The sequence below is a fragment of the Solanum dulcamara genome, chromosome 10 (assembly GCF_947179165.1).
Source record: "Solanum dulcamara chromosome 10, daSolDulc1.2, whole genome shotgun sequence".
Lineage (NCBI taxonomy): Eukaryota > Viridiplantae > Streptophyta > Magnoliopsida > Solanales > Solanaceae > Solanum > Solanum dulcamara.
The window spans coordinates 9,037,681-9,109,769 of NC_077246.1; the positions used below are offsets into that span (position 1 = coordinate 9,037,681).

Consider the following 72,089-nt stretch of genomic DNA (forward strand, 5'->3'; position numbering starts at 1 on the left):
ATTCGGGTGTGATGGCACTCATCTCAACCCACCGAGACAAGTCAGCCTAAAACTCAACGAAAAGTAAATGCGGAAGTAATTGAGATAAAATAAAGTTTAAATTAGTCAAAAACAAATAAATAATCTCCAAAATCCCCCAAGACTGGTTGTCACGTATACAAGCCACTAATAAATTACCGAAGTACGAAAGCAAATACAGTCATAATGTCTTTGTCACTAGAGTAGGACTAAAACATAATAAAAGAGTAAGAGGTGTCCGCTAGATGGATGTAACAGCTACCTCAACACTCGAAATGATAGCCTCAGATGTGGTGGAAACACTAGAAGATCAAACAAGTCCGGCCTCACAACCTACACAAGTGTGGAAGCAAGGGGTGAGTACCAAACAACACGGTACTCAGCAAGTGGATAACTAAAACTAAGCAAAGCTTGATAGATACAAGTACTCCTGTCCTCCCAACCGAACCTCCTTAACTACAACCTGCATAAAACCAGTCCAACTCTACACTTGTGCGATAACAACAGTAATATAGTCCACAAATACTCATCAATAGTCTCGTCAATGAATCATATCAAGTCAAGTTCAGCACACAGAGCAATATGGGGGTAAGCACAAAGTCACAAATATCAGAAAGGTGCAATGCAGTGCAATGAAATGATGCATGTCTGTCCTATCGGTACACATCCGCTGAATCACAGTCCGAAACCCATGGGGGCCATTTCTGTCCATGTAACCTGCCACGGAGCGTGTGGCCCGACCCCTCAATACATATATCCTGCCATGGAGCGTGTGGCCCGACCCCTTTATTTCATAATACCTGCCACGGAGCGTGTGGCCCGACCCCTTTGTTTCATAATACCTGCCACGGAGCGTGTGGCCCGACCCCTTTGTTTCATAATACCTGCCACGGAGCGTGTGGCCCGATCCCTTTGTTTCATATCATTTTCAATCTCAACACAATATGTCAGAACCAATGCAATCAATTTATGTTCATATAATTCACGATAATAATATGACAACAACCATAATTTTTCCTATTTCACATCAACATAGTCATTTCACATGTCCAAAATAAATCCACAATTATAACATATCAATTCCACCAATACATGTCATTAGATCACCATTTGTTTACCCCTCATCTCCATTTTTTTAAGGTCAATCATATAGTCAATAATCCAGTCTAATTCTCATTATTTCCTAATACACATAACACAGAAACACAAGCATCTATAAGCTTAAACTGAGGTTTAGAAATTCACTTGCCTTAATTAATCAAGCAATTACTCCGGTACTTGAGCCTTTCCTTTTCGTTGGGCCTCCAAATAAGTATAATCTAATCAAATAAATAACCACAATAAGATCTTTGAGACTAATAATACCCATATTACTATATGTTTAGCCTAGACCCAAAAACTCACCCATATCTATACTTTATTCCCTAAATCTCAAGCCTAGGGTTAAATTCCAATTTCTCCAAATACATAAAATCTAATGGTGTCCATATAATATAATACACCAAATATTTAATTAGCTATACAAATATGTCAAAACTTAAATTATAATGTGATAACCAAAACCAAGTAAAAAAAATAATATGAAGCCCATAGTACCATTAGTCGTGCGTTACTGCACAAAATAAAAGGGTTGCCAAATTGATGCAATCCTATCATGCAATGTACAGGGATTTAGTATGTAAATTTTTTGTATTAGCAGTATGCAATTATTACTCATCATTGCAAAATTGTTACATTCTTTATTCTTTACCCCACAAATTCAACATAAACAGAAACCATTTTTTTTTTGCACTTTAACATTAGTTTACTTCATAGACAATCCCACTAATCTATATTCAACCTATCTATACTATTAATGTAACCAAGAAAAATTGACGTAAAAGTATCACCTGACTTCTATTTGTAACGGCGCCGACGAGTAGGTCCTATTGACCTAATTTCTTTTCCTCTTCTTCTCGTTACATCTGATGGCATTAAGCCATCAGATTATATATATATATATATATTTATTTATTTATTTTCAAACTAATTATGTATTAACAATGACAACCCTACTTACCTATTTTGTTAAATATAAGAAAAGTGGTATAGAATTTTAATTAAATTAATTATTTAGCCCATCAATTAAATTAATTATTTAAAAACACCCCTCAATAAATAACCGTAGTTATTGAATAGTCCAAATTTATAATTTATTATTATTATTTTATTATTTTTTTTTGGAGAGAGTATTTTATGGAAGAGAAATGACTCATTCTCAAAATGACCAAACGGGTCATTACAACCCTTACAAAATATCATGCAAAAGTTTAACAAAATACCATTATAATTCCTAAAAGAGTTAGGAATACACCAAAAATTGAATTTTTAAAACTCCAAGGTTTATTACAAAAAACACTTAACACCCCCAAGGATACTAGTCTAAACAGGTACAAGAGCTTCTAAAGATATAGAGTATAAATAAAAGCAAGACACAACTCCCACCATAAGGAATGAAGAGAAGAAGCTGTTAGAGACTCATTTTCGTATTCACCTATGAACACACTGACCCTGTCCACTGCCAATTCTAATACAGATCAAGGCCTAGCCCTTCTATCACATAGAGAAGTTTCCAAAACTATGGGCCAGTACTAACTCCGTCTAACCTGTCTACTATATTTAGTTTCATACCATCACATGGACTTAGAATAATTAACATCTCACTTGGAAAACCACAACATTAGGGGGACTAAAGCTCACCTCCTAACTGCTACTGTCCCTCCAAGTGGAACCTATCCCACTCTGACGGCCTCGCCACACCGAAATTCCTTCCGCCACAGTGGCCTGCCTGGAGACAGAATCTCTAAAAACCTTCCAATTCTCTGTTTAACCCATGTGCCTATAGGACATCAATAATAACTTACTTTAAGTCATTAATCTCCCTTAACAACACATTGACTGCTTTCCATTGATTTAACCCACAACCTCATAGCTACTATGCGGATGCATCTAGCACCCATAACATAATCCAATCAGGCATATACATGAACACATTATCAATTTATCATTTCAGGAGAAATGTACAGTTTCACAAGGTAAATCTCAATTACAACATAATAACACTAGGACCTTCGGTCCTTTCATATCAGTTATTACACAAGATGAGCATGCTCAGTTATAACCGAATCAGTTTCTCTATCATCACACATATAGTCAAGATCAATTCACAGATGATAGTTACACATTGATTCTCTCATGGAACCAATACCCAAACCATATATGTGTTGGAACGTGACACCAGATTCTATATATATATATATATATGTTGGAACGTGACACCCGATTCAATATAAGCATCGTTACGTGACATCCGATCCAACATCACAATCACAACCACAATCACAGTCCATAATGAATAGTTCACATACTTGCACAATCAAGTAACAGGTTTATTGCATGTAATTGTTTACAATAGTCATTCCATTAGTTACATTCTATCTTTCCCTTAATTAACAGTATTTCATCAAGCCTTCTTTATTTAAGACATCACTTTTGGTAGAGAAAGTTTCAGATTATGATTTCACAGTCCTGGGATTGTAGACCCATTACAACAACATATCAACCATTCAACCACAACAATTAAACACATAGAAGACGTCATAACCTTACTCAATCACTATTGAGAGTCTCTCTAGGATATAGACCAACTATAACCTATAACCACAGATAATTAATAGGTTCATTCAAGAGATTTATAAATACTAGATCAATTACCTTCTCCTCTTACTTCATGATTCACATTACTCAGATAATTCACATAGAACCATCAATCATATCAACAAGTAGTATTACAGTTATCGACCAAGAACTAGACTATCATCACTAGTCATATGATAATCATACCCACATGGTGCATTCCTATTCTAAACAACAATAACAATATATTATGTCATCCAAACTCCATGACCGAAGGCCTAGGCACAAAATCTCTTATCAATTACAATATAGAATGTGTGGAAACAGATTTACAACTAATCAATTAGAGAAACCTAGCCTACCTCAGCGTCAAGCAATTGTAGAAGTATTATAGAATGATCCTTGAGTTTTAGAAGGAGAATCCATGGAGACAGGCCTGAATTCATGGGTTGTAGCTTTCCTTGCGCTAGAAATCTCTTCTCCCCTTCTCTCTAAGACTAGAACAACTTCTTGGGGGTTTCTAAGGTAACCCTCATCTATTTTGGCACTTAGGGGAAGAAGGAGATAATAAAAATATGTCACTTTTATGTTCTGGCCCGTCGGATCCCGCTACAACAGCCTCAATTCTGCTCTGGCGGCCTGACTCGGACAGTGTCCAATAAAATGGGCATAACTTTTTACTCCAAACTCCAAATAAGGCAAATTTGGTAGCGTTGGAAAGAAGACTCAAAGACCTATAATTTGATAGGTCATGTCCACCTAATTCATTATAGGCCGAGAGATATAGTCGTTTGAAGTTGACTTTAGTTTGAACTCAAGTCCCAAACTAAATCGAAAAGACACTTTTATCAGCTCAACTTTGAGATAGGAGCATAACACGACCTTAATTCACAACTAATGCACTCACATATCAAGGTATTGATCCTAACCTTATGATGAATGAGATTCGTATATATTTATCACAGATATATTTAGTAACGGCGGTCTAGGTCGTTACACTCCTACAAATAAAGAGATTCACCTTATATGGTAATTAATCCCTCAAGAAAAATAAAAAGATCTTATATTTCTCTTTTCTCTCTACTAAATTCTTCTTCCTAATTTTTTTTATATAGTTTTATAACAATTTTGAAATTTTTGTTTATATTTCAGGTTTGTCAGAAACCAATCCTCAAGACTTCGCATTTAATCCTCCGTGTCTGATTACTGACACTTCACTTTTTTATAATTAAAAATAATTTAATTTTAATTTTTTACCTTTAATAAAATAATTTATAATTACATAAATGCTTTAGATCAAGAATTTAAAGATCTTTTTTCTTTAATAAGTTCAGTACCAAATCAAACAATATCAAATAAATTGAGACAGACAAAGATCAATGGACAATTACATTGTTGCATAAATAGCACAAGGAATGAATAAGTGGTTATGGGACAGGTTTACAGAGGTTCAAAAACAGAGATTTTGCTATACAGAGCGGAGCAATACAAGTTGGAAGTAATCTCACTATTAGATATGTTCACTTGAGGAATTGAGTTTGTATTTGAGTCAAAGCATGAACAAGTGCTTGAAACAACATTATCCTCGACGATCGAGTGATTTAGCTGGAGAAATATAATCCTCAACGATAATGAAAAAATTAAGTGAGATCCAAAGGCAGATCCAGGATGTTAAGCTTGTAGGTTCCCAATGAATGACGTAATTAATAGATTTTTGATATAAATATTAAGCTTGGGATAAAAGTTACTGAATTTTCAAAAAAAAAACATCTGATACTATAGATCCGCCCCTGGGCTGAAATCCTACCTAAGCTATAACTGCATAAGAACATGTAAAGACAAGTCTTGATAAGCTTTGGTTGGCCTGTATTTAAATATATGGAACACCTTTAATTTGTTCCTTCAGCTCATCATGTTGGGAATTCCAAGTGTGTGTTGTTCCTCCAGCTCTCTTTTCAAGCTTCGATGAATTCTTCATTCACGAGTCCACAGAAGTGGCTCTCATACTTGTTGACACCATTCAAAAGGGTTTTGATAATGGCAACTGAGAACCAGATTATAAAAACCCAATTCACTCATTGGATGGTGCAGTAGGCAGACGTGGGAAAAATGGATAAATTCTTGTATAAGTCAAAAATGCAGAAATAAGAAAAGATGACACAATTAAGACTCCTGTAAGAAAAAGCAATAATAAGTTATACTTTCCTTGTAGGACTCAACTAGGTTTTCAAAAATCAATGTTATAAGAGAAAAAGGTCGCACAAAGGGGGCTTGGCTTTACGCAATCTGATAGCGATAGTTTTTGTCAAGTAAGAGGCAAAGCAGCAGTTCAAGAGCAAAATATTGAAGAAAGAAGTACTAGAATTAGGTTTTGTTTCTGAAAGTTAATTCATTTATTTGAACTCTACTTAGAAATATTATTGAGTTATAATTTTCTAAGGTAGAAAGTAAGGATTGTAACAAGAAGAGGGTTTGACTTCTTAGAGAGTTTGAGTTGCAATTATAGTTAATCGTTAGAGTTAGATGTTTGAGTTAGTTCGCTGATTATTGAGTTGTAATCTAAACTGATCCTTGTTGCTTAGTGAAGTTTGGTGGAAATTCTACGAGGTGTAGGTTGTGGTTTTTCTTTCCTTGAGCAAGGAAGTTTTTCACAATAAATTCTGTGTCTTGTTTTAACTGTTTACGTTAGTGTCACTAGTTCAAGAACCTGGTTCTTGAAATAGTTAGGTGGTACAGGTTTCTTCAATTGGTATCAGAGCGGGTCTTTTCACTCAAAGATTCAAATTTTGAAAATGATCAATGGTTGCACCACCTACTGCACAAGAAGGACAATCATAGATAAGGCCACCACTATTCAATACAAATACTATGGATAGTGGAAATATAGAATGATGGATCACCTGATAGGAGATAGTACAGATTTCTGAAATGTTATCCTTGACGGACCCAGTATTCCTAGAAGACTAAAACTGATGGGAAAACACAAGTACCAAAGGACAGAAAGGAGTGGAATACGGAAGATAAACTGGCAATTCAAAACAACACAAGGGCTAAGAAGATTTTAATTTGTGGAATAGGTCCAAATGAATACAACAGAATCTCCGTGTGTCAGGATGCAAAGGCGATATGGGACACCTTGCAAACTACTCACGAGGGAACCAATCAAGTAAAAAAATCCAAGATTGATAATCTAAATCGACGATATGAATTGTTTAGAATGATGGATGGAGAAACAATTCAATAAATGCATACCAGGTTCACTACCATAATCAATCAAATCTATTCTCTGGAAGAAGTAATTCCAACTGGAAAAGCTATCAGGAAACTCCTAATTATTCTTCTTGAATCCTGGAAAAGCAAAGTAGAAGCGATTACTGAGGCACGTGATCTTGACACTATGATGATGGATGAACTTATTGGAAGTATACTGACCTATGAAACAAAGAAGAACCAAGAGAAAGAAATTGGAGGCAAAAGGAAAGAGAAGAACCTGGTTCTTAAAGCCACAAAGAAAGAAGAATTTGAAGAGGAAAACATAGCACTGATGACGAAAAGGTTTCAAAGGATGCTGAGAAAAGGGAAAACAAGTCATAGGAGATAATCTCAGAGAACTACTGACAAACACTTAAGAGAACAACTATGTCACAAGTATGGAAGTCCAGATCACTTCATCAAATTCTGTCCATTGTGGGCTTTGGAATACAAAAAGAATAACCCTGAAAAAACCAAGGAATGCAGGAGTGATCAATACATTCCAACAAATCGAAGAATGACCAATCAAGAGGCTGACATGACTATGAAGAAAGCTTTGGCAGTAATGGGAAATTCTTCTAGAGAAGAGTCTAATGGGACTGAAGTTGAAAATCAGTCATTACTGAAAATGGAATGAGAAATAGAGTATGACTTTCTAGTACTAGTGACAATGATTAGTCAAAAAACACAATTCTGGCTCTGATGGCTGGAACAGATTCAGAAGAAGATGAAGAAGACAACAAGCAGTCCAAGATAAGTTTTCATCAAATCAAAGAAAATCTTCATCTTTATTCCAAAAGGAAACTAGAATCATTATCTGGTGTCCTCATCGATGCATATCAAGCAACATGTGCTACAAAAGAATAGATGTTGGATGAATATTCAGCCTTGAGAATGGAGAATGAGACTCTAGAAGCCTTAAACAACAATATTCAAAAAATAATTAATGGTATGAACTCCTTTAGGAAATGAAAAAATATACAAAACAATGTACACCTTGCTCTAGATAAAACTATAAAAGGCTAAACAACGAATTACAATATTTAACTAAAAAGAATAAAGCTCTACTAGAAGAACTTAAGAAAACTAAAAGGGAATTGGAGATCAATATGAGATGGACTAAGTCATCCATGATGCTTGATGATATCCAAAGAAGTCAATCCTCAACTAAACATGGAATAGGTTTCAAGAATAATTCTATAAAATCTAGTGAAAATTGTTATGATATGACATGTACTCACTGTGGACAAAATAGTCATCAAACGCACATGTTTCAAAAAAGCAACATGGCTATTAAAAACAATCTAACCTACATAAAAGAGGCATCTTATGGAAGAGGATTCAGGAAACTGGTTCACAAATATAAGCACCTACCCAAATGGACTAATAAAAACCTAATTCATCCTTTCACTCACAAACAGGACCCAAGAGGATCTGGGTGGCCAAAATTAATCTCTGATTGATTGTGCAGTAACAGAAAAGAGGAAGACATAAGCAGTGGTACTTGGATAGCGCTTGTTCAAGATACATGACGGGAAACAAAGATAACTTCCTCTTACTGAATGGTTTTCATGGCAGAAGCGTAGCTTTTGGAAATGGAAAGAAAGGAAAAATCATGGAAATTGGCAAAGTTAGACCTTCTCATTCTCAAGAAATAGACAATGTGTACTATATTGAAGGATTAAAACATAATCTTCTTAACGTATCACAAATGTGTGACAGAGGGAATAATGTACTTTTTACATCTACTGCATGCAGAGTAACTAGTACAAAATCAAAGAAACTGGTCATCATAGGAAAAAGGCACAAAAATATCTACAAGGTCGACATTATGGGCCAAGAAACAGCTATGCTAAAAAGCTTAAGAGCGGTTGATGACAATTCATTGTTATGGCACAAGAGATTAGGGTATGCAAGTTTTTCAACAATAAACAAACTGATCTATAAAGAACTGGTATGAGGACTGCCAACGCGATGATTCAATGAAACTAAAGTTTGTGGAGAATGCACACAATGAAAACATGTGAGATTTTCCTTCAAACCAAAAGGTATGGTAAGCACAAAGAAACCCTTGGAATTATTGTACATGGACTTATGTGGACCAATGAGAGTTCAAAGTCGTGGAGGTAAGAGGTATGTGTTTGTTATTGTTGATGATTACACTAGATTCACATGGACTCTATTCTTAAGTTCAAAAAATGAGACATATGTTGTATTTGAAGTTTGTGTGAACTGGTTCAAAAGAAATTAAAATGTGAATTAATGAGCATCAGATCTGATAATGAAACAGAATTCGAAAACTATAAATTTCTTGAGTTCTGTATGGAAAATGGCATAGATCATAATTTTTTTGCACCACGAACACCACAACAAAATGGTGTAGTGGAACGGAAAAATAGATCCTTGGAAGACATGGCAAGAACCATGTTGATTGTCAGAGGTCTTCCTAAGGGGTACTGGGCAGAAGTTATAAACACTGCATGTTACTTGATTAATAGATGTATGATTAGGTCTATACTAAATAAAACACCCTATGAATTACTAAAAGGCAGAAAACAAAACTTAGCGCACCTCAAGGTTTTTGGCTATGTATGTTATGTACACAACAATGGCAAGGATGCTCTAAGAAAATTTGATGCCAAAAGTGATGAGGGAATTTTTCTCAGGTACTCTTCTCAAAGCAAAGCCTATAAAGTTCTCAATAAAAGAACTAATTGTGTTGAAGAAAGTGCACATGCTATATTTGACGAAGCTAATCACTTGGTCAAGAAAGATGTGCACAGTAATCGTGATGAGATAGGAACGACTAATCTTCTACAAAGAGATGCTAATGATGCTGACTATGAGGATACTGAACTTTCAAATAATAATGGCAAAACTCCAGACAAAAACTATGAATCAAATGAGCTTACAGAAGATACTCTTCCAGCTGTGGACGGTATCTCTACTGAACCTGGTCCTCCTAATTTAGTCCCAAGAAAAAGCAGTCAGACAAATAACTGGAAACACAAAAGCTCTCATTCCTTATAGAACCTGCTCACTCCTCTTGACTCAAGGAATCAAAACCAGATCCAAATTATGGAACCTATTTGCCTTCTTAGCATATCTATCAGTCATAGAACCCAAGAATATTAAAGAAGCACTCCTAGTTGCGGATTGGATCAGTTCCATACAGGAGGAGTTAAATCAATTTAAATGAAGTAAGGTATGAAACCTGGTTCCCATACCTTAAGATCGAACAGTGATAGGAAAAAGATGGGTGTTCAGGAATAAACTCGATGATCAGGGAACTATCACAAGAAACAAGGCTAGGCTTGTGGTTCAGGACTATAATCAAGAGGAAAGGATTGACTATGATGTGACATTCTCTCCAGTATCTCAAATGGAAGCTATCAAAATGTTGATCGCATTTGCAGAACATATGGAGTTCAAATTATATCATATGGATGTGAAGAGTGCCTTCTTGAATGGATATTTGTAAGAGGAAGTGTATGTTCGTCAACCACCAGGCTTTGAAATCCATAAATTTCCTAATCACGTGTACAAATTAGACAAAGCCCTCTATAGCTCAAGCAGTCACCACGGGCATGGTATGATAGGTTGTCCACATTTCTTATATACAAAGAGGCAAAATTAACAATACATTATTTCTCAAGAAAAAGAGCCCTCATGTCTTAATCGTGCAAGTATATGTTGACGATATCATTTTTGGAGGAACAAATGCATGAATGGGTGTCGAGTTTGCAAAACTTATGAGTAGTGAATTTGAAATGAGCATGATGGGAGAGCTAAACTTCTTTCTTGGACTTCAAATCTATCAGTCATCATCAGGAACATCGATTCATAAACAAAATTACATCAGAGAACTACTGAAAAAATTTGACATGCATGACTCCAAAGCACATGATATACGTATTGCCGCCACCACTAAACTCGACAAGGATGAAACTGGTTCCAGTTGGTGACACAAAATACAGAGGCATAATTGGATCCCTACTATACCTCACAACCAGTAGACCAGACATAGTGTTTAGTGTCAGACTATATGCACGTTTTCAGTCTTCTCCAAAAGAGTCACACATGAAGGCCGTCAAAAGAATCCTGCGATACCTTAAAGAAACTCAGAACCTGGTTCTCTAGTATCCTACAAGAGACTCATTTGATCTAGTAGGATTTGTTGACGCATACTATGCAGGCTATCTTATAAATACAAAAAGCATATCAGGTATAGCACATTTTCTTGGACCATGTCTAGTGTCATGGCTACACAAAAACAAAACTCGGTTGCACTATCCATCGCTAAAGCGGAATATATAGTTGTTGCATCATGTTGTGCTCAACTCTTATGGATAAAACAACAACTCTTGGACTTTGGGATCATTGTAGGATGCATACCAATAATATGTGATAGTACCAGTGCGATGAACATGGCTAAGAATCCGATCCAACACAAACGAACCAAGCACATTGATGTACGACATCACTTTCTTCAAGACAATATTGAAAAATGACTCATAGTCATGACATTGTGGAAAACTGAATATCAAGTGGCTGATATCTTCACCAAAGCATTAGGAATAGAACAATTTGAGAAAAACAGACTAGCCCTTGGTCCCATTTACCAGTCCAATTAACCATCCTCTCTCTTTCTCAGAAGATCAATTGATAAGTAATGATTTGGTATTCTAGATAATATGACTTACTGACTCATCTTTGTACTGCACCAGGTACACACTCATCTTCAGAGGAACACTACAGCTGAGATCTGATGATATTACCCTTAGTTTCCTATAACAAGGCAGAGAAACAAATTGACTACACATATGAACCAGGTCCTTCCCTTAAAAGGTATGCACTCATCCTTCTGGTCTTTACTATTGCGACACCTCTTAAATGTATGATTCACATAGCTAACTGAACCTGGTTACCTTACCTGTACTCTTCATTTCAAATAAGTAGGAAATTCATATTTTCTCTTTGAATTTTAAATAACCAACACACAGATCTCGTGATCTTAATCGTCACCTCACCCTCTAAATCACTTGCCAGACTACTATCAGTTCCCATCCAATCACCCGTAGATCCCATCATTATCAGTTCCCATCACTCTCAAACTGCCCTACCCATAAATCTCTCTTCCCCACCACCATTCCCTAACTATATCCATGGCAGTTCCAACTTCTCCATCGACAACCCGACCCCTTCACACACCATACCTTCCCTCATTTCAACCCTCATCGATTACTCCGACGATGAGGACCCCGCATCATCTGAGGAGGAATCACCAGCGGTATCTGCTCAAGGAGAACATCACCTAAAATCGCCGACTCACACATCATCGCCTTCCCCTACTCAAACTTCTCCATCTCCTCCTCTACCACACACCACCCCAAAACCTTCTCTCTGTCACCTTCACTGCCCTCCCTGAAAACCCTAATCCCTCATCCAACCCTCCTACCACTCAACCCTACACCCTATCACCATCTCCACCAACCCCTAAAAACCGTAATTCTTCATCCATCCCTTTTTCTCCCATTGCAACCTCCAATGTGTCTCCTACACGTCCTACAACACCCCATTCTCCATCCTCTTCTTCTCAGCCACTATCTCAGCCCTATTCCACCTCGAATGATGATGTTCCACTAACTCAGCTTCGCCGATATGGACCCAATAGACCCAGGAAACATATTATGGTTAAAAGGGTTGGGCCCCGCACTCTATTTACTCATAGCCAAAGGAAGGTTGATGTGGAGGCAGCTGCTGAATCTAGTCGCAAACGGCCATAAACTTGGGGCAAGTCTCCCTTACATCCTGCATCCCCCCTATTAACCTTGACTCCAGCTCTGATGACCTCCCTGAGGCTGTACGCCATGAACCCACCACTTCCAGTGTCAAGACTAACAAAAAGCTAGAAAAATTTCTTGCTATGGAAAGGAGTTGTATTTTGGGTCTAAAGTTGTTCTTTGGGGAAGGAGTATTGATACTGAAGTTAGGGAGTTTCCTATGGTTCAACAGTTGATGAGGCATTTAAACTTCCAGGGTTGGAGATATCTCTTTGTGGATAATCCTTTAGTTGTTCATGAGTCTGAAGTGGTTGAGTTCTATACCAATCTGGTGGTCTTGGAGGATAATGTGGTTAGTTCTAGGGTTCATAGAGTTGAGATTGTCTTTGATTCACTTCGACTTGGAGAAATTTTGCAAATTCCTATTGTTGGGCTAACTGAATATGTTTGGACTAAGGATGAAAATTGCATACTCACATCCAAGTTCACACAAGGAAGGGTGACTGTCCGGCCTAGGAAAGTGATGAAGGGTGAAATGACACCATTCCACACACTATTGTTTGAATTAATGCACAAGGCAATCGTTCCTCGTAGGGAGAGAAAGCATGAAGCCACATTTAGGGACATGGGGTTGGCCAATGCTCTTGATCTGGATGATTGCATAAACTGGCCTGTTGTCATGATTTCTCACATGGAAAGGGTGATTGATCCTAAACCTGGTCCTCACTAGTTAGCCTATGGGAATCTGCTCACTCTTGTATTTCAGGCCTTCAATATGCCTTGAAGGTCGTAGGGCCACGAAAAAGGACATGATTGATAGAACCACTCTCACTGAGTATGATTGCCTGCTAGCTGCCTCTCCTACTCCTGCACCTGGTCCAAGGGTGGCTGGTCCAGTTGCACAGCTGATGGCCTCTCTCAATGCTCAAGACCAGAATAATGCTCTACAAGCTGAGGTGAACACTCTGAGGGCTGACCTTATTGGTGCACAAAGGGAAGTGGTTTCTCTAAAGGACCAACTGATTAGGTAGCAACAGGAAAACAATGCTCGTATGTACAAGCTGCTTCTCCTTATCGCTACCTCCCCTTTCTCATCTACTCCTCCCTCTTAGCCTTCGTAGCCTGTTCGTTCTACCGTTGTTGGGTTGTGAAAACTGTATTTTTATTGGTTTTGCTTTGTACAGATTATGTTGGTGTCCTTCTGGGCTTAAATGTTGTGCTATGGCTCTGTTGCTTTGTGTTCTTTTTTTTTCTATCTATCATTGTTTGGATGGCTATATCCCCAGATTGTGAGCATTTTGTGTTTCCTCACGCATGTACTCGTGTTGCCATTTATGGCTCTGATTCAGTATATTCACAGTATTTTCTTTATGCCTTCCTCACGTACTCTTCTTTTTAAGATGTCAAAAGGGGGAAGTTGGTTTTTGTATTTAACATATGTGAAGGTGCAAAAGGTGCAAGGTTTGTCATCATCAAAAAAGGGGAATTTGTTGACACCATTCAAGAAGGTTTTGATAATGACAGCTGAAAACCAGATTATGGGAACCTGGTTCACTCGCTGGATGGTGCAGTAGGCAGACGCGGGAAAAACTAGACAAATCCTTGTATAAGTCAAAAACGCAGAAATAAGGAAAGACGACACAATTAAGACTCCTTAAGAAAAAGCAATAAAAAAGTTATACTTTCCTTGTAGGCCTCAACTAGGTTTTCAAAAACCAATGTTATAAAAGGAAAACGTCGCACAAAGGAGGGCTTGGCATTTTGCAATCTGATATTGAGAGTTTTTGTCAAGCAAGAGGCAAAGCAGTAGTTCAAGAGCAAAACATTGAAGAAAGAAGAACTAGAGTTAGGTTTTATTTCTAAAAATTAATTCATGTGTTTGAACTCTACTTAGGAATATTATTGAGTTATAATTTTCTAAGATAGAAAGTGAGGCTTGTAACAAGAAGGGGGTTTGACTTCTTGGAGAGTTTGAATTGCGATTATAGTTAATCGTTAGAATTAGGAGTTTGAGTTAGTTCATTCATTATTGAGTTGTAATCTAAACTGTTCTTTGATGCTTAGTGAAGTTTGGTGAAAATCCTACGAGGTGTAGGTTATGGTTTTTCTTCCAAAAAGTTTTCCATAATAAATTATGTGTCTTGTTCTTACTGTTTACGTTAGTGTCACTAGTTCAAGAACCTGATTCTTGAAATAGTTAGGTGGCACAGGTTTCTACAATACAAATTCACAACTACCATTACAAAAAAGGGATGGAAGAAAATGAATTAACTTGAATTACAAAATGCGTATCGAGACGAGAAACAAAGCAGATGAACCATTCATAAGCTAATTAGTGCCTGTTATTTATATATAAGTCGACACAAAAAGCTTTACCTATTACATCATTCTGTAACTAAACGTGAACTATGGAGCTATTTCCCCGCGGCTAAACTATAGAGATACAAAACTCGTAATATTTCAAGGTATCATAAACCTATATAGCTTACAGCAGGTATGAAAGCTAGACTTAACTCCAACATTCATGTGATAGCAAAAACCAAACAGTACTTCCATATGTACCCCATCTGGGAAACTACCCGCTTCCATCCGAGAAGAGTATGAAGATGGTTGTGCTGGTTTCCAGATACCCTGAACATCCCACTGGTGTCGCGTGTATGACGGACTCTTTGCCCGACCACTGGGAGCAGTTACCTGGATATCATCTATATATATCACCGTCTTGTAAGGAAGACTGACTTAAAAAAGGGATTAGACATAAAATAACACTTGCCGATATCATCTATCTAACAAAGATCAGTGCTTGAAACACTTTATTCATTACCAAACGTAAGAAACTCTAGGAATGTTCTAGACATGCCTACTCCTTTTGAAACCAGGGAAGTGAGTAGCATCAGAATCCAACAAGGCAGCATCAAATGGATTCTGGATAGTTTTCGTCGTCCTGTGTAGTCCAGAAGCTGTTGGTGGCGGAGGAATTTGTGGGACTGCCCAACATGTATCTGGCACCTCAGTACTAAAGCAGTCGTCACCTGCAACTTCTGCGTCAGCATCTAAGAATGGAGAGCTATCTGATTCTCCAAGCTTTCCATTTTCAGCCTGATAGATTTCAACAAAGGAAAAGGTAAGAGTTGGGTACCCCCACTATAAATTCGGTCAATCCAGTAAAACAGATTGATAGCCATTTAAGAGTTGGGAGTTTGCCAAAGCTACACGGTCATCCACAAATACAACATTAGCAATCGCAAAATTCATAATCTATAATGTTTGTGCTTGTGGACTTGGTGATTGTCGAATGCGGCATAAGGCCAGCAAGTTTGTACCTAGACCTGCCTTCCCACTCCAAGATTTTATATAGGGGGTCACACCTTCCGTATAAGGTTTAGCTCTATTCAACTTAGCTGATAAAACCAATGGCTTGTGTCATCAGATACTTCATCTCCATACGAAAATGAATTCCTCGCAGTTGGCCAAGTTCTCATTGAGGCAGAGACATGTACAGACAACTTAACTCAAGAATGAATTATACAACCAAAGCATGACTGTCACATGACGCTTCCACGTCTCCATATTGAAATGAAAACCACGCAAATACCTGTTGCTACATGTACACAAAATGATGTGTACGTACCAGAATCATACAGGCCATACACCAGCAGAGACCTGTATGTGCATTCATTCCAATACAGAGTGCACAACTCTACATTCGGATGATGATCAGCCACGATACCATCATGTTAAATAAAAGCAAACATAAAAAGAAATACGACCCTACATATCAAAAGAAAAAAGAAAAAGGATGACACATAAGTCATACCTTAGATGGTCCATAATCCATGTATCCATAATTCTGATTGAAATCACCCATTCCAAGATATTCATCAAATTGCCACTGTGGAATGATTCCAGCTGCAGAACCTCCAACCATTGGAAGTGTACTAGGTGCAAAATCCCCATCCCCACTAGTATGTACAGGTAATACGCCTTCAGATGGAGCAACTGATGTTACAGGAGCAACACTCTTTGGAATTGGAGGAGATTCTTGCTCCACAACCTTCTGGATAGCAGACGACTTTCCTGAGGATGCTGATGCAGAAGGACCGATAAGTTCAAGTCCCACTTTGACTCCGGTCAGCAAGAACCTCTGGTGAGCTGAGACATAAGCGTTGACGGTGTGAATAGAAATGTCGCATTTTCTGCAGAGCAAAGCCCGATCCTCAAGGCAAAAGAAAAAGCCAGCAGTTTCCTGTACAAAATACATCTCTTACTATTAGTACTTTTTTTTTAACTTTGTGATCAAGGCATGTCAAAGTGATGAGAATTTCATTGGTCAACGAGAGACTACTACGTTGGCTCCGTGTAAGAAAGATCACAAGAAGCACACGTAAAATCACATCTACCATGAAGAAACAATAAAATAATACCACTTGTTCTAAGCAATATCGGTAATTTTATCATTAAAATGACCTTGAAGGTCATTCAAACTCCTAGAGCACTATTGCTACAGAGGAATTAGTTGAGCAGTACAAGAAGAAGAATAAGCATACATAGCCGTCCAATAACCAAAAGATGTATAAATATATATAATGCATGTCAAATATATGTATACCCTTGTATAATCAGTATATAATCTATGTACACCAGCTAGGAAAAGTTTATAGTAAACTGTGAATCCGAACGGCTGTTTGCGTAAAGATCCCTCAATATAACAAACATTACAGTCTATAACGTCTCCTACTCTCAGAGATTATCCTTCAACTAATGCCAACCATTGCAATTTTGCAAGGACAAAAGAACCTACAATAATCCCATAGAACTTGGCTGCTTACTATTTTTACTCTGTTTGAATGAAAGTAACCAGCATGACCTGGTGATGCACTACACAGTGGGTGGAGCCACCTTATCATATCAAGAGGGAGTCAATTGACACCCCTTCGTCAAGTTCATCTAGGTTAAAATTTTAATTTAATGTATATACCGTAAAATTTTAGGTTTTGATTTTTGACACATCTTAGTAAAATTTCTGGTTTTGTCACAGAAATTACCGTGCGGGAGCAATAAGCATGCTAGAAACTAGGGTTGTTCAAATCCTAACCGAAATCGATAAACCAAATCGAAAAAAAAGTTACTGATTTATCTGTAATGGATTATTGGTTCAGCGGTTTTGGTAATGGTTTTAATTATTTTTTTTATCGAATTGTCAATTCTTAACGGTTTAAGATTTTTTCTTAACGGATTAACGATAACCCGATAGTAACTTAATAATTTATATTTATTACAATTCGGTATATAAAGTCTTTCACTTAGGATTTAGTTTTCATACTTTTATTTCTTGCTATCTCAAACTCTTGGTTATTATACCATGTTTTATACTTGCTTTTGAGCTAGACGCAATTTATGTAACTCATATGCATGGTTCATTTGATTTGTTACCTTATTTTACCATATTATCTAAATTATCTAAATACACAACTTATTTTATTATATTATCTAAATCTCTCTGTCTTTCGAAAAAATACAAAAATTCTTATTCTCTCCTATTCAAAGATACATAAGATACAATTCATCACTTATGTGATGCATCGAAACGTCTGATGCATCACTTTACGCGATGTATCGGTCGGATACATTACTTTACGTGATGATCAGGATGTTTTGAAATGTATCCTGATTCCACCAAATTTAAGGGATTTTTATAATTGAGAAAAGAGTACGGATAGAATGTAATTAGTTCTTTTAACATTATGAGATTTGTGTAATCCTTCCTCTATCTAAATGATTTCATGTGCCTGCTTCATTTGATTTATCACCGTGTTTCTAAATGAATTTCAATAATTTTTTGTATCAAATCTTAATGGTTAAATCGATAACCGAACCAATAATGATGGATAACCAATATGTCAATATCTTAATGATTCTATATCAGTTTGACATATCTATCGATAACCATGTCTCTCTTGGTTGGACCAAATCTCCCGAATTGGGATAGTCAGAATCAGTCTCCCTGGGGTGATGACACCTACTAGACCGATATGCAGCCCTACGAGTAGAAACAGGTGTAACAAGACTTGGACAATGGAATATTCTTTTTTTGAATGCTAATACTTACCAAGGGAGAAAAGAGAGAAGAATAAATGCACCTTCATTTGAACACGTGTTTCAAAATTGAAACAGGAGTAGTCTATGTTTTACTGTTGTTGACTTAAGTTTCTGATTTCAGTAGAAAGCACTACTGGTTTAGTGCCCAAAAAATTTGAACGCAACTAAATAGGTAAAAATGATTTATATATATATATATATATATATATTTAATAACTAATGACAATATTTAAGTTCACAAAATTAAAAAACGAATTATCTTTTCTTAATAAGTTAAAAATAATCACGTTAAATCAAAACGAGACACATAAATTTGTTGAAACAGAAAAAGTTTACTTGGCATATGTCACACTTGGGCATGGGTGAAGATGAAGCAGAAAGAGGAACTCTCTGATGCTTATTGGCAAGCTTATTTGCAGCATGAACTTTATCATCACAATACCAACAAAGTGCTGCTTCATCAGCACAACAAAATACCTTTGCCTCTGCTACCTCACACGCGTTACACTGAATCTTCATCCTTTTTTTGTTTTTTTTAATTTATTTTTTTAACCAAAAAAAAAACAGAAAAACTTTCACCTCCCAATTAAAACACACAAGCAAGATCTATAGTCTTTAACAAAGATCTGCAAGTGAAATATTGGTGGAAAACTAAAGAGAGAGTGTGTAAAAACAGTATGAACTAAAAATCTAATGGGATTTATGTTTATGTTTCCAAAAAAATGTTGGATTATTTTTATTATTATGTCATACGTAGTAGAAAGAAAGGCGGTTTATATACGTGTCATGCATTGTCAGTGTCACAGAGTCTAGTAGAGTTACAAGTGTTTAGGGTGACTTGTGGGAAATGCAGGAGGTTTTCTTCGTATTGAAGTATCTTATGGATATTCATTTGATTTGAAGATTTTATAATAAACATATGAAATCCTAGGAAGCTCAAATGCATGTGAGTTTTTTTCTTTTTTACATGTAGAGCGACACATAAACAATAGCATTACTTGCCATTGAAGAGACAACCTGCTGCCCAGTTGCCTGTTGGTGGTCGGCAGAGCTAGCTTGTCATTGTATGCTGATGAAGCGTCCATGCATGCACGGCCTTGGACTGAGAGACTATTTGGACTATGGGCAGGCCATAGTATTATCATCTTCTTTTTTTTCAATGGAAAGTACTAAAAAGTTCTAACATCCTACGTAAGATAAGTATCTGTTTTGGATTGGTTTATTTTAAACAGTTTTGAAGTATTGAATAAAGTTAAAAAATATTTATAAGCACTTATTTTTAACGCAAAATAACAAAAATAAATCAAAAGATATAAGTTAGAATTTCTAATTTATGGTTTTTGACTTATAAGTCAAAAGTCATAAGCCAAAAACCAATCCAAACAAGTTCTTCAACTGCTGCTGAGAGTAAAACTCTATTTTCTTAATTTTGTTGTAAGACCCCATAATGTTTAAAATAACAATTTTATATATTTGATAAGTCGATTAATCGTGTTTTATGTCAATCATCATTATGATGTCGGGAGAATAATGGTAATTTGGTGATTATATCAAGGAACAACTATATTAAATCACTTGAAATTTTTAGATAGAAATTAGAGGTCAAAGGGAGTCTTGAAACAAAAATTTCAATTGACAGATTTATTCTAAGAAAGTTTTGATAGAATTTTGTTTATGGGCTGTAAAGTTTTGATAGAATTTTGTTTATGGGTTGACTTGGGATGAGTATATCTCTCAATATATAAAAGGTCAGAGGATCTTTAATATATTAAATTAAAGTTGTTTGAGTCTAGTTTTATGAACATCAAACCATTCGTTATTTTGATATAGGAGTAAAAAATTATGACTGTTTTATCGTAGACTGTCCTGAAAAATCAAGTCTTGGATCTGCTCAAATTTGACCGCCGGGTGTTTTGGACTTCAAAACATTTATTTTCATCATTTTTGAACAGAGAAACGTCCAGCAGCCATGGAGGAGGGTTTCAAATCATGTTAGGATTTTTATTTGGAATCCGTTTGATACGTTAGTTAAATGTTTGGGTTTATTTAGAAAATATTAGAATAATAAAAATATTTTTTAAAAAATAGTATAAATAAAAAATAAATTAAAATAAAAAAATATAAATATAAATAAAAGAAGAATTTTAAAAAGTTTCATCAATTCCTTACCCTCCCTTAGAAATTGAAGAGTGTAATTACTTCCCTTCAATTACACTCAATTCCTCTCTTATTAAGTAATTACTTGGTCTACCAAATATGTCAAAGAATATAATTACATTCAATTACGCCAAATTCTAATTACATTGTGGCTTTCCATTTGGTCATATTTTGCTGATTTCTAATTCTTCTACTAGGTTTCTTCTACTACTTTTTTTTTTTGGTAATCTTCTAGCTACATCATACAGGCTTTGTGGCACAGAGGTTGGTTTGATAGCTAATTAGAGTTATGTAAATGTTAGTAATGTAGAAATTATTTATGATGTAATTTATGTAGGTATTAGTTATGCAGAGATTAGTTATTCATGTATTAATTATTTCATATTTTATCTAGCATAAAATAGTATATGGATTGATTCATAACTTATATAGTTATATTGGTTCTAAGGAATTATAAATTGCAAAATCAAATACCATACTAATTTTATATATAAATAATTTCCCTCTTAAATAATTACCAAACATTATATTACTTATGCAAGATTTAATACCTGCATAATTCACCTTTAAGATCGTCTACCAAACAACCTCTAAAGTATCTTTCATTTTTGACCTCTTTTGACATTTTACTGTTGCTATACATCGAGTCTAAAATATATGATTTTCCACGTAGAAAAAGAAATTGAAGTTATATTATTTTTTCCTACATTATCAAAATAATAAAGAGGTAGCTAGAATATTATTATATTATGTAGCCATTATAGAAAATAAAGGGATTTTAGTTAGATTCAACAAGTACTATTTGGGTGAAGAACTACTTAGTTAATTTAAATTTATATCAATAATTAATAATTTAAAATATTCAAAATTTTATAAAAAAGTTACTCTAGATAAATTCTTTTTAAAAAAACATTTATTGTACCCATATAACTGGTAAGTTTATAACGATGGACCATGAGTAGTAGCAGAACTGGCAATATTCAACAGGGGGAAAAAATGCTGGCTTTAGTGTCAGCACCAAATAGCTGTTACATCAATCACTCAAGAAAAAGAAGATTTATACACAAGAATGAATGTTACATCTCCACAACTTGTTCACTTCACTTGTCAAACTCCCATTTACTTTTACAATCACGAAATCTTGTTCTGAATCAAAAACCCATTTCACAAATATCCAGGAGACCGCTTCTGTGTTCAAATTCGTCAACTGTCATTACTGCAGCTGATGATAACAGCAAGAATAAAAGCATTGGGGATTGGATCCAAAGTGTTGGGGAAGCGATTTCTGTTTTGTTTCCTTTGTGGGTAGCTTTGGGTTGCTTGATTGGGCTGCTTAAACCTAGCTCATACAATTGGGTCAAACCCCAATGGACTGTGATGGGTATCACACTCACCATGCTTGGCATGGGAATGACTCTTACTTTCGATGATCTTCGTGCTGCTTTAGCCATGCCCAAAGAGTTATTATGTGGTTTCGTCCTTCAGTATTCGGTATCTTATCTCACCCTTTTCCATGTTCAAAATGTAATTTTGTGTCCTTTGTGCAATTCAAGGGTAAACACTACCCTCCCCAAATGTCGTTGTTGATTGCAACACAAATGTATGCTCCCCTGGACCTTGTTTTCTTCTTGTTAAACTAATTGTATGTTCTATTTGTCATCTTCTTTTATTTGTTCAAAATATTGCACTTCTTGTGATGTCTCTAATTAAATGTGTTCTGTATTGATTGAACTTGTCCATGTTTCTGGTTACCTTGTCATTAATTAGTCATTTCGTTGTCAATTATGATTACCTGCATTAGATTTGCAGTTTATCCCACAAACATCCAAAAAGATATATGTTCTGCTCAATTTCTTTGGCATAGATAAGTTAAAAGGCTGTTTTCTGGTGTAGGTGATGCCTTTATCAGGATATTTTGTTAGTAAGCTATTAAATTTGCCATCCCATTATGCAGCAGGCTTGATATTGGTTGGCTGCTGTCCTGGAGGTATGCTCAGCTAAACTCCTTTGCAAGCCTTCTACTTATAGGCATTCACTAAGCATTTCATGCATTACTCTGCAGGGACGGCAAGTAACATTGTCACTTACATTGCACGGTAGGTTGACATTTCGAAGATTCTTTTATATCATCATTATTTAATATATCCTTCTTTCCTGTTATTTTCATTATAATACCTACTAGGTGTTGATTCTTCATTTTATTGCAGTGGAAACGTGGCGCTTTCAGTTTTGATGACTGCTGCAAGTACCCTATCTGCTGTGGTTGGTAGCTTTTATTTCATTATTTGGTTGACGAATATCTTATCCAATATAAGACATTTATATCTGTGCATAGGGTGTCATGTGTTTTATGCATCCCAAGAATAATTGACCTAAAACAGTTAGTTCCTAAAAGAAACTTTCACGAGATAGTTCTTACTGGGAAATGTGTAACCTATTTACTCTTGAGATTAAAGCTTCTGGCCAACAAAGAAATGCATTATTGGCAGAACAATCAACAATCAACTAAAATAAATTCGGGGAGCTTCTTTTTCAAGTTACTTTTGTGTTAGAATTCTCTCGACTCCCAAAAGCATGTAAGCATTTGGAGGAGTTGGTCTATTTCCTCCTAAGAGCAATACAAGTGCAATAAGAATGTCAAAGCAGTCAATTGTTACCATAGTCAGAGACAAAAATGAAACGTCAATGTCGACACTAGATATAGACGGGATGAATTTGAAATTCAAGTGAAAAAAAATATGTCTAGTGAAGTCTTCAGCATTAGTTACAACAACAACAACATACCCAATGAAATCCCACAAGTGGGGTCTGGGGAGGGTAGGATGTACGCAGACCTTACCACTACCTCATGGAGATAGAAAGGTTGTTTCCGAAAGACCCTTGGCTCAAAAGTCACAGCTAATTTAAAAAATTCAATTAACCCCTACCATCAGAGTGGTTGTGCAAACAGGTCCAGCTAATTTACCTCTAGACTGCAATCAAGGTGCAGGGTTAGAAAGCGTAAAACTGAGTATTGAATGGTCATAAGATGTATCAAGTCCAGAACATGAAAGTGTTTCTGGATACTGAAGAATATAAGAAGATTAGGTTCTTCAATTGTTTTCTTGATACGTAGTTTTCTTAGATAGTTGATCCGTGTTGAACTATAACAGAAAAATTATTGGTAGTTGAATCCGTGTATGGGACTGCTTATAAAAGACACAAATGGATATCTAAATCTAATAAACAAAGCATTATATCATCTTGCCAAATAATAAACCACCAGAGCACTTTTGTCTAAGACTGGCAGGCCGTTGTATTCTTAAGCAACGTGGAAAAAGTTGCCACACTTCCTTTTATTGTTGAATATATCTCACACTTCCCTTAATACCCTTGGAGATGCTCTCATCCCTATTTGATGATGTGAGAGCTCCCTTAAGTTGATTGCACTTTCTGGTTACACATGCAGGTGATGACCCCTTTTCTAACACAGAAACTGGCAGGGCAATTTGTTGCAGTAGATGCAGCTGGACTTTTCATGTCCACTTTACAGGTCCATTTCCTCATCTAGATATTGGCTTATCAGTATCGTAGCTTGTCATAATAAACTATAAACCCTGCCAAAGTTCAGGTGGTGCTTCTTCCTGTATTAGCTGGTGCATTTCTGAATCAGTATTTCAAAAGCCTTGTCAAAATTGTGTCTCCGTTGATGCCACCTATTGCTGTAGCAACTGTTGCAGTTCTTTGTGGAAATGCAATTGCGCAGAGTTCTTCTGCAATCCTTATGTCAGGTCAACAGGTTGTCTTAGCTACTGCTCTTCTTCATGCGTCTGGCTTCATCTTTGGTTATGTACTCGCGAGGATGCTTGGAGTTGATGTATCCTCCTCAAGGACAATATCTATTGAAGTCGGCATGCAGGTAAGAAAATATTTGTTCGCTTTCAATCCTCAGTATATAACTGTAGAAAATATTCATAAATGTATTGCCAAAATGGCACCTGAAAAACAATCATGGGAAAGATGGAATTTGAATAGTTAGACAAGCCCTTAATATATCATATCTTTTAGTAAGGCTCTGTGTTGTCATTAAATCGTACTACGTTTGTTGCAGAACTCGGTTCTTGGAGTAGTTCTAGCCACTCAGCACTTTGGCAATCCACTTACTGCAGTACCATGTGCAGTTTCTAGTGTTTGTCACTCGATATTTGGCAGTGCCTTGGCTGGCATCTGGAGGCGTTCCGTTCCAGACAAAGTGCAGGACTGAGTCACTCTGTTGGTATATCTTGACAACGAATATGAGATTGTAGTTTTTCACAAGTGATACATCAAGCTTGTTAGTAAGTGGAATTGGAGGGTCCGTTATTTATTTTTTGGGGGGGAAGTTCATAGTGTTGATGTCTGGCGAATCAGCATTAACCTATCGATACTAAAACCAATTTGGTATTTCTGGGGGGTGATTTCAAGATGTTCCAGGTAACTTTGAATTCTCCGAACTAGTAAAACTGCTCGAGATGACAAAGTAATCAATTATGCAGAGAGTCGACTAAACATCTTGATCATTAGCAGGAAATCTGCCCGTATTTGATCTCCAATTCTTGTTCACGCAATGATCGTGTGGGGTGACTTGTGATCTCATATGTTCTTGTCGAGTGAGGAAAACTAGGCTCGTGTCACGGTATTTAGTTAGCTTCTTGCAACACCCTTGTTCTCTCACATTGCAAAATTGAAACAAAGTTTTTACCTAGAATGGTGACATCGATTTCAACTATGGTATAAAGAGGCAGATTAAATGGGTAAATTATGATGTGGTAAAACAATATATTCAGTTGAATCCACAGTACCCGTGGTAGATCTGCCTCTATGAGGCTTCTGAGCTTTTCCTGCAAAGCATATTCCATGTGGGCTGTAAACAGGAGGGACCATATGGAAACAGAAATCTTGCTTTGGCACGAAAGAATTCCAGGGAACAGCAAAAGCTCAAGAAAGAGTACAAATTATGTTAATATATGCCAGAAATGCCAGCGTCTGTCACGGCTGTTGCCTACAAATTAAAGAGTTCGGAACCTATTTGAACCACAAAAGAGATAAAAGTGATAAAAATAAGCCACATTTTTAAAATGTAACTAAAATAGGCTTAGTGTAGAATTTTATTCCGTTTTAGAAAAAAAATTAACAGCAACCGTTAATTGTGGACGTTTAAATTTTAATGTAAAACGAAATTTTTTCTTACACTTTATAAAGTGTAACTATTTCTTACACTTTATAAAGTGAAACTATTTCTTACACTTTAAATTGTATCTCTTTATGACCTCTTTCTTACGCTTTAAATTGTGTCTCTTTATAAAATCGAACTTATCTATTCATGAATAAAAAACCCAATTGAATTAACAAATTACCTTGATTTGATATATGTAATCACTTGAAGCCTTCAAAAAGTCGGTCAATGATTCGTCATTATAGATAATCCACTCCCCGAAATTTACTTGTCCCTGTGATAAAAATGAAGTTGGATATTTTTCAACTACAGTCAAATCGTAATTGGTACTATTTACATCCATCCTTTTATAAATTGATGAAAGAAACTTTTGAAATCGGACATTAAGTGAATACTTAGCATTGTGTTTGGGGAGACAATTATATTGAATTGTGTTTCCGTCATGTGTAATTTCACCTTCCCAATAAATTAAAACTCTAACTTTTGGTTAGAAGATATTTTTGAGATTGACTGAAAAATATAGAGGACTAAAGATGTTGACGGTGTAATTTTTGACCATCCTTAAATAGAGCTTGTGGAGCTTCGAAATTAAACAAAATAAAAATATATAACATAATAATTTTTTCCGTTTTCTTGATATGCCATATCAATATAATTGTATTACAAACACTGCAAAAATTACATAAAGAGGTCATAAAGAGACACAATTTAAAGTGTAAAAAATAGTTACACTTTATAAAGTGTAAGAAAGAGTTCCGTTTTACACTAAAATTTAGACGTTCACAGTTAACGGTTGCTGTTAATTTTTTTTATAGAACGGAATAAAATTTTATACTAAGCCTATTTTAGTTACATTTTGAAAATGTGGCTTATTTGTGTCACTTTTATTTCTTTGTGGCTTAAATAGGCATTTGACTCCAAATTAAATTATTTTTAGTGTCTCAATTTATGTGAAGATATTTAATTGAACACCAAATTTAACAAAAAAAGAAAAACTTTTTAAATATGATTTAAAATTAGAGAGTCACAAAAATTGGGATGGATGGATACATATTTGACAACATCTCAGGCCAAAAAGTGCCATATAGATTATTGAATGAGCAAAGATACTACTGAAACAGATGACTGATACAAAATAACTTCATGTGCTCCTCTGCTGAATTCCATCCTACTCACACTTAGACCCCCACTGTACATTTGCATATTGCAGATGAAACAACAAATCATACATCTCAATCAACAAAGACGGATTTAGGGTTTAATTTAATGAGTTCAATCTCTAAATTTCCTAGCATTGAAGTACTCTTGTACTCTCGAAATTATAGATTCAAAATTTTGTATTAATTTGAAATTGAAGTGGTTTTTCTTATATATATTTATGTCCTATGTCGAAATATTGGGTTCAGTTTTAGTGGCGGATCAAAGATTTTCTTCCTTGAGATTTGAATTTGGAATCTCTAAGTGAATTTTGAACCTCCTAAATTATCAAATCAACCTCCTAATATATATATATATATATATATATATATATATATATATATATATATATATATATATATATATATATATATATATATATATATAAATTACATTATATATACAATGTAATTTTTTATTGAGGAAATTTGGATGAACACTCTCGGCCCCTAGATCCGCCCATGTTCAGTTCAATACATTGAAACAGGCTCCATCTATGAACAAACTACAATTGAAAAAGATTTTCTCAGTAATTATCTGTTAAGACTGCATTAGGTACAAGAAACCTTGGAGAACATACCAACACTCATGTACTATGTATCAAAACTAAAGAGCAAATTGATTAGTTAAGTTGTCACAAAATCAATTTAAAGCGTGAATAGATAACTTGCGACAAGAGGATGGATCAGGACCACAAATAGGAAAAGTTCGGACCCAATAGGAAGAATTAAGTTGAAGAAATTAGGGTTTCAATGGATTCCCCTACATTGAGAAATTACATTATTCATAAAACAATAACAGGAGGGAGTTGCTTCAATGGTAAGTAGTGTTTGTTGAAGAATTACAAAAGTCTCACACATTGGTGGTTAATGAGATGGGTGGATTCCTTATAAGACTTGGACAATCCTTAGCTTGTGGGATGTGAGTTAGGCCTAAGACCTAATTTAACATGGTATCAGAGCAGGATCCGTCTCACCCAATGTTGGCCCCCGAAATTAAAATAGCCCACGCACCAGATGCTAAGCACTAAGTGTGAGGTGAGGTGTTGAAAAATGACAACAAACTCACATTGGTGGTTAATGGGATGGGCGGACTCCTTATAAGACTTTGAGCTAGCTTTTGAGTGTGAGTTAGGCCTAAAACCTAGCATCACATGCTAAGCATTGGGTGTGAAGTAGAGTGTTGAAGAATGACAATAGTCCCACATTGATGATTAAAGGGATGAGTGGACTCCTTATAAGGCTTGAACAATCCTCCTTCCTTTGAATTAGCTTGAATTAGCTTTTGGGGGTGAGTTATGTCTAAAATCTAATTTAACAATGCTCTTTTTCAATCCTAAAATTATGAGTTCGAATCATAAAAAAGAAAAGCTCGGGAGGATAAAAACAAAAAAAACTGCTTTAGAATTTTTTAGTTTCGCTCGGACCTACTGCAACTCATCTCAAACTTTATGTCACATATGAGAATTATTTTTCTTAATCTTGATAGTTGTGCGGCGGAACAAGCAAATGAAAGTCGTAGACAAATATAGTATTAACTCGTGACTATTTGATAAACTCTCGGTTAATTTTTACTTATTCATTATTTTATTTTATTATATTAAAATGAAATATCTATTTATTTTGTTCCTGTGAAACCTATATGTCACCTTTATTAGTAAGTGGGGAAAATAAGGTAAAAGGGACCTTTGAGAGTTAAATGAAGGATATGGAATTTGTATTTTGTTTTAATTTTTTTTATTATAAATTTTTAATTAGATGTTAATTATGAAGAGATGGGGTTGAATTAGAATATTTAAAAGTTTAGGGTAAAAATTAAAAGATCAAAAACTTTTAATAAAACCCTAATTTTTATTCATTTACTCCACTTTTTTAAACTTATGTTATCTATTTCCCTCTTCTCTTCTCTTCTCTCTTCTGTTCTTCATTTCCCTCATCTCTTCTCTTCTCTTTTCTTCATTTTTTTAACGCTCTTGTTTCTTTTTCTTTCATCTTCTTCTTCCTTAACTTCTTTACTTTTTTCCTTCTCTGTTTTTCCCTTTCTGTTTAAACTTTTTGTGTTTTCATCTTCTTCTTCTTCGGATGTTGTCATTCTCATTTTTTTCTTCACTCCGATTTGATTGTGAAAACTATATTAAAAAATTGATGAAAACAGATGAGAACAGAAGAGAGGATATGTTGTAAATGTTTATATAAACATGAGTTGTTCAAGCAACCAAGAAGATATTTAAACAACCAAAAGTTTTTTAGTTCAAACAACCAGAAGATATTTAAACAACCCTAAATTGTTTAGTTCAAACAACAAAAGTTGTTTAAACAACCAAAAATTATTTAAACAACCAAAAGTTGTTTAGTTCAAACAATCAGAAGATATTTAAACAACCCTAAGTTGTTTAGTTCAAACAACCAGAAGTTGTTTAAACAATCAAAAGTTGTTTAGTTCAAACAACCAGAAGATATTTAAACAACCCTAAGTTGTTTAGGTATTTTTTACAACCCTCTTATATGTTGGACCTATTTGTAAATAACAAAACTTTGGGGTGTATAAAAATATTCTTTTTTAAATTAGCATAACTCATTAATACCTAATTATACTAGAGTCCCTTTTACCCAATTTTTAAAACTTGTGTCCTATATCCTCAAATAGATAACTCAAAAGTCTCTTTTAATTAAAATCTCTAGCCTACTAATATTCATTTCCCTATGAGTGACTATTTCATATTCCCTCCGTTCTCTCGATTTTTTATTAACAGTCTCACGTTTTTATAAGAGTTTATGGCAGATCAGGAGTGTATTTAAGATCAATTAATCAAGTAAAAGAGTTTTTTTAAGACTGACAATAATTTGGGGAAGAAACTAATAATTCACACTAATTTCAAGAGTGTTTTCAATACTTTTCTACCTTTTAACTTCCATAGCCCAAGACGACAAGGCATATCTACTAGTAGCAAAAGAAGTTGGGATATACTGCTCTTTCTATTTTAATTTGTTTGTATTATTTTATTTATAATATTTAATAAGAATATCATTTTTTATATTTAGTAACTTTTTACATTTCAATATCCTACCTGACATATTTAAAATCATAAAATTCAAAGAACATTTTGATATATTGCACACATATTTAATTTAAAATCATAAAATTTAAAAATCTATTTTATTTTTAAAACTTTGTATCGAATTATATTAAGACAAACAAAATGAAATAAAATTAATAATATTTTTTTATATATATATTTCATAAGATTGATGGATAAGAAATATGGGATGATGAGTTCAAGTTAATGACGGCTGTGTACGTAAATTGTGTTTCCTTAGTAAGTGATTCAATTCTTTGTTTTTCTTTTTTTGGTTGAAGAAAGTGATTCAATTCTGAAACTATAACAAGTATCCCATTCATTTCGATTTACTTACCTAATTTTTTTTTAATCTATTTTAAAAAAATATCTTTCTTTTTTTTTTTACAATTTTTTAAATTTAACTTTTTAATGACATTTTTAAGATTACAATAATTAAAGTACATTTTGATATATCTGTCATTAATGCCAATTGACATATCTGTCATTAAAATTTTTTTTTTTTTACTTTTTAAAATTTGTGTCAAATAAAAATAAAACAAAAAATTTAAACGAAGAAAGTTGTAATATTTGTAGCATATACATATATAATTTTTCTTTGGTATAATAATTGATTAAGAAACAAACAAAAGGAGGGAAAGTGCGAAGAACCTGTGTTGTTCAAACTTATTCATGAATATGACCTTTGCCCCTTTGCTAACTTCCCCACAATCTACCTGTCCTACTCAACTTCTCTTTGTCCCACCCCTATCTATTTTCTTATTCCTAAATTACCCCCCTTTTCACCCCACCCCCCCCCACCACCACATTTTTTTCTGTTACTTTTCGAATTTAAATTATATATAGAACAACACTCTCAATATTTTTTTATAAACATGACATAACAAATACTCTTTTCATTTCAATTTATATGATCTAGTTTGGCTGAGCATAGAGTTACGTAAAAAAATTACTTTTGAAATTTTTGATCTAAAATAAGTGATAGATGTTTAGGTGACTATATAAATCATCTTATTAAGGATAAACTGAGCATTTCAAATTTAAATTGTTACTAAATATAAAAATGTATCATTCATTATAAAATTGACCAACAAAAAAAGTTGTGTCCTATAAATTGGACCAAAAGGAATTGTAATTTTACCTTATTTTTTATGACACATGTAACGTTTTGATGACACAAAATATAAAAACGCTACACATGCGATAGCATGTGTGTTTCGCATGTGTGTTTTAAGTAGAGGGGCAGTGAAGCAAGATACATGATGCAGTCCAAAGTTTAAAACGTTAATAAAATACTGAGATACAAGTGTTATATTATTACTTGTTAGGATCAAAATAAAGCGCGCTAACAAAAAAATTAAAGTTACAAAAGGTACTTTAAATGACAAACAAAAGTTACACAAAGTATGCCTTTTCTCCAAAAAGTTAAATGCCTCTTAGCTACGTAAATTACATACATTAGCTTACAAAAGAATTTATTTGGTCCCATATTAATGTCTCCATCAGATAGCCAACAGTACTCGAAGTTGGTAAAAATAATATTCCCTCGATCTTTGTTCGATATAAATGAATTGTCCCCATTAGAAGTGTTTTTTCATCTATTGCAAAAAAATTTAAAAATTTAAAATTACTTAATTATGCAGTAATTTGCAAAAATTAATAAATTATAAATCATTAATATTAATTTCAAAAATTCAAAAACCAAGTTCGTTGATTACTTTTTAAACTTATTTCTTGCTATGTATCATTGTAATTACATAGGGGCAGTCATGGAAGTTCCTATTACTTTTGTCATCTTATGCTCTTCCCATATCTACAATAATTTATGTCCTCTTCTTTGTTATTGTTTCAAATTATATATCCCCCCCAACTCCAAAAATATCAGTGCGTATATTTTCTTCATTAACTTTCTCTCTTCCCAAAGCCAACTACATTTCTTTCACCAAATAAATTACCCTTCTCCATATCCCAATCCCATAAAAGAAAAAGATAGCGCACACAAAAAAAAATTAATGACTAGTCATCATGAACTTGAACTATCAAATAATTATAGTGATGACGATGACGAGGACAAGGAAGAGCAAGATAACCTTGAAGAAATAGAAAATGATGAAAAAGAAGATAATAATTCTAATGACTACAACATTTGTTGTGGTCATGGTCGTGATCGAGGAGGAGGACTAACAGACTTTTTTTCTTGGAAAGTCATAGACCCTAGAGCGCCTTGGGTTCAAGAATGGAACCGCGTATTCTTATTAGTATGCGCCATGGGGCTTTTCGTGGATCCTCTCTTTTTCTACGCCCTTTCTATAAGCGAAAGTTGCATGTGTCTCTTCATCGACGGTTGGTTCGCGGTAACGGTCATGGTTCTTCGGTGCATGACCGATGCTTTACATTTATGGAACATGTGGTTACAATTTAAGATGCATAAATCACGTCCTTACGATGATGAAATGGATGATAATCGAATAAATAGTAGTCGTCCTCGACTACATCATGACCAGAGTCTTCGACGTTTTGTGGCCTTACGATACTTGAAATCTAAGAAGGGTTTCTTTTTCGATCTCTTTGTCATCCTTCCTTTACCTCAGGTGCGTTTGTTGAATACATATAATTGACTAATAAATTGTATAATGTTTTGTCTAGATGTTTGATCGATGCAATATAAGCTAAACAAAAAGAATTAAAGAAAACAAACCTAGATTGATGCTACTATGATGTGATTTTTCTTTTGTGGTATGTACAATGTCGTGACGATAAAATGGTGATGCATGTTTTGTATTTTAGTAGGAAATCGTTAGTAAAAGAAGACAAAAGGCATGCATGTCATGGCCGTTGTTTCTTATGCACGCAGTGATAACTTTATTGAGTTGTCGGGACTAAGTTAGAATACAATTGCCTTATCAATTCAGTCGAATTCAATAGCTTAATCAAAATTCTATATTATTTTTAAGACATCTGTTAAATATGTGTGAATTTATTATTATTAGAAACTCAAATTGTTACTTTTAGGATCCATTAACTTAATAGGACTAGAGTCTCAAATTTATAAGTTTTAAATTCTGACTCCACCTCTAACCGCAACAATAGGCTTTTCTCTGTACTCACAAAGGTGAACCAAAAAGAGGAATTCAAACAAATTTGTACGATAATTTAATGATGAGTAGTCTACCTCACGGATGTCTCCCAAGTCTATTTTTTCTTGAAAAAAAGCTTTTGAGTCATCAACAGTACTCAGAGCCCGTTTGGGTTAGATGTTTAAAAGTAGAATATAAACAGTGCTAAAAAATAGTTCTAGTTACTGAGATTAATTTTATAAATAAGTAATTAGGTGTTTGTATAAAAGTGTTGAAATTAATAAAAAGTGTTGATAAACAATTATTTTTGGTTTCTCTTTCGATATTCAATATCCGTATTAAAGTCAGTGAAGGAACCACCTTGGAGTTAGGGGGTTCATCCGAACTCCCTTCAACAGAAAATTATACTATTTATACGTGGTTAAAATATTTTTTTATGTATATATAGTAGATGTCGAACTCCCTTCGACTAGTTCGTGTGTCTACTTCTTTATATTTTGAACCTCCTTAGTCAAAATTTTGGCTCTGTCACTGTTCGACCAATTCGGATTCGCGTCGCATAGGGCGCCATTCAGGGGAAGACTCTCTACCAAGGATTTTTTTCATACCTAGAACTCGAATTCGAGACTTCTGGTTAAGGGAAGAACAGTTTTATCTACTGCACCACGTCCTTTGATGATATGAATAGTATTCAATAGTATTTTATTTTATTTTTAAAAAATAACTACTCCTATAATCTATTATAACTAAAAAAAACATGGGTTCCTCAAATTTGAAGGCGTAAGACACTTGCTTATTTTTTTAAACTTGTTGAGTATATACTTGTTGAGTATATAATGTATAGTGGACAAATAAAAATAAATGGAAGGATAATTTTCAAACTTCATATTTCATAGTATTTTATATTTTTTTAAAATATATGTAAGGACAGAAACGGCTGCTAAACTTGAATTTCTGATAGTGATATGCATAAAATGTCTCTTGAAGCCGCAAGATTTTAATTGATCAAACACCAACAATAATAATAAAAAAATAAAAAAGATTACCTCAATTAATAGTAGTATCCATATTTTTATTAACATAAAATAGCTTTACTTCCTCTGTTTTAATTTATTTATCTAATTTTAATATGCCACAAAGTATAATAAGAAAGTAAACAAGATTTTAAATTTTGTGATCCTAAACTAAATCTTGTAGTCCTCTAAATATGTCACATGAAAAATTAGAATTAAAAAATTATCAGAAAAGAAAAAAAATACTAAATTAGAAAAAGTATAATTTTTGAAGTTTGAGAAATTATTAATTAATAAAATATTTGTTTGCAGATAGTGATGTGGGTAGGAATTCCAAGTTTACTGGAGAAAGGATATACAACAACAGTGATGACAGTATTGTTAATAATGTTTCTATTTCAGTATTTGCCCAAAATTTATCACTCCGTTTGCCTATTACGACGCATGCAGAATCTCTCTGGATACATTTTTGGCACTGTTTGGTGGGGAATTGCTCTTAACTTGATTGCTTATTTTGTTGCATCTCATGTGAGTACACTATTTTACTCGCTTGGTTCATTTTTACTTGTTTAATATTTTGAAAATAGATTTTTATTTTTACATATCACTTTTGAACATATTAAAAAAAAGTAATTGTTTTTTTCTGTTTTATCCTTAATATTAACTATTTATTTTCTAAATCATATTTCAAGATTAGATATTGATCATTATTTCTTAAAGAATGTGTAAAAATTCAAAATGAACAAGTAAAAATGAACGAAAGGTGTTACATTTCTTGCGTTGATTTTTAGATATATTTTGAAACAAAATTAAATTAGATTAACATTGATTTTTATAATTAATATATAGAGTAAGTTTGATATAGTTGATTGTCTGGCTGGTCATTCAACTTTTGGGGTGATTAACCATCAAGGTTCACTATTTACTTTTTTGTCTGTTAAAAGTCATTTTATTTTATATATATAGTTCACTTTAATTTTATGCATTATTTGATGAGGATTAATGATGTGAAAATTTGATTTATTTTTTTTAAAAAAAAAGGTAAATCACTAATTTAGAACCTGAACTAAATTAAAACCAAATCCAACCCACACTAAAGTACTCAATATCTAATCCAACTCATTCCTTTTTATTTCAAAAAAATGTTCAGCTGACAATCCTATAATTTTTCGACAAAGGATATTCAACTGACCACCCTGGTACCATTGTAGCTCTGGCCATGGCCCAAGGAGGTAATAGGACCCCTATGAAGTATATGTATGTAGTTGGGCATTTGGTTAATTTCTCAATAATTTGACCGTATAAATTATTTTTTTATACTGACGATAAACAAAAATTAAACTCTAAAACATGGGCATATACACAGGCAGTGGGAGCATGTTGGTACTTGCTAGGAATCCAAAGGGCAGCAAAATGTTTGAAAGAACAGTGCAGAGTTACAAATGGTTGTGGCCTAAGAATGTTGGCCTGTGAAGAGCAAATATTTTATGGAACAAGTAGTTTGGTAAAGCATAAAAGTAGAATCATCTGGGGAGAGACCAAAATTGCAAGATCAACATGTCTAGCCTCTGAAGACAATTTTGATTATGGAGTTTATAAATGGACTGTTCAACTTGTTACTAACGAGAATCGTTTCGAGAAAATATTATTTCCCATCTTCTGGGGTCTCATGACTCTTAGGTACGTACGTACCTACTTTCTTCTATGATCTACTTAATTAATTTAAAAGGCGACTCTCCTTGCCTATCTACAAAATAGGATACGTTTTTTTATACTATTTGATCGATTAATAAGAGAGAGTTTTCAGAAGAATTGAATGACTTTTGTATGTACGGTAACCCTCTCTTACCATTAAATAACCTTCCCCAACCTTCAGTCATATTATCTGTCTTTTTTGAAATATTTGTACACTTGTTAAAAACAATATTTAGTAGTCTTAGTCATAGGAGCACTTGTGTTTGATCTATCTTTTAAACGTCTCACTTAATAACCATTAGTTGAAGCAATCAAAGGCAGATGTAGCGTTGTGGAGACATTATTTTCATCTCTGAATTCAGTATTTTTGATGCAGAACATAAATATTTCTTGTCACTTTAGTATAAGAAAACAAATCAGAATATTTGAGTTAATTATACTACATGCAGTACTTTCGGCAACTTGGAGAGCACAACAGATTGGCTGGAAGATGTATTCATAATCATTGTTCTCACTACTGGTCTACTTCTGGTCACCATGTTGATTGGTAATATCAAGGTAATCTTCCTAAACATACATGCATATATGCAAGAAATATGTTTGAATTTTCTTGACTTCTTAGTGTATTTTTATTTTTAAATTTTGAATTGCTTTGGTGTAAATTCTGACTCTGTCATTGCTAACATTGACAATAGAGAACATGAAATGTTATTAGGGGTCGTTTGGTTGCTGGTTATAGTTACGTATGTAGGATTAGTTTAAGCAGGATTTCATTATTTCATCTTCTATATATCTTGCATAAAATAATACTTAAATTGATTCATAACATATACTACATGTTTTATTTTTGTAGAATTATAAAATGATGACCAAACACCATAAAGTTGTCAAACATAGGAGTATAGTGTATATATATTAGTAGCTACTATACCAACTTTAATACGTAAACAACTCACTTCCTAATCAGCAACCAAACAACGTAACGGTGTTGTATATATCATGCTCATATTATAGTAATTATAATGTTTGTGAAGGTATTCTTGCATGCAACAACATCAAAGAAACAAGCAATGCAACTAAAGATGAGAAATGTAGAATGGTGGATGAGGAGAAGAAGGTTGCCTCAAGGATTCAAGCAAAGAGTCAGAAATTATGAAAGGCAAACATTTGCAGCAACAAGAGGAGTTGATGAATGTGAGATGATAAGTAACCTTCCTGAGGGCCTTAGAAGAGACATCAAATATCATCTTTGTTTGGACTTGGTTAGACAGGTAAACTTTCTCTTACTTTCTTTTTCGGTCTGTTTAAAAAAATATTATTTTTGTGGCAACTTCTTAGTTTTATATTTTTCATGTAACATGTTTAAGATTATATAACATTATAAATTATTTTGATATATTCTACATATTTTTAATTTAGAATCAGAAGATTTAAAACTCTTCTTTATTTTTTTAAATTTTATATCTATGTCAAAACCGGTCGAATAAGTTGAAAAGAAAGAAGTATTAATACTTGGATTTTTAAGGACTTGTAGTACAAATACGTACCCATTTCTGGAATTTGATTAGTCAGTGTATTCTTAGTTCGAAAAGGGACTAAATAACAAAACGGGCCTAAATGTGGGTGGTGTTGGTTATTTCAACTAAAGTAATTAAATTATATTTTGTAACGAAAAAATCGATCGAGTTTATTTATTAAAGTATTGTTATGGAAATTACTAAGCCTTTTTTAAAATAAAAAAGTCACACAATTAATTTACTTAATGAAAACAAAAGTCTATAAATTCCACTTATGAAAATATAATAATATGTTATTGTTGTTGAATTGTTGTGATTCTCAGGGGAAATTGAATAATTCTTGTAATATAAAAATAGTATAGTAACTTTCTGTGATATTTGAGCAAAGTTATGTTATTTTGGTTACAAAAATAAAATAAAAATTGAGTGGTCATTTATGCAATCAACTCAACTTATCTGGGCCAGAATCATTCAACATATATATTGCCCAAACTAATTATTTTTTGCACATATTTATTCAGGTTCCTTTATTTCAACATATGGATAACTTGGTCCTGGAGAACATATGTGATCGCGTCAAGTCCTTGATTTTTACAAAGGGGGAAACAGTAAGTTTAATTGTCATATAAATATTTGTGTCCCCACAACATGTTGCGGGTGGAAAGTAACAGATATGTCATAGAATTAATCGAAATGCCCACAAACTAACCTAGACACCACGATTTCATTTAATTATACATTTGTTTTTTTTTTCTTTTTCTGAAAGATAACAAGAGAAGGAGATCCAGTTCAGAGAATGTTATTCATAGTGAGAGGCCATCTGCAGAGCAGTCAAGTACTACGAGACGGTGTCAAAAGTTGTTGCATGTTAGGCCCCGGAAACTTCAGTGGTGACGAACTTCTCTCATGGTACTCCTTACAGTTGATTTAAAATATTTCATATTTCGGAGAGTAGTTGTTTGTATTTGGCTAATTAATTTAACAAACAGGTCTAGAAAACTATGGTAGTACATAAAAGGTTTATTCACTCTGAGATTGATAGTCTCTGGTAGTACATAAAAGGTTTATTCACTCTGAGATTGATAGTCTCGTCTGCTATGACGTTGCGATAATCATTAAAATAAAATCATAGCACCTGATTATATTCCCTAAACATCAGTATGTAGGTTCCAAATTCAAGTGATAGTATCAAGCCCTTTAGCTATTGGTGTTGAGAAATGATATCAGTCATTGGAAAAAGTTTTTACGAGATCCCTATCGACCAAAATCTTTAGCTTCTTGCTTCTAGTGAACGAATAATCATTGAGTCCTCCTTTGCCAATATTATAACAAGAATATGTGTTAAGTCAAAAATTCTAAAAGTACTTTCTGGAGAAAAAATAATACTTTTTCAGCATCCGAGAAACTCCTGGTTAAAAGCACTTATTTTTTCTCTTCAAAGTTTTGGCCGAATACCTTAAATTTTTAAAATAAGCACTTCTGTTTCCTAAAAACTTAGATAAACAGACTATCAAACTATTTGCACTCAATTCCACAACAGTATTAATTCGTATTTTTGACATGTTTCAAGCCTAAATCTTGTTTTCTTCATTCTTTCTTTTTTTCCCAACAGGTGCCTCCGGAAACCTTTCGTGGAGCGTCTACCGCCGTCCTCATCGTCACTAGTGACTCTTGAGACCACAGAAGCGTTTGGCCTCGAAGCAGACGATGTCAAGTATGTCACTCAACATTTTCGCTACACATTTGTGAACGAAAAAGTTAAGAGAAGCGCCAGGTATTATTCTCCAGGATGGCGAACTTGGGGAGCTGTTGCTATTCAGTTGGCCTGGAGGAGATATAGACACCGGTTGACACTCACATCGTTGTCGTTTATTCGACCAAGACGACCGTTGTCTCGATGTTCTTCGTTAACAGAGGACAGGCTCAGGCTTTATACGGCTTTGCTCACTTCACCAAAGCCTAATCAGGATGATTTTGATTTTTAAAAAAAAAAAGAGCAACAAAAACGAATGCTCGTGTGGAGCATGTATGTTTTCTTTGCTGTTATGAGAAAAGAAATGTTCTTGTTAGTTTACATTCCCCTCCCTCTATATGATCCGTTCATTTCAAAGCACAAATGTTAAGTTGTCTTTTAATGTGGTATGAAGTAAACCCTCCGTTTCAGTTTATGTGAATTCATATTCGACAAAACACGCAATTTAAGAAAGAAAAAAAGTTTTCTGAAACCTATGGTCTTAAACATATCATAACATTTGTGTGGTTGTAAAAGCTTATGATTAAGGGCAAAATAGAAAGTTTAAAGTTGAATTGCTTTCTAAATTTAGAAAAGGCAACTCATTTTAAGACTAAAGAGGAAATAAGGTCACATAAACTGGACCAGACTTAGTAGTTAAAGTTTTCCCTGCTCAAAACTGTGCTTCTTAAAGTCCTGCAATTCATTGCTCCAGCAACAGGCATGCAGCAGCTGCTTCAGAGTAACCTGCCCTTATGCATTAGTATTAGCAAATTTTATATACTTATCTGCTATCCCTCCAAGGGGTTGTTTGGTAGAAGATATTAGAGAAAATAATGCATACATTGGTCTTAGTAATTAATTTCTTGTTTGGTACAATTTTTTAACCTATGTATATAACTAATACAACACCCTATCTGGTAGTAAAAAAAAAAAAAAAAAAAAAAATAGCAAGTCACGGTATTAGTAATATAAGGGTTTTTAATACAACATGGTAGTATCCTATGTATTTCTAATAAATAGCAAGTCACGGTATTAGTAATATAAGGGTTTTTAATACAACATGGTTAAAGACAATTCCCCCGACAAGTACAAACTAAAAATTGTGGAGGGTATTTTGTAAACAAATATTTTTTTAGAAACTATGCGATGTATGTTATTTTTAATACACCAAAATAAATAGTAGATTAGAAATAATCTCACATACTAATTCCAACATTATTAATACACCCTATACAACACTATTCTTATACACTCTACCAAACGACCCCTTATAGTGCTGAGAGCAAGATGAAGTATCTTCCTCCTAAATTTTATGAAATTTGTTTATTTTTCACATAGATATTTTGCTTCTGTTGTGTTCTCTTTGTTAAGTACACGCATGAAATCGAAGAGATCGAAATCTTTTGAGTAGACATGACAACTACTTTCTAGCAAATCATCTTTTTAAAGCCTCTCAAGTATCACAGTGCTCTGAACTCACAAGTCAGTACATTTTGAGGTCTATGTAGAACATCTCAAATCAAAGGTAAGTTCTATAGAGTCATGTTTAAACCAACATTGTTATATGGAGCAGAATGCTGGCCAGTCAAAAACTCCCATGTTCAGCAGATGCATATTGCGGAAATAAGAATGCTGAGGTGGATGTGTGGTCCTACTAGGAGCGATAAGATTAGAAATGAGGATATTCGGAATAAGGTGGGAGTATGCTTCGTGGTGGAAAAGATGAGAGAAGTGAGACTGAGGTGGTTTAGACATGTGAAGAAGAGATGTATGGATGCACCAGTGAGGAGATGCGAGAAGTTGGTTATAAAGGGTATGAGAAGAGGCAGAGGTAGACTGAAAAAATATTGGGGAGAGGTGATAAAACATAATGACTCAGCTCAAGATTACCGAGGACATGACCTTAGATAGGAGGATGTGGAGAATGCGTTTTAGGTTAGAAGGTTAGTAAGTATTGTAGTGTTTGTCTTGATTAGGGTGGTTGGTGTTTACCATTTTACTAGTTGTATAACTGTAGTTCTTGTTTTTGATATCCACCATTATTGTTTTCAATACTCTATCCTAATATGTTGTGTATTGTGTTACGATTGTTGCCCCCTTCTGATAGACTTTGAACTGTTTCATTGTGACTCACAATATTTTCTTCTTTGTATCTAGAATTATTGCATCTGAGCCGAGAGTCTTTCGAAAACAGCCTCTTTACCTCGAAACCTGCATACATTCTATCATCCCAGACCCCACTCATAGAATTTTACTGGGTATGTTGTTGATGTTGTAGAACATCTCAAATCTAATGTCTCTCATTTTATTCTGTGTGATACTTGTATCTTTTCCCGAATATAATTATTTCTAATCTTATATTATCTTAAATCTCCACTCATTGTTCTTCTTTACATGAAGCATTGCATTGCCCTACTACACCATCAATCCAAAGAAAGGCAATAATAAAAAGTGTGGATCTGATTTTACATTGCTATTCTGGAAAAAAGATGCACTTACATAAACACCCTCTACTGCTTTACTGAATCCACTGCCTCAACCTGTTGCCGAGCAAGATACCTCTCCCTCCGCTCCTTCTATAAAGCACAGTGAGCAGAACACACATTGTTAGAGGAATGAAATAGGCCAGGACATAGAATGATTCATTTCTTTACACAAACAGCAGATACACTTACCCATTCATCTACTATTAAACCTTCTCCCACAACTTTCGGACCTGTGTCGACGGGAGGTTTCTTGTCAGCTTCTGTTGCAGCCTCAGCTTGGGCCAGCTGTCGTTTTAGTTTATCCAGTGCCTTTAATCATTCAAATTAATTTGGTTTGAGATTGCACATTAGCACATGCACAAACAAACAAATATAACATGTCCAACACTTACTGGAGAAGGGCTTTCAGGGTCCAAGAACACCACCTTTAGAGTACGCTCAATAGTGACTTGATCCTTTTGTTCATCAAACTGCATAAAACAAGCCAATGAGTGCTACAACACTAAGAACTATTGCTTCGATAAAGACCAGATATTCGACATAAGGGTAACAGAATCCCACGTTTTAGTTTTGGTTGTGACCTATGATTTACCTCTTACATTACAAAGTTTTCTTCCAACAATAGCACCCAGGTCAAATATAGTTCTACTGTTGCACCAAGACTACTCTCCTAAGAATATTGCATGATGATGAAAGGAAAAAAGAATCATAGATATTCGGAATGAAAATAAAATATGACTGAAAGAAGGGTTATGTATGAAATCGTAATCCTTCTCATTTTTTGTAATAGAGGAGGTGGGAAATTTATACTTCGTATGCAAAAGCAACTAAATATCATTAAGTTTTGAGAAGTTCAATCTCGGTAATGCGCACTCTGTTCATCATAAAAGCAAATATTAAGATGTTTAGCTGATTAAACTACTGAGATTAGCAAAGAAACTTATCATTAAAAAAACCTCACATTAAGCCTCTATGTCAAAGACTTTTTTCATTGTAGAAATCGCCAACATCGCTTTTCCCTGGCAAAGAACAACATGAATATGTAGACAACAGACAGGGAAAGGTCATGGTTTAGCTATGATTATAAACACATCTCTATAAAATTTCATCAATGAATTTTCTATTCTGGGAACGAGTTGATACAAACAAAGCATCTCTTTTGTTGCAACTTCGTAATTCTTTAAGCAAAAGAAGGTATCAGGAAAATATCGTTTCAGCCATCACCTACAGAAAGAAGCCTCTACAGCAATTAACATTTTTCTAGAACCCCAACAAAAGTGGCTAGAACTCCTCCTAAATAAGTGAATGGAAGATGAAGAGAAATCACACCATATGAATATAGCCAGCACCAATTAGTTTTACATTGTTGGTCAAACAGATTTGTTCTCTTAACTAAAGGGCATCAACTGCAGAGCTTGTAACCTCATCTAACAAATTACTAATATATTTAGGGGTCGTTTGGTTTGAATACAAGTTATGATGGGATTAGTAATGATGGATAAGTTATGTTGGAATTAGTTATGATGGAATAAGTTATGCTGAGATTGTTTCTCATTGAGTGTTTGGTTTGTTGTATTCAAAATAATATGCATTGCATAAATTTTAAGAATATTTTGTTTGTTTATAAAAATACCCTTCACTTTATTTAGTTTTTTATATTTTCTTTGCAAGCTTTAGTCTTAAAATAAAACTTTCATCTTCTTTAGCTTAAATATTTTTATGTGTGCATTTTCATGATGTCCGTATGTATTTAAAAACAAAACTTTCTTCTTATTTAATTTAAAATAGAATTTCCATTTTAAGTTTGTTAAAGCAAAAAATGATTTATGAGAAATCAAAATATAAATAAACATAAGAATTAGTCAAATAAATTATAAATAAAAATTATATTATATAGTGTAATTTTTAAATACAAAAAATATGAAGAATTATCATAAAAATAAGGAATGAAGGTTGTGAATGTTGTTATATATGGTATTAAAAATAATGTAAATATATATGGATGTGAAAAGTGAGGTATAAAAAGGATTTAAAGGAATATCTTTGTCATTTACTTATTTTATCCCAGGATAAATTATCCTGTGATTAGTATACCACCCAAAAGGAGGGATATCTTATCCTGGTACTAATTATTAATTCCGGGATAAGTTATCTCAAACTTGCCAACCAAACAACAAATTAAGTGACACTATAATTTAATCCCAAGACTATTTGGTGTTATCCTTCACACCAAACGACCCCTTAAGGTGTGTTCGGTATGGAGAAAATGTTTTCCGATTTTCCCATCTTCGGTTGGTCAAATTTTTTGGAAAACATTTTCTTTAGGAACAAACTCCTTAAAAATGAGGAAGATGACCTCCCCAAAGAAAGTAGGAAAAATAAGTTCCACAAGATTGTGTACTCCCCCTCTTCAACACACCTCATCTTCACCCCACCCTCTAGCCTCCATCCCCACTATCCCACACCCCTACTCTCATAGTATTTGTCTAGATTATATATATACAAATACTTTTAGGATAATATTTTTTGCTTCCATATCGAAAATAAGAAAATAAGTAACAAACTCACTTATTTTTCTAGAAAACATTATTCAAGAAACATTTTCCTTCATACTGAACTCTCCCTTAATGGCTTTAGAAAGAAACAATCATCTAACAAGATTTCAATGTGCCAGGTTACCAGCAATCCGTAGAATATTCAGTTGATAACTTTGACAGAACTCTCTTATTTTCATTCAAAGTATCTGATGAAAAAAAAAATTCTCTGTTTATTAAACACTGAAGATTACAAAAGCTTATTTTTCTTAATCATTGATTCTAAAATATCTTCGAGCAAATTGGATTTGGATTCTACCCAAAGAAGATACATGGAATAGAAAGGCAAACAAGAAACTTAATGACTACCAATACAAAGTACATTTAAACCCATGATCTACACAATTCCATCTGGAGATTTTCATTTCCTTCAAGTTTGAAAATTTGCTTTGAAGTGGATAACTAATAAACAAGATTCTGTCAGTAACAAGTTTAATGTGTAACAGAAGAAAGTATACATGCATACAAGCCAATAAACAGTGATGGTGCCTACAGAATTTGTGGTCTAATAGAGAAACTTGCCATTTTCAAGACATAGAAGTTTGATTAACTTACCAGCTCAGGTACGTAATCAGTTCCTTCTTTCACCTTCAAACTTATGATCTTGAACTTTACATTGGTCTTTTGATCTATAGGCTTCTCATTGTTCTCAGGTTGTTCAATAAACTTGAAGACTGTCAGCCGGATACATAATAAAAAACAAATGGAAGATGTAAAAGCAAATATCCGTTTTCCTCTCAAAACAAATAGGATATAAAATTAATTGAAATAAAAGTGAGGAAAGATTTATACCAGTGGCAATCAAGCTTTCGCCAGGTATAAGAATACCTCCGGGAGGTCGCATGTAGCAGCTCTTTGGTGCAGTAGTTTGAAACTTAAATATTCAAAAGGAACCAGAAACTTACTTAGAAATTCAAAAAGGAATTAGAAGCTTAAACCACTAATTATATTTTACCATCCATATGGATTAATGGTTAAGATAACAATACAATATCTTTGAATCGAATTTTGCAAGAAAGATCAAAAATTTTATAACTTAAGCAAGTTATAAATCAGTAAGCTACCACACGCAAAAGTGATGCAGAAATGGTAAAGCCGGTACAAAAACAATGGCACCTCATACTCAAACTGCGTTTCAACCAAAATCAAAAATTCAAAATCTTGCATTTGCTATGAATACCAAAAGCTTGAAAGGTTGCAAAAATAAGAAATATGAAAAAATAGTTTACCTTGAAAGCTACATAAGATTTGCTTTTGTTCTTAATCTTTATGGCACTCTTCGCCTGCTTTCCCGGTTCATCTTCAGAACACAAAAGTAAAACAGCAACCATCATTCTATCATTGTCAACATTACATAGATAAAACAGAATTTTGTTGCATTAAACATGAAAATAATATTATTTGGTACAAGAGAAAATGTTTTCCTTGATAAAATCATTTTAGTGGTCAATGAAGTAGGTTGAGCACAATGAGGCCTCAGGTTCATTTCCCGGCACTGATAAAACACTAGGTGATTTCTTCACCTCTGTTCTAGCCTTGGTGGACAGAGATGTAACTGTTGTTCATGGGAGGTGATAGATATCCCATGGAATTATTCGAGGTGTGGGACAGCTGGCCCAGACACCAGGTTATCCAAAAAAAAAAGGTTATTTTCCTTTCACTTATGGGCAGAAAACCATGTTGCTTTACAAATATCAAAACTCCAACTACATATATATCACTTGATTGTCAGTATTTAATACTCCACCCTATACTAGTAAATAATCAGAGGGGAAGCTAAGATTTTTAGTTTATGAGTTCTGAATAAAAAAAAATTACATATGAAATGAATTTTTTAAACAAAAATACAGAATTTGAGCCCAAATTACTTCTCTTCGTACTATGAATAATTCAAACAATAGCAATTTCTTCGAATCTAACGACTTTAAAATGCAATAAAGGAGGGTTTAGGAGTGATGACTCACAAGGAAAGTAGAGATTGCTAGAAGGATCAAGCCGGAGCCGACGCTTAGCCGGAAATATAGATTTAGGGAAGGGGCAAAGCCACCAGAGTTTCCCGTCGGACTGCTGTCGCTTGCGGTGGTCGGCGGCAGCCATTGGTGGAGTTCCGATGATAACTTCCAATTCTCAGGCCATAAACAAATTTAGGGGAATGAATGTTGTCGTTTAGGTGGAGCTAAAAGTTGACTTTAATTTAGATTTTTGGAAGACTTATATGTCAAAAAAAAAAGATAGTAATATTATGGACTTTTGTAAGCTTATCAACTAGTCAAATCAAGTTTATAAATATATACTTCATCGTGTCTTTTTACTTATCAAATTTTGATTTTACACATCTGATAAGAAAACAATAATTGATATAGTGAGTTTATCATTTTACATTTATTAATTGATAAAATTTTAAATATATTTATTCATTATATTTTTCAAAGATATTAACTCAATATTAATAAATTGAGGATATAATAAAAAATAAAAAAAAATCTTAATTTATCAAAATTGACAAATAAAAAAGAAAATCAAATTAAGAAAAATTTGACAAAAAAATAGAAACGAAAGGATTATTATTATTTTTTTACATATTTTATGAATTTTATTAAATTCTAAATTGCACATAAGTTAAAGTTACTTAAAGTTATAAATTGATTTGAGCTTATAAATAGGAATTTGTAAACAAAAAAATGTGGACAAAGACTTAAATGGCTAATCAACTATTCTTTTTTGACTTCTAAATCTATTTCCAAACACCCTGAAAACAGCAAAGAAACCAGCAACAAGTGAAAGAGATAAGGACTCTCATTTCCGGTGCATCCCCGACCCTAACATCAAATTTTACGCTAAATTTGATGCTAGTATTAAATTTGCCGCAAATCAACTCTAATTTACTGCACCAAATTTTACACTAAAAAAAGAATTTTTTTTCTCTCTCTTTATTATTATATTATTATTTATTATTTCTTATTTTATTTATATTTTTTTATTTCATAAAACAAATTATTTTAAAAAAATTTTACTATATATAATTTTCATGTTATTTCAAATTATAGTCATTTAATATAAAATTATTTTATCTCATAATTTTTTAAATAATATAAATTTTTAGCAAATATTACATATTATACATAATAATGGATAACACAAATAAAAGTGAAATCATTAATGAAATATAATTAAATAAATATTACATAATTGAAAATTTTATTTTAAGTTCTACATGAATATTCAAACTTTCAAGATCACTATGGTGCTTCCATAAATGTTATATTAATGCATTACATAGTTCAAAATTAGTTTCTTTGTCTTTAACTTTTTTATGTCGAGATTTATATTTTTGCATATTTAATTTTTGTCAAGATTAATTGTACTTATATCCAATTCAAATTTATAGTAGAATTAACATAAATTTAATTTCAAAAAAATCAAGTAAAGGAAAATAATATATACAAAAATTAAAATTTTAATCTAAAATTAATATTATAAAAATATTACGTAAAACTAATAAAATAGTCTAATTAAAACATACAAATTTATATAATATTTAATTAAAAATATTATATAATAAAATAATAATAAATGACAATTGGTTTGATGAATAGTGTATTGGTGCTACACTATTCACACACCAAATTTGGTGTAAAATTTGGTATAGATTGAAGCAACTTTGCACCAAATTTTACATTAAATATAGCATTTGATGTAAACTTTGAAATGAGTCGGAGATGGCCTTAAAAGTCATTTTATGTGAATTTTTTAGTGGTTACCAGAATCTTTCATCTAATTTTCACCTATCATCCCCACAATTTTATTCATTTGAGTTCACTTTTGAGCATTGTTAATCCAACTTCAAAAACAAATAAAAATGGATGAGTCATCCAACATTGCTATTACAGTGTTCTACAATTTTTCAAATTGAGAAATCACCATCAATAATAATTTTCTATCTCAAGTTGAAATTTTAGAATTTCAATCGAAAAAGTTTTAGGTAATTAGGAATGAATTGGGGTGTGATTTTTTCCAATCCAATCTCGTCCAATTCTCCATCAAATTGAAATGCGTATATTACTTTGGCTATAAATTCTGTATAGATTAGTGATAAAAAAAAAATTAGTATAGACATGTGTATTCAATGTGTCTGAGAACTTATTTTGTTCAAATATGTATTGTATGGAATCACTATATAATATAATATACTTATTTTATATATATATATATCATGTTATAAACAACATACATTATTCTATGAAATTGGTATATAATATGAAAAACAGGGGATTGATATTTCCTATTAGTTTAAAAACTCTTTATTTATGGAAAGAAAAATTGATCTATTAATGAGATTGAAAATTAATTAATTACGTTTTTTTATTTTTTTAAATTAATTTATTGTTTTGTTGGATTTTAATAGAAACTTACTGTTATGTATTGAAAACTAAAAAAAATCATATTACGATCAGTAATAACACTCTTAAATACGTTATTTACAATATTTTATCTAAAATTATTGACATTAGATGACCCAAGAAACTTAAAAGATATTCTTAGAAATAATTTTATTTTGTAACTTATTTTAACCTATACTATATTAAAACTACGAAGGTCTTAATAATGTTGTTTAAACTCTTTGCCCAATATTGTTTAAACTCTTTGCCCTTCATTAAAAAACCCCTCTTTAGACAAAATCATATTTTTACCATTTTCCTTCAACTTATTATCATTTAATTATTATTATATAATTTAGGACTTTGAAATCAAATAAAACTTAATTATTTGCAGTTGCTTATTTGAATTATATACCTAGTTCAATCCTAAAATATAGGATTTTATGACCAATTAAAAGATTTTCTTGTACACATCTTTTTCTTATTTGCAATCAAATAACTAGCCCAATTAAAATACTTAAGTTTTTCTAATACTATAAATTTCCCAACCTTCTCAGCTGCGCAGGTATCTCTATTTGGTTAATCAATTGTAAAATCTTTCATCTTTTTAATATTTTACGGATTTCAATATTGTGTCAGAGAAATCTAATTGATTTTAAATTAAAAAAAAATATTTTGTTTTTGTAGCATTTGGATCTCATATACAAGTATGTTTTTTTGGTAAGTTTTTGTTAGGTTATTTTTAATTTGATTATTACTTTTTTTATCTCAATTTGTGTCGCACATCTGAAATTTTGAAAGACAATCAAGTTTATCAAGTTCGAATTTAGAAATTCAAACTATGTCACATAAATTGAGACAGATTGAATATTGTTATTGTTATTATTTGTGAAGCCTAAAGCTTTTATGTCTGAATTCATAATCAAAGTTTAAAAATTTGAATCTAGAAATTTTAATTATGTCACATAAAAATGAGATAGAGAGAATATTATTATTATTATTATTTGTAAATATTAAATATGTTTGTAGGCAAAAATCTGCTACAGTGACAGAGCTTTGCTTCGACATCGGCTACGCCTTCTCCTTTACACTTTCAAATCAATTGTATTTGGGTTAAATATTTTTAAAGTACAAATTAAAATTGAGTCCAAATCAAAAGGCAACTTTACCTTTAAAAATAAATTTCATATTGAATACAATTATTATTTAATTATTTCTTTAATAATTAGCACTTTGATAATAATTAAACAAAGTCTTATTAATCATTCTTGTATCTGACATAAGTAGGAAACCTAATTTAAAGGAATTTATTATAACTAAATAAGAATCCATCTTTATGTATAATCTCATTTGGCTAATAATTGTGAAGAGGCATGAATTTCTAAATATTTCAATTTTTCTAATTAAATAAAATAGTTGCCGTAATCAATCTAGATACAAATTGGATTTACTCCATCATTAACCGATTTTACATTATTAAATATAGTATCATATATTTTTCTCTTTCCAGAAATAAGAGGTGCGCATGACTTTAAAACTCAATGAGAAATTAAGATATTCTTTTCTCGATGAATAATAGAAGGACTTATAATTATGAGTAAAAATATTAAAAAATAATTAAAATTTATGTAAAATGATTTTATAATGTAAAAAAGTTGATTAGTATTTTGTACATAGGGATAGAAATATGAAAATGACATATTTATAAATTTGATGATATTTTTTTTCAAAGTTGTGTACTCAATGATATGGGTTACACACGTATGCTAAACTAGTCAGTTTATAAGCTGAAAACAGCTTATAAGCTATAAAAAAAAATAAGGTCAACTTATTTTTTGGGGCTCATAAGTTGTTTTCAGCTTATAAGCTGTTTTAGATAAGCTAAATCAAACAGACCCAATTATTCTTTTGGACTTATTTTAAGCACAAAATAAGTTTAAGTTGGTCAGTCAAATACTCAAAAAAGCTGAAAACAGCTTATAAACAACTTATAAGTCAATCCAAATGGACTCTAATTCTAGAATATGTATAAAAGTGTCTCACTGTTTTAAAGAAAATAATCATCATCGTATATGTATAGAAAATATATCATTATTGTATGAAATATATATTTCTACAAAATTATATTTTGTGTATATAAATGTGTAATAAATCATGATATACATGTTAGATCATTTTTATACACTTTATACAAGGGCAAAGATTATTGGAGAAGAAATGAAGACCATCAATTTTCTTTATCTAATACCAAATGATCATAGATCTCTGATGATTTCACGCTGTTTATACGAACTTTGATGAAATCATATGTTTTAGGCAGCTGCTTAAGCTCTAATCCCAACCTCGTTGTCCCCACAGCTTCTCCGCCACAAATCATCATTGTTGCTATCAGTGGCGGAATCAGGATTTTTAATAAGAGGGTTCAAAATCTGAAAAAGTAGACACACGAACTAGCCGAATGGGGTTCGACATCTACTATTTATATATAAAAAAATATTTTAACCATGTATAAATAATATAATTTTTCGCCGAAGGGGGGTCGGATGAACCCCTGAACACCATGTGGGTCCGCCACTGGTTGCTACAACTACAAATAAGAGCAGAAAAGATAGAAAGAGAATAAACGAACGAAGCTTTGAAAACTTCACCAAGGAAAATCCATCCAGAAAAATTTATGTGTTATGAAGGTGGATGTTCTGCTTTGTGGGACCCACTCAAAAGGGGGCAAGTGGCCCACAATTTTTTCTCTTTTTTGGCTATAAAATGGCTACAGTTTTCAAAGAAAGAACAAATGAAATACATGGATCTTATTAACTCTCTTTTTCTCTTACTCTCTCTTTTTTATTAATTTGCTAAGTTAGTTTATTTTATAACATATTATAGCATGGAGCTCTAATTTTTCTCAGAAAAATTAACTTCTATATCAGGTATATCTACTGAAGAAATTTAATTTTAGTTGTCTTTGTTATTTCTAAATTAATTTCTATCTCAGTTTTTATTATGTCAAATTTATCAAAACTTGAGTTTGTAGCACTTGACATTATCGGAAAAAATTATTTGACATGGATCCTTGATGCTGAAATTCACCTTGACGCTAAAGGTCTTGGTGATACTATTAAACAAGAAAATAAAGCATCAAGCCAAGATAAGGCAAATGCCATGATTTTTCTCCGTCATCATATTCACGAAGGATTAAAAACTAAATATTTAATTGTGAAAGACCCTCTTGAATTATGGATTAATTTGAAGGATCGATATCACCACCTAAAACTTACGGTGTTACCAAAAGCTCAATATAAATGGATACGCCTTCAATTTTAAGATTTTAAAATCGTGACAGAGTATAATTCTGTTATTCATAAGGTAAGTTCCATATTAAAATTATATGGAGATACTATTACTGATGATGACTTACTTGAGAAAACTTTTTCCACTTTTCATGCTTCAAATGTGTTGCTACAACAACAATATCGTGAAAAGGGGTTTAAAAAATATTCTGAATTAATTACATGCCTACTTGTAGCCGAGCAGAATAATACTTTGCTGATAAAAAATCATGAAGTTCATCCCACTAGGTCTGCTCCATTCCCTCAAGTGGTAGCGGCATAAAATCAGTCTAAATCAAGACAAAATAATTATTGCGGCCACGGCAGTGGCCATGGTCATGGACGTGGGTGAGGACGTTTGGAGGACGAAACAATTATTGTCATCATAATGAAAAAAATATGAGAACAATAAAGTTCTTCAAAATAATCCTTCCATAGGTAAATTCAATATTTGTCACCGGTGTAGTATGAAGGGTCATTGGGCACGTGAATGTCGTACGCCGATTCATTTTGTGAAACTTTATCAAGTCTCTCTAAAAAGAAGAGATAATAATGTAGAGGCGCTATAACATCCCTCAAAATGCTCACAAGTGCCTTAAGAATATCTTGGGAATAGGCCGCTCAAGTAATGCATTATCCTTAATCTCTTTAGAAAATTCGAGTTCAGAATATCGATCAAGGGGTCAAAACCTATAGGAAGATAGTCTCGGTGGATTTTTAGGACCCGTAGATCGAAAGATAGATTTCTCAAGGAACTGCGCAAATCGATAAGATTCGCGACAAGTCCGCATCGCGGACTTGCTTGCCTCCGCATCGCGGACCTAACAGTGTGTTTTTGGCCGAATTTAGTTTTTAGTAAGGGCACCTTAGACTTTTTTCTAAATTATTAGCTAATGAACCTAGACGTTTTTAGGACCTAATTCAACTCTATAAATTAACCTAAACCTCTAATTCTATTCATTCTTCTACAATTCACCTACTCAAATATTTCTCTCTCTACAAAAGACTCTCAAAGACTCCATTGAAGACTTCAAGTAAATTCACTCAAGCTCTCCATCAAAACTCTCAAGTTCTTCCAAATTATTTGGTGTTCTCACTTAAGGTATGTGGTATTGATTCATGTATTCTTTCATCCATGAAGCCCAATCAATTTTTCAAGTTTTCTATCAAATTAAAGTATGATAATTTATGGGTTTTATGATCTCTATTCCAAGTGCATGAATTATGATTCAAAGTATGATCATGAGTCTATTTTGATATAAATTGATGATTATTACATTAAATTGAAGAGTTTTTCCATGAATTCTCCTATTTTGATCTCTAGGGTTCATGATGAAAATTATGAGTATTTTCAATTATACTTCTGAATGATATTATCTATATGAATTATGTATGGGCTGATATAAAATGATCATGCATGTTTTCAAGTAAATTACATGATTTTCAAATCAATTGATCATGCATTCATGTCTTACCTAAGTTTCAAGTATAAGTTATGATCATGAATTTCCAAGTATGAATTATGATTTTGTATTTCAATTATGATCATGGACTATAAGTATGTTTCAAAGATAATTTTCATGTAAGTTATGAAGTAAGGTGACTTAGGGCCCTATGTGGTGACCTTAAGGCTAAACGATATGAATTATACAAATATGATTGTAATGATGAAAGGACAATTCTCACATTACAAGTATGTTATGAAAATGAGCTACTCCATGATTTCAAACCTATGATAATGACTATGATATATGAAATTATGATTTCTATGCTATGTATGTATTCCGTGGGATTTGACTTAGCACTGAATGTGGACTTGAGGTGGGGGCTCGAAATACGGGGTCTTTATATAAAGTCTCTTGTCTCATAACTACGTGCCACCGTAGGATTGCCTTCATGTCCTAGTTAGTGGATCCACATATAGCATATGCATGACCCACTTAGCGGGGTAGAGTCTACCTTAGCAAGTAGATTCCCTTTCTTCTTCGTTGTATGGGGAGACAACGGAATTCCATGTTATAGCTCGCATGGTCTTATTGTCGGTTATGGTTCTTATCCCACATATGTTTGATCTCTTAGGTATGCTATGATTTTTAATTATGTTTTTTAAATGCCTTGATCAATATGATTTTCTCATGTCTTTACTTACCTCATCTTACTATGTGATTTGCTTGACCATTGCATTTCATGATTTATGTTGCATGTCACGCCCACATACTTAGTATATTCCAACGTACTAATGCATACTTTTTTACTACATTTTCTCATAGTGTAGGGGTTGAGGTTGAAGATCACACTCATCTACGTGGCTAGTTAAGCTTTCCTATCCAGTGGTTGTGGTGAGTCCTCATTTATCGGGGACTAGTTATCGAGTTAGTTATTGTTTTCAAAGACTTTTGCTATATTTCATATTGAGGGTGAACTAGGAACATGTCTTAGTCCCCGCCCATATTCATGAGTAGAGGCATCTAGTTGGACAAATGTTTGGAGTTTATGTTGTCATGTGTCGTTCTTAAATTTCTATTCATGATTTAGACTCTCTTATAATGTTTTCGCTTTTGCTTTATCTTATGAATGCTTATGATATGTACAAGAGGCTTGGTTGGAACCCTTCGGAGTTTCAATCGCCGTGTTACGACTAGGACCTAGGTCGGATCGTGACAAACTTGCTTATAAAAATGATGATTTTGAAGGTCTATCAAATATTACTCATTTGAAAGCTGAGGAGTTTATGAATATTGACTGAAGAGTTGATTATCTAAACTGGGATAAATATTATAAAAGTAGTTATGTTTTTCTTATTATATTTGATATTATGTTGTCCTTCATAAAAATGTTTCTTAAGGCAGTGCAATTTCTTAAAGTTTCTTATGTTGTTAGTTTTTCACGTTCTTATAATGTATCTTTTTGTTTATGAAGAATATAAAAATTCCTTAGTCATCAATTGGATCCAAAATCAATTATGATGATATGTGTCTTATTGATAGTGCCACAACACACACTATTTTAAGAGATAAGAAATAATTCTCTTATTTGATTATGAAAGAATCTAATGTTACTATAATATCTAGTAGTACAAGATTAATTGAAGGATCCAAAAAAGTTAAAGTTGTACTTATCGGAGGAACAAATTTAACAATTAATGAAGCATTATATTGTAGTAAGTCTCAAAGAAACTTATTAAGTTTCAAAGACAACAACAACAACAACAACAACAACAACAAGCCCAGTATAGTCCCACCATGTAGTAAGTCTCAAAGAAACTTATTAAGTTTCAAAGACATTTGTCAAAACGGCTATCACATTGAGACTATAAATGATAAAAATAATGAATATCTTTACATTACTACAATGATGTCGGGCAAGAAGTTTATACTTGAAAAGTTACCTGCTCTTTCATCCGGCTTATACTTCACAAATATTAGCATGGTTGAAACACATGTCATAGTAAACCTTTTGGTTTTCAACTCAAATGATTTTTTATTTGGCATGACCGGTTGGTTCATCCCGGTTCTAATATGATGCGCAAAATAATTGAGAGTTCACATGGACACTCTTTGAAGAACCAAAAGATTCTTCAATTTAAAGAATTCTATTTTGGTGCATGTTCTCAAGGCAAATTGATTACTAGACCATCGATAATCAAAGTGAGAATTGAATCCCCAACATTTTTGAAACGTATACAGAGTGATATATATGGGCCCATTCACCCATCTTGTGGACCATTTAAATATTATATGGTTTTAATAGATGTATCTACAAGATGGTCACACGCGTGCTTATTATCAACTCGTGATATGATATTTGCGAGATTACTTGCTCAAATAATTAAGTTAAGAGCACAATTTACAGATTATGCAATAAAGACAATTCGTCTTGATAATGCTAGTGAGTTCACATCTCAGGCATTTAATGATTATTGTTTGTCCACTGGGATAACAGTTGAGCATCCGATTGCTCATGTTGATACTCAAACTGATCTAACAGAATCATTAATTAAACGTCTCCAATTAATTGCTAGACCAATGCTTATGAGAATAAAACTTTCCATTTCATTACGGGGTCATGCTATTTTGCATGCAGCATGTCTTGTGCGGATCAGACCCACAACTTATCATAAAGTCTCCCCATTACAATTGACTTTTGATCACGAGCCAAACATTTCCATCTTAGAATATTTGAATGTACAATATATGTTCCAATTGTTTCAACACAACGTACAAAGATGGGTCCCCCAAGAAGGTTGAGGATATAGGTTGGTATGAATCTTTTTATATCATAAAATATTTGGAACGTATGACTGAAGATTTATTTACTACAAGCTTTGTTGATTGTCATTTTGACGAATTAGTATACCCAGCATTAGGGGGAGAAAATAAGCAGCTGAAAAAAGAAAATAGATTGGAATGCATTATCATTATCTCATTTAGATCCCCGTACAAATAAATGTGAATTGAAAGTTCAAAAGATAATTCATTTACAAAATATTGCAAATCAACTGCCAGATGCATTAACTGACCTATTAAGAATTACTAAATCTCATATTTCAGCTGCTAATACTCCAATTCGAGTTGATGTCCAAATAGGACAATTAATTAATATAAATGAGTCCAAACCACGCTTAAAACATGATAGACCGATCGGCTCCAAAGATAAAAATCCTCAAAAAAGAAAAAAAGCAAACAATCAAGATGATCATGATATAAAAGAACCTGCTCAAGAAGAGCGAGGAGACATAACAATTAATAAAACCTTGGGAGAGGTTAATGCACCTGAAAATGATGAAGAAGTTTCAATAAATTATGTCTCATTGGGAAAAATATGGAACCGAAATAATGTAATTATCGATAATGGTTTTGCTTATAATGTTGCTATTGAAATAATGCAAAAAAATGGGGATCTTGAACAAAAATTTATCGATGAATGTAGAAGAGAAATGATTGACCAAAATGGAAAGATGTAATTCAAGTTGAATTACTTCGCTTGAAAAATGCGAAGTTTTTGGACCGATAGTCCGAACACCTAAAGGTATAAAATCAGTGGGGTACAAATGGGTCTTTGTGTGAAAACGAAATGAGAAAAATGAAGTCGTAAGATATAAAGCACGACTTGTGGCACAAGAATTTTCTCAAAGACCTGACATTGATTATATGAAAATATATTTTCGTGTGGTGGATGTAATCTCTTTTAGGTATCTTATAAATCTGGCAGTTCATGATAAACTTGGCATGCATCTGATGGATGTCGTTACAGCCTACTTATATAGCTCTCTGGATAATGATATTTTTATGAAAATTCCTAAAGGATTTAAAATGCCTGAAACATATAAAGATTCTCGGAAAACTTATTCAATAAAACTTCAAAAATCTTTATATGGGTTGAAACAATCAGAGCGAATGTGGTACAATCATCTTAGCTAATATTTGCTAAAAGAAAAATATAAAAATGATCCAATTTACCCTTGTGTCTTTATGAAAAGATTTGGATTTGAATTTTTCATAATAGCCGTATATGTTGATGATTTGAAAATTATCGAAACTCCTGAAGAAATTTTAAAGGTAATAAAATGTCTGAAAAAGGAATTTGAAATTAAAAACCTTGGAAAGATAAAATTTTGTCTTGGTCTACAAATTGAATATTTTGCAAGTGAGATTTTTGTCCATCAATCAACATATACAGAAAATATTTTAAAGAGATTTTACATGGATAAAGCACACCCACTGAGTACCCCAATGGTTGTGAGATCTATGGATATTAATAAAGATCAATTTTGACTTCATGAAAATGATGAAGAGCTTGTTGGTGCTGAAATACCATATCTTAGTGTGATTGGTATATTAATGTATCTTGCCAACAATTCTAGATCAAATATAGCTTTCTCTGTAAACTTGTTAGCAAGATTTAGTTCTTCACCAACGCGAAAACACTGGAACGGAATTAAGCATATATTCAGATATCTCCGAGGGACCATCGATATGAGATTGTTTTACTCAATTGAATCTAAGTCAGAATTGATTGTTATGTAGATGCAGAATATTTGTCTAATCCCCATAAAGGTCGATCGCAGACAGGCTACTTATTTACATGTGGTGGCATAGCTATATCATGGCGTTCAACAAAGCAAACTATGATTGTCATTTCTTCAAATCATGCAGAGATAATAACCATTTATGAAGCAAGTCGAGATTGTGTTTGGTTAAGATCAATAACTCAACACATTCAAGAAACATGTGGCCTCTCTTTGAAAAGAGACGTTCCAACAATATTGTATGAAGACAATGCTGCATGTATAGCTCAACTGAAGGGAGGATACATCAAAGGAGACACAACAAAACATATTTCACCAAAATTCTTGTTTACTCATGATCTTCAAAAAAATGGTGAAATAGATGTCCAACAAGTTCGTTCAAGTGACAATTTATCAGATATATTTACCAATGCATTGCCGACTTCAATCTTTGAGAAAATGAGATACAAAATTGGAATGTGTCGTCTTCGAGATATTAAGTGATGTTCTCATCAGGGGGAGTAAAATACACGTTGTACTCTTGTTTTCCTTAACCAAGGTTTTGTCCCACTGGGTTTTTCTGAACAAGTTTTTAATAAGGCACTACTCAAGGCATATTATCAGAAGTATGTATTCTTTTTTCTTTCACTACGCTTTTTTTCACTGAATTTTTCCTAGTAAGGTTTTAACGAGACACAATATCTATGGATGTTCAGGATAAGTATGTCTATCGTTTCTTGTAAAGTTTTTAACGAGGCACATTACACGTAGACATCTAAGAGAGAGTTTTATAAAAGTGGATGTTCCACTTTGTGGGACCCACTCAAAAGGGGGCAAGTTGCCCACAACTTTTTTCTCTTTTTTTGGCTATAAAATGACCATAGTTTTCAAAGAAAGAACAGATGAAATACGCTGATCTTCTCAACTCTTTTTTTTTCTTACTCTCTCCTTCTTATTAATTTACTAAGTTAGTTTATTTTATAACATTATGAGAATTTTTGTTGAAGAAAATACTTTTAAAAAATGAATTAATGATTGAATTGGATGTACTCCGATCTACAGTGAATAATTAAAACTAAAAAAATTATATAAATATGTATTCAATTAATTATGTGAGAAAGAACATAAGGCAGTGGAGAGTTGAAACAAAAAAAAAATTGAAGCTCAACAAAGAGGAGGAAAAAATATAGAGAGATTAGCATTAAATTGCTTCCATAGTCCAATTCGAATACTTTTTGGTAAAATGCCCTTTTTTTTAATTCGGTGTTCGATGCCCACATTGGAGTTAGACTAAATCCGAATTCGCTTCGTAAAGTCCCACATTAGGGGGTAAAACACTCCCTAACAAAGGGGACTCCATATCCAAGAGGATTCAAACCCAAGATCTCTTGATTAAAGAAAAAGGAGTACTTACCACTCCACCACAGCTGTTATGTCTTATTTATTCTAGAAGTCACGTAGTATCCTTTTTTCAAAAAAAAAAAAAAAAAAAAGGAGGATAGCTTAGCACTACACTTTGCAGTTTGCATCCACCTAACCATATTTTTAATTTATATTTGTATAATCATTTTTTGTACAATCATATTTATAAAATATTGTTTATTATTGTATAATAATATATATAAAACTGTATCCATCTTGTATTAAAAAAGTATAACACGTTATAATTTTTTTTTGTGATTTCCAATTATATTCTTGTTCAAAATCGATTCGAAATTTCACCAACAGACCAATTTTCCATCCACGAAAGGACTATTTTCAAACAAGTGTAAACAATACCAGCTTCAAATAACTCACGAAAATCATATTCAAAATACAAACTCACCTTTTTAGACTTATTCAGTAATGGTGGATTAACTTTCTAATCTGATTCTAATCACTCAGATCTTCTAAAATAATTATTCTAACCTCGATTTAAGCTCCAAAGAAAACACCAAATTGAGTTTGTCAACTAAAAAAATAAAAGTAGGTGGGTGAATTTGAGTCTGGTGAGTCGTGACTATCTTCTTTGTTTGCACTTAATAAAAGCTTTGATCTTAATTATTTCATATGTCAAACATCAAGTCTGATTTTGTAGCGATCTTCACGGTCATTCGTTTTATGTCTCTTGTTTTCGTGTTTGACCCTTTTCATAATTTTCTTTAATTATTTATAACTTCTGAGGATGAGTAAGATGGTTTTTGAGGTGATCAAATGTGTTTTGGAGAAGATTTTGAGTTTTGAAAATTTAGAAATTGAAAAGTTTGATCAAAATCATTATTTTGGATTAACAATGTTGAAATTGAGTTTCGATAATTCCATTAAGTTCAAAGCTAGCGATTTATGACTTGATCAAATATTACACGTGAATTATGAGACACTCGAGTATGATTTGAATCATTTATTGCATTTTAGTTCATTATAAAAATTTAGGTTAACTATGATCAACATCAAGATGACTCCGGACCAGTAATTTGACGATTCCATCTCATTTTATGACCGATTTGCATATTTAAAATGTGCCTAGCAATTTTTGAATGTGGATTAACAACTTCTACTTTGTACTTTACTATTTTTATTGGAACCTGTCCAGTGGGCTAAGACATGAAAAATTGAATAAGAGTAAGGTATACTTTAATATGTGTATTTTCTATTAATATAGCAATAACAAGCGTTGGTGCAGTTGCGAGATAAATCTAAGAAGATTTTAATCTATTTCGCATGGCAAAAGTTTATGTTTTCAATCCGCCCTATATAAATACGCTTTGCATAATTTACTATTTTTTAAAATTAAAAAGAAATACTTTATTTGATTTGTACCGTAAAAAGAAGCATCATTAATGAACAATTTCTACTAACATGACATTTTCATTGATAAAATTTACACACTCAAAGAACTACTATACTTCACTATCTGTATTCAGAATCTCATTTCTAAAAACGCAGAAGAGTAAATAATAGAATTAACAAAACACAAGTTTATTGTGGAAAAATTTCTTGTTCAAAAAGTAAAAATCACGACCTATCACGTATAGAATTTCAACCATCAATCACCACTAACTTCTCAAAAGCAAAATTTCAGATTACAAATCAGCAATATAAGGACTAACTCTAATACCTCAATTTAATAGTTCACTCAAACTGTTCTAGTAACTATCCAAGAAGTCAAACTTATTTTTTCTTACAAACCTTACCCACACAACTACTCACTTGTAATGACCCTAAAGGTAATTTTTGATAATTTTCACGAAATGACCGTTTTATCCTAATCGGTAGTTGCCTCGAGTCATATTTGAATCGTATTCAAAACTGGTTTTGGGGAATTCTACGAAAAAGATGAGTTTTGAAAAATTTTGAGGTTAAAAGGCTTTAACTATTTAAAAGTGGTATTTGAGATCAATCGAACCTACCAGTTTCAGAACGAAATTCTGTCGATTTCAGTAGCTCCAAAATGTGGAAATTGGTCTAAGAGAGTTTACGGAATCAGTTTTAGAGTTGTAACGAAGAATTGAGGTCTTGAGTTGGGAGTTTGAGGAATTTTAGGCCAAGGTTTGACTTTGGTCAACTTTCGGAGTTTTGATATTCAGAATAGAATTCCGACGACTCTGTTTGATTTGGGGGATGTTTTTTGGTCTAGAAGAAGTGTTGGTTGAATTTTTAGAGGTCCCAAACCCATTTTGGTATTTTGAAGGCCTAAGTTGGTTTAGTTGCGACTTTTTGAGTTTCGGGTCAAGAAGATCTCGAATTCAAATTCTGATGGTTTTATCATCTTCGGAATGGCCAAGTTAGTCTAGTAGCATTTTTGGCACGAGTATTGAGGCAATCGATACGAGTTTGGGGCCATTTGACACTTTTGTCTTTGAAAGTTAGCCTATGGTTGACTTTGGTCAACATTCTTGGAAAACGTGCGTGAATAAAAATTTTGATAGTGCAATTAGTTACGAAATATTGATTTTGGTCTAGAACGACCCTTCGTTCAATTTTCGAGGTTTCCGGTTTAATCTCGAGTTCCGTTGTGGAGTTTGGCTTAAAATGACACTTGGGTGTGGAATCCACTTTTTTTAAAATGACCCCTTATGATAATTTAGAATGCGCCATTGATTCTGGAACGTCGAATTTAGTGGGTAGTATATCTGATTTATTTTTATCGGATTTCAAACGAATCTCGAGCACCCCAGGTGATTCGAAGCCCAACATGTTCGGGAAGTTCGTGGCTACTCATTGGAGTGCTTGGGCATTACTGGGTGCTCTCCGTTTGAGGTAATATTTGTGTTATAGTAGCTACCCTTCCTATTTTCGGATTAGATTTTTGATGAATTTTGAGATTTGATATCTTGAGCATTTTGGGTCCGTTTTCAGCGATTCTTGAGGTTAAATTGCTGATTTTTTGTAAGGATCATTTTGGTATGATAAGTTTTGGATGTAGAGTCTTCATTTCTGATAAATCGTTGTTCAAAATTGTTGTCTCTTGCCAATTTCAGATTGAAATTGTGGTGAATTTTGAAAAATTATTTTTTGATCATTTTAGGTCCTTTTTGAGTGATTCAAAAGTCTAAATTGTGTGGTTTTTTCGTGAAAATGTAGTGGTGTGATCAAAAAGTGCTGGGGAACCTTCATTTGAGGTATTTTCTTAGTTTTAGCTACTGCACTAGCTTAGTTTAAGCTTTAATGGTATTTTTAATTGTTAGGCTGATTTAGGTCGTTTTGAGCATCAAGTTGTGCTCCATTTTGGGGTACAAGATCAACAATGTGTTTTAAATGTTTTTACGGAGTCATTTTTGGGATTCCCATAGCGGATCCCACAATCCTCCTTTTTGACCCAATTTTGGGCCTGTCTCTGAAAAATATGATTTTGGTGTCATTAGCTCCGTAATTTGATTGATAATTCATATTTATTTAGATTCCTACGATTCAGAGTATCAACGGAAGGGAAAAGTTCAAGTTCTGAAGTAGTTGGGTGCGATATCGAGGCAAATGGAATTCTAAACTTTCGTAAGCTTCATAGAATGTGTATTCTTGATACTTGTTGGGTACCGTGTTATTTGGTACTCACCCGTTGCTAACTACATCTGTGTAGGTTCTGAGTTCGGACAGTGATTCAGATTCTACTTTCTTTATCTGTGGCTTTTTGAGATATTTGAGAGGTAGTTGTTGATGCCGGCAATCTCTCTTGCTCCTTTTATGCTTTTGCTCCATTCGAGAAACAAATGCACTTTTGAGACTTATGTTTATTTCAATTCTACTGTTTTAGAGGCTTGTACATATGACAGTCAATTTTGGGGGTATTTAAGTTTGAAAGACTTCTGCTTTTGTTTATTATGTACCTATTTAAATTGTTTCCTCTTAAATTTCCGTAAAAGCTTGAATTTTAGGTTGACTGTTTCTGTGGGAAAGGACAGGTGCCATCACACTCGATTTTTGGATCGTGACATCACTTCAATCTAGGAATTATTACAACTCAATAATAACCTTATAATAATATCAACTACAATGTCAACAATGAATATAAGCTATTATAACTCTGTTAAAATTCTTATTACAAGAACTAACTTTGATACCAAACTAGTGGCAGAGGCGGGATTTCCATTGAGGAGTTCAAGAAAATAAGTAAGTACGCGAATAGTATCCATAAATAAGCGGGTCGGGTCGGATCATAAATAAACTGATCGAATCAGATATAAGCAACTAGATATAATTCAACTCTACTTCAACATGAACAATAAAATCGAGGGAGTATGTGTTTGACATAATATTAAAACGAGTATGAGAGTAGGTATTTTTCTTAATTTTAATTTTGGGTCTTGTCTCTGTCATTATTGTATATATACACTATTCAATTATTGAAACGAAATAAGAAACATAATAGATTGTACTATCAAAAAAAACTATTAAAATAAGATAAGTAATTAAAGAAAAGTTTAATGATGAGGATTTTTTTTAATTCTTGATTTGCATCTTAAAGGCACATTTTTTTCTTGAGTTGTGATTACTAATCCGTAGTAGAAGAATCTAAGTCTTTCGAGTCCAATCCTGTTTTTTTATAATACGTTTAATTATATGATTCCTTAATCAAATACAGTATAGATTAACATCTGACTTAAAATGGGTATAAGAAATTGTATTTCTTTTATTTTTTGTTATAAAAACTTTTAAAAAGTTGTAAGTTTCACTTAATTTTATAAAAATAGAAAAGAAATTTATTGATTAATATCTTAGTATCTAGGTAGTAAAATCATCTAAAAATTAAGGTTGTTATCCGGACTCAAATATGAAGCCCTTGGATTATACTGACGGGGTTCATCACTAAGTATATATATGTATAAATCAAAAATTAATTCTATATATATGGTGTAATTTTTCGACAAGGGGGTTTGAACGAATCCTAGACTGTATGTAGCTCCGCTCCTGCACCAAACTATCACCACGTAATAAAAGGAGAGAAAAAGAAAAGAACATATCTTCTGATTTAGGAACCATGCATATTTATAGATTTTGAGGTGTCTTTTCATGTTGAAAAGATACATTTACTTAGAATGTCTTATCATGAAAGATATCTTTTCTTAGAATACCTTTTCATGAAAAAAATACATTTTCTTATAAGTTTTCATCATGATTATAAGAAAAAGCTCATGAAATGATAGCATATCTATGTATAAATATATTAATATGTGAGTCCATAAAAGTAGACATTACTAACAATCTCCCAGTTGGACCACATATATTTCTGAAGAATTGTACATAGATAAAACCTTATTGTGCACAAACTTTTGCTATCTTAATTGAAATATCTCAAAACAATCTGGTCCATCAATAACACCAATATAGGATCAAAGGGGTTTTCGTAACACATATATTAGCAACTAAATCCATCAATGGTCACAAATATTAGCAATACCAATGGCATAGATCAGATACGAAAATTATATGAAAAATAATCTAAGTCATGTCTATTTTCAACTGGTCATACTTTATGACTTTAATAGTCTAAAAACACTTTCTCATATGTTTATGCAAAACCGCAATAGAAAATTAATATCTTTATTTTTCAGAGTTATCAATAAACACATGAAATTCATAAATTTCATAAAGCTTTAATCTGTACAGAATATAAACTTTAACATGTCAAAAATATAACTATAACAAACTCCCACTAAAGTGGCACATCATCGAAACACTTTAGGCAGCAAATTGTGAGAGGATCCGCAATCATCGAGCTTGTACTAATATGCTCAATTGACATAAGACAACTCTGAACTATTTCTTTAACATCTAGAAAATTTTATATCATTGTGCTTTGACTTTTAACATTTATCAAACACACACACATATGAAAAATGGGCCTATCTCAAAATACCTAGCACAACATTATCATTTAGTCTTTGAACATAAATAATAATTTGTAAGTGGTACTCTTATAAATAGTTCATAAACATTGATTATTAAAGCCGCCTAACAATATGCCTTTCTTTGGACCGACATAGTACTAGCATGCATTACAAATGTATCACATATTCATGACTATCCATAATCTGGCCAAAATAATTTTCCTTTGGGATGATTATTTCGCATAGATATAACATGTTTACATGTTCAAAGTAAATAAAATTTACGCAATAGAGGTTACTTTGGCAACATATTATTTTAATTCATTTACTTACAAACTAGAAACACAAATAAAATAATGACACAAAATTAATACAAATCTTGTGCAGCAAAATTCTGCCATCAAAACATATTGTGACGAAACCAGAATTGCAGTAAAAAAAACTCCAATAATTGAAACAGTTATCCAAAGTTTGTAGAACATGATACTATATTTCAAATCTTTTAAATACTTTGGTAATGTTAATTCCAAAACAAAAAATAAATCACTTTAAGAATTCTATTCTAACCATAAAAGAATTTTTTTATCCCTTTATTTTTATCAAGTGTGCTATAACATTATCACTTGAAAGAAAAAGGGAATATATATATAGACTGCCAAAAAAAGAAGAAGTGAAAAAGGAAAAATAATTGGCAGAAGACTTTGTGAACTTTCCTTGTTTCACAATATTAAAAAGAAACTTAACAGAATTGCAGTAAAAAAACTGCTTCAAAAACTTTTTTTTGGATCTTTTATCTTTTGGTTTTCAAATAATTTTCATGAGAACAATAATACCTCCAAAATCTTGAAAGAAAAGGGATACAATATCATAGAAAAGAAATTCAAAAAGAAAAACAAAAGTCCCAGTACCAGAAAAATTAATAATTGCAAAGTATAAAAAAAAAAATCAAAAAAATTCAAAAACACCAAAAACCCAATACACATTGAAACCAAAAAAAATGGATTTCTTGGTTTCCTCCAAACCATCTGTAGTGCCGCATGGAATTGGATTTCTATTGGAATTAAAAGTTCCATGCTCAATCTTTCTCTATACGTAATCAGTCACTATTGATTATAAAATATCACGTCTAATGATTTAACAAGACTATGCATTGATACCACTTATTGGAATAATTTATAAAATTCACCCAAGATCACAAGTAAATCATTAAATAGAAATTTGAACACGTAAGAATAAAAAGGAAATACCAACCGTTATCTATGACAATAACTTTATTGAAGAAGACAAGATCTTCTAAATCTTGAAGATAGTGAAAGAAAGTAAAAAAAAAAGGGCGACAGAAAGTAAAGGAAAAGTAAAGAAGTTAAAAAGGGCGGCAGAAAGTAAAGGAAAAGTAAGGGTTGGCAGCCAACCTTTCTTTACTCGTTTTCAACACGAAAACGCATAAACTCTTTTCTTTTACGCGTATTTATCGTCCAATAAATAGAGGGCCTCCTGCCCTTATTTAATTCATTCAAAAAAAAGAGAGTAAGAATACAAAGAGAGTTATACAACAACAACAACAACAACCCAGTGAAATCCCACATCGTGGGGTCTGAGGAGGGTAAAATGTACGTAGACCTGACTTCTACCAATGTAGGACGGCTATTTTCGAAAGACTAAAGAGAGTTATACACCAAGATAAATATTGTAGTTTGAGTGTCCTTTTTGGTAGTTGTTCTTTTTATAAGAGAGAAGTGTTTATTTTTGATTTAGAATATAAATAGAGTTATACACCAAAATAACAGTTCCTCTGCTAAAAGCAAGGAAATATTAGATCTGGTCCACTCTGATGTCTGGCAAGCACCGGTGGAGTTCCTAGGAGGAGGAAAATATTTTATGTCATTTATCGATAATTACTCTAGAAGAAGTTGGGTGTATCCAATCAAGAGAAAGGCAAATATTTTTCCGGTTTTCAAAGAGTTCAAAGGGCGGGTGGAACTTGAATCTGAGGAAAAGATCAAGTGTTTGAGGACAGATAATTGAGAAGAATACACTGGTGATGAATTTGATAACTTCTGTAAACAAGAAGGTATTAAAAGGCAGTTCACGGTGGCATATACTCCACAACAAAATGGAGTAACAGAGCGAATGAACAGAACCTTGTTGGAACGGATAAGAGCTATGTTGGCAACTGCAGGGTTGAAAAAACCATTTTGGGTAGAAGCAGTCAAAACCGCCTATTATGTGATCAATCAGTCATCATCAACTGCAAGTGATCTGAAAACGCCAATGGAGATGTGGATAGGAAAACCAGCTGATTATTCTCGCATATATATATATTCGAAAGTCCTGCTTATGTTATGTACAACACCCAAGAAAAATTGAAGTTGGATCAAAAATCCAGAAAATGCATTTTCTTAGGGTATGCTGATGAAGTCAAGGGGTATCGCTTGTGGGATTCCACTGCCCGCAATATGGTAATCAGCAGGAATGTTGTATTTATTGAAAACAAGATACAAGTAAAAGAAGGTAGAACTTCAAAAGAAAAATCAAAGACTACTACAGTTGAAGTTGAAAAAATAAAATAAGTTCCAGTTCCTTCTGAAGCAGCACCAGAGCACGAAGAACAAGAGCAAGCTGAGATCGAAACTCCACAAGTTCGACGGTCAACTAGGGAGAGAAGAGAACCAGCTTGACACTTAGATTATTCTATGGATGGCAATGTTGCATACTGTCTATTAACAAAGGATGGAGAGCCTTCAATTTTTCACGAGGCTATGAAAGGCCAAAAATCATCTCTGTGGATGGCAGTAATGCAAGAAGAAATTGAAGCTCTTCATAAAAATAGAACATGGGATCTTGTTCAATTACCACAAGGAAGGAAGGCCATTGAAAACAAATGGGTCTGCAAGATCAAACACAATGGTAATGATCTAGTGGAGAAGTATCGTGCAAGATTGGTGGTGAAAGGATTCGCTCAGAAAGAAGGTATAGACTTCAATGAGATATTTTCTCCGGTGGTTCGACTCACAATAATTCGAGTGGTCCTAGCGATGTGTGCTATATTTGACTTGTACTTGGAGCAGTTAGATGTCAAAATTGCATTTCTTCATGGAGAACTTGAAGAAGAAATTTACATGCTCCAACTAGAAGGTTTTGAAGAACAGGGTAAGGAGAACTTGGTTTGCAGGTTGAACAAATCTCTATATAATCTCAAACAGGCGCCGAGGTGTTGGTATAAGAGATTTGATTCCTTTATTATAAGCCTTGGATATAACAGACATAGTTCAGATCCTTGTGTTTATTACAAGAGATTTGGTGATGATGATTTTATTATTTTGCTGTTATATGTTGATGACATATTGATAGCAGGCCCCAACAAAGATCGTCTCACAAATTTAAAGGCACAATTGGCTACGGAATTTGAAATGAAGGACTTGGGACCAACAAATAAGATTCTAGGGATGCAAATTCACCGAGACAGAAATAATAGAAAGATTTGGCTTTCTCAAAAGAACCACTTGAAGAAAATCTTAAGACGCTTCAAGATGCAAGACTGTAAGTCAATTTCTACCCCACTTCTTATTAATTTCAAGTTATCCTCAAGTATGAGTCTTAGCAATGAAACAAAGAGGATGAATATGTATCGAGTACCGTTATGCATCAGCAGTGGGAAGTTTAATATTCGCCATGATATGTACAAGACCTGACATTGCACAAGCAGTGAAAATGGTTAGTCTATACATGGCTAATACTGGTAGAGAGCATTGGAATACTGTTAAGAGGATCCTGAGATATATCAAGGGTACCTCAGATGTTGCAATTTGTTATGGAGGATCAGACTTTATTGTTAAAGGTTATGTTGATTCAGATTATACAAGTGATCTTGATAAAAGCAAGCCCACCATAAGTTATGTGTTTACTCTTGTTGGAGGAGCTGTAAGCTGGGTTTCAAAACTGCAATCTATCGTGGCTACATCTACTACGGAAGAAGAATATGTTGCAGCTACACAAGCTAGCAAAGAGGCAATATGGATGCAGATGTTGCTAGAGGAGCTCGGGCACAAACAAGAGAAGGTTGCTCTGTTTCGTGACAATTAGAGCGCTTTGCATCTTGCAAAGAATCCGGCATTTCATTCAAGTACAAAACACATATGAGTTCAGTATCACTTTGTTCGTGAGAAGATGGAAGAAGACAGTGTGGACATTCAGAAAATTCACACTAATGACAACCTAGCAGATATGTTTACGAAGTAACAAGTTTAAATAGTGTCAATCTTCTGTTGGCCTAGTAGAAACGTAATATTGCAATAATTAGGTAGAAATGATGGTGTGAAGACTTAATTGATTCTCAATTAAATCTTCAAGTGGGAGAATGAAAGAAAGTAAAAAAAAGGGATGCAGAAAGTAAAGAAAAAGTAAAGAAGTCAAAAAGGGCTGCAAAAAGTAAAGGAAAAGTAAAGGTTGGTAGTCAGCCTTTCTTTACTCGTTTTCAACATGAAAACGCGTAAACTCTTTCCCTTTATGCATTTTCATCCTCCTATTAATAGAGGGATTCCTGCCCTCATTTAATTCATTTAAAAAAAGAGAGAGTAAGAATACAAAGAGAGTTATACTCCAAGATAAATATTGTAGTCTTGAGTGTCCTCTTTAGTAGTTGTTCCTTTTATAAGAGAGAAATATTTATTGTTATTTTCTCCTTATATTTGAGAGCAGTGTACTCCCATATTATCACAGTAAAATCTTTCTACCTCGTGGTTTTTCCCAAAATCTTTCTACCCCGTGGTTTTTCCCTTCTATCTGTTTGAGGGATTTCCACGTAAAATTCTCGTGTTCAATTTATTTTCATTATTTATTATCATATCAAACTTTAGTTGTGGTACTTCCTCCCCCCAACAGATAGTTCATTGTGGTATTCTTTTGTGAGATAGAGAGAAAAAGAAAAGAACATATTTTCTGATTTAGGAACCATGTATATTTATAGATTTTGAGGTGTCTTTTTATGTTGAAAAACTATCTTTATTTAGAATGTCTTTTCATGAAAGATACCTTTTAATGAAAAGATACATTTTCTTATAAGTTTCCATCATAATTATAAGAAAAAGCTCATGGAATGATAGCATATCTATGTATAAATATATTAATATGTGAGTCCATAAAATAGAAATTACTAACAATTTTAATTTGACATATAGTTTAATAAAGCAAAGAGCATTTTTAAATATTATAGTCTGAAATTAAAAATATGTTAAATATATCAAAATAATCTTTAATATTGTGATCTTAAATATATCACATAAAAAAATAAATTAAAAAGTTATTAAAAAAATAAAGAAACATCACGAATTGAAAAAAGTGTGATAAACAAATTGGAACGTACAAAATATCAAATAAATATAATATGAAAAAAGTTATGTTTTAATTTATATGACATACTTTCATTTTAATTAAGATAAAAAAATGATATATTTTTATCTTTAATAATAATTTAATTTTAAAATAATAAATATCTATGATATATTTTAAATTATAAATTTTATTTTTTTAATTTTTTTTTATACTAAATCAAATTAATTCATATAAATTGAGACATGAATATAACTTTGGCTTTGATAAGGGAGTATCAAATTAAGTGATCCAATGTTCTCTTTCTTTGATGAGGTCAGAACTGGGGAGCACCTAGTTTTCCCTAGTCTGTGGGGCTGGAGTCGGATCCTAATCCATAGAATATATATATACTATTTTGTTCCAATTATCCATACCAATTTGTTTTGGATTCTTTATTTTTTTATATCGTATTTGCAAAAATATTTACAACTTTTTAAACGAAAATTAGTTCAGTGACTTCTTATAGATCTTATTGAATAGCAGAAATAGTGGCGGATTCAGGATATGAAAATAGTGGGTGCTTTATTTTTTTTAACATAAATTTGTTATCGTTTATTTAATATAAGTGCAAAAATTATTTGAACACAATTGTGAATATTGTTAATGAGAAAGCTATGTTCAATAGTACCATCACAAAAAAAACTTGGAGTTACAAATTACTAAGACGTCGATGATTTTTTTGTATTTTAAAATTAAAATGAATAAAAATAACATCGCTTACACTTATGGATATCTTATGCTTTACATAGTGAATTAAACAACTTTATAAATGTATAAAAATTACTTGCATGTAGTTTGAAATTTGGATGAGAAAATTTGCGATTCAATGATAAAGGGATGGATCATGTAGTTCAAAAAATTAGAACATGTACTCGACGGTTTCTTTATATTTTGAAATTAAAATAAATAACAATTATTACTAATGCTAAACTTCTAGTTATGAAGTCTTAAAAAGGATGTTTTGAATTTTCTCTTTCTTTGATAAGCTAACAAAAGGAACTAGAAATCTAAAATTAGGAGAAGAAAATCTAATAAAAAAGGATCAATTTGTGGAGATTCAATCCCATGATATATGGAATGACTAGAGTCTTAGCACCTAATTACTAACTAACAAGCCATATCTAATAGTTATTCA

At 32.9% G+C, this 72,089-nt stretch overlaps 4 protein-coding genes across 6 annotated transcripts; 2 read left to right on the forward strand and 2 right to left on the reverse strand.

Moving 5' to 3' along the window:
* Positions 1-15,578: 15,578 nt before the first annotated feature.
* LOC129905016 (B-box zinc finger protein 22-like) lies at positions 15,579-19,346 on the reverse strand. Its single transcript, XM_055980416.1, has 3 exons — positions 19,164-19,346; positions 16,546-16,974; positions 15,579-15,827 (listed from the first exon to the last, which is right to left on the reverse strand). Exons 1-3 carry the CDS (start codon positions 19,344-19,346, stop codon positions 15,579-15,581), a joined length of 861 nt encoding a protein of 286 aa, XP_055836391.1.
* A 2,572-nt stretch (positions 19,347-21,918) lies between these two features.
* LOC129871316 (probable sodium/metabolite cotransporter BASS1, chloroplastic) lies at positions 21,919-25,710 on the forward strand. The gene is made up of 7 exons (XM_055946218.1): positions 21,919-22,475; positions 22,878-22,971; positions 23,047-23,080; positions 23,192-23,246; positions 24,433-24,516; positions 24,595-24,882; positions 25,075-25,710. The coding sequence occupies exons 1-7, from the start codon at positions 21,939-21,941 to the stop codon at positions 25,225-25,227; spliced, it is 1,245 nt and encodes a 414-aa protein (XP_055802193.1). The 5' UTR covers positions 21,919-21,938; the 3' UTR covers positions 25,228-25,710.
* Positions 25,711-32,314: 6,604 nt separating this feature from the next.
* Positions 32,315-39,822, forward strand: LOC129871139 (cyclic nucleotide-gated ion channel 4-like). Of its 2 annotated transcripts, XM_055946022.1 has the most exons (8): positions 32,315-33,042; positions 34,854-35,069; positions 35,908-36,221; positions 36,686-36,794; positions 37,271-37,507; positions 38,275-38,361; positions 38,520-38,662; positions 39,366-39,822. In XM_055946022.1, the coding sequence occupies exons 1-8, from the start codon at positions 32,464-32,466 to the stop codon at positions 39,736-39,738; spliced, it is 2,058 nt and encodes a 685-aa protein (XP_055801997.1). In that variant the 5' UTR covers positions 32,315-32,463; the 3' UTR covers positions 39,739-39,822. The 2 variants fall into 2 exon arrangements, with proteins under 2 accessions (XP_055801997.1, XP_055801998.1); XM_055946023.1 differs by lacking the exon at positions 34,854-35,069.
* A 174-nt stretch (positions 39,823-39,996) lies between these two features.
* LOC129871140 (vesicle-associated protein 4-1-like) lies at positions 39,997-46,785 on the reverse strand. 2 transcript variants are annotated; one of them, XM_055946025.1, is made up of 8 exons: positions 46,533-46,785; positions 45,798-45,868; positions 45,361-45,442; positions 45,124-45,242; positions 42,367-42,444; positions 42,164-42,283; positions 41,988-42,064; positions 39,997-40,232 (listed from the first exon to the last, which is right to left on the reverse strand). In XM_055946025.1, the coding sequence occupies exons 1-7, from the start codon at positions 46,663-46,665 to the stop codon at positions 41,999-42,001; spliced, it is 669 nt and encodes a 222-aa protein (XP_055802000.1). In that variant the 5' UTR covers positions 46,666-46,785; the 3' UTR covers positions 39,997-40,232; positions 41,988-41,998. The 2 variants fall into 2 exon arrangements, with proteins under 2 accessions (XP_055802000.1, XP_055801999.1); XM_055946024.1 differs by lacking the exon at positions 39,997-40,232 and having other exon boundaries at positions 41,829-42,064.
* Positions 46,786-72,089: the final 25,304 nt, after the last annotated feature.

Bases quoted from the DNA above. Each gene is read 5' to 3' on its own strand.
- LOC129905016 (XM_055980416.1), bottom strand. From the start codon at position 19,346: ATGAAGATTCAGTGTAACGCGTGTGAGGTAGCAGAGGCAAAGGTATTT. The intron at 16,975-19,163 runs GTAAACTTTTTC...TATTTTGTACAG, and splicing joins CCAAGTGTGACATATGCCAA to GAAACTGCTGGCTTTTTCTT. The intron at 15,828-16,545 runs GTATGACTTATG...GAAATCTATCAG, and splicing joins TGGATTATGGACCATCTAAG to GCTGAAAATGGAAAGCTTGG.
- LOC129871316 (XM_055946218.1), top strand. From the start codon at position 21,939: ATGAGTAGTAGCAGAACTGGCAATATTCAACAGGGGGAAAAAATGCTG. The intron at 23,081-23,191 runs GTAGGTTGACAT...ATTTTATTGCAG, and splicing joins ATTGTCACTTACATTGCACG to TGGAAACGTGGCGCTTTCAG. The intron at 24,517-24,594 runs GTCCATTTCCTC...GCCAAAGTTCAG, and splicing joins TTTTCATGTCCACTTTACAG to GTGGTGCTTCTTCCTGTATT.
- LOC129871139 (XM_055946022.1), top strand. From the start codon at position 32,464: ATGACTAGTCATCATGAACTTGAACTATCAAATAATTATAGTGATGAC. The intron at 38,362-38,519 runs GTAAGTTTAATT...TTTTTCTGAAAG, and splicing joins TTTTTACAAAGGGGGAAACA to ATAACAAGAGAAGGAGATCC. The intron at 38,663-39,365 runs GTACTCCTTACA...TTTTCCCAACAG, and splicing joins GGTGACGAACTTCTCTCATG to GTGCCTCCGGAAACCTTTCG.
- LOC129871140 (XM_055946025.1), bottom strand. From the start codon at position 46,665: ATGGCTGCCGCCGACCACCGCAAGCGACAGCAGTCCGACGGGAAACTC. The intron at 45,243-45,360 runs GTATAAATCTTT...TCCGGCTGACAG, and splicing joins CGAAAGCTTGATTGCCACTG to TCTTCAAGTTTATTGAACAA. The intron at 42,065-42,163 runs GTAAGTGTATCT...TGTGCTTTATAG, and splicing joins GTTTAATAGTAGATGAATGG to AAGGAGCGGAGGGAGAGGTA.